General features: G+C 43.6%; 1 protein-coding gene and 1 long non-coding RNA gene across 2 annotated transcripts in view; one reads left to right on the top strand and one right to left on the bottom strand.

Moving 5' to 3' along the window:
• The first annotated feature begins 34,795 nt into the window (after positions 1 to 34,795).
• On the top strand, positions 34,796 to 41,729 carry LOC309345228. Its single transcript, XR_014158119.1, has 3 exons — positions 34,796 to 34,949; positions 38,160 to 38,259; positions 40,784 to 41,729. It is a non-coding gene; the product is annotated as an uncharacterized lncRNA (long non-coding RNA).
• Positions 41,730 to 55,115: 13,386 nt separating this feature from the next.
• KCNB1 (potassium voltage-gated channel subfamily B member 1) overlaps positions 55,116 to 72,089 on the bottom strand; it is a 186,838-nt gene continuing 169,864 nt past the window's right edge. The window contains exon 3 of the mRNA XM_081867634.1: positions 55,116 to 57,715. Coding sequence (XP_081723760.1) covers positions 55,685 to 57,715 — 2,031 coding nt within the window. The 3' untranslated portion in view covers positions 55,116 to 55,684. The remainder of the gene's footprint in view (positions 57,716 to 72,089) is intronic.

Raw genomic sequence — 72,089 nt, 5'->3', positions numbered from 1 at the left:
GTTAAAGATCAAATTCCAAACATCATTCACTTTCAAATAGTCCTGGTTCTCCTCCCCCCGTCTTTCTTAAACAAGCCTGTCTTGCGAGACGCCATTTTAAAACTGTGTCATAAAATTTTTCCATTCTCCGATCTTTACCAATCCTCTCTTCATTCATCATTAATTCATCCCACACAGTTTTAAGATTCCTGCTTGTGTAATAAAATACGGCGGTTCTTTTTTCTTTGGGGTGGAGGGTTATTTATACTCATATAAGACAAAGAAAGAAAAGTTTTTTCCTCCACCCCACCTTCTTAGCTCCAAACATACCCATCTCTTAATGGTGCTTCATCTCTTGATTTATTTGTCTTCACCCGCCGCTCCGATCCCAGAGATCCATTAATCAGCAGTCTTATCTCCCGACCTTTACTTGACGTAAGTGCTTTAACATCTTCCAATTATATATTTCCAATTATATTTTCGAGTTAAAGTGAACCAGCACGCGCAGATTGGAGACGCCATCCGGGAAGAGCCGACTTCACCGAGGGCTGGGCCAAGTGACCGGGGCACCCCCCTTCTTTCGAGTCCGGGGATGCATTGTGGCCACCACTGGCAAGGTAGTCCCCCCCATATCCTGGGGGGGGGAGAGACTGCATACTTCCCATAGCAGCCTCTTAATTACCTCGTGTGGGTCGGAGAGATGTTATTGTTGGCCATCTGGCTTCAGAGCTTGCAGGGCAGCAGCTGAAGAAGCTTGCAGGGCTTGCAGGGCAGCAGCTGAAGAAGGAGCTAAAAAGGTTTTATTGTGTGTGTGTTTCTTGTGGCTGATTAGCTGCTCTCCCTGTGCAAAGGTCAGAGGGGGCAGGGTTTCTGTTGAGGCGCGCGCAGTTTGATCCATCTCTTAGATTTAGAGGAGCTAGTCTCAAACGTTTCTTGGGGGAGACCTAGGGGTTTTTTGGGGGGGAGTTATTTGTCCTGTCTGCACGCTTCTTATGATGGAGGACCGCTGTAGCCACCCCCAACGACACGTTCTCAAGATGGAGAGTGAGGGAACAGCTGCAGTCGCCTGCGGTTCCTGCACAATGTTTGCCATCTTGCCAAAGGTTGCATGCAGCTTTACCTGCAGCAATTGCATGTTGGTTGCCCTCTTAAAAGACAAAGTCCAGCAACTGGAGGAACGTGTAGCTACGCTCCAAAGAATTAGAGAGATGGAGCTCTTCTTGGAAGCAACAGAGCACACTGTCTCCACCAAGGAGGAGACAGGGGACTCCCCTGAGAAGGAGGCTAGTTCACCAACACAGGAGCCAGATATATGGAGAAACGTGACTCAAAGAAGTAGGAAGCCCAGGGTTCGCTCTGATTGTTTAGAAATACACAATCGCTTTGAGGTCCTCTCCCCTAGCATGGAAGACGAGGAGCAGACTCCATTTGAGGATCTCTCTCTCATTACAGTCGATCAGGTATATGAAGACGAGCAGCAAAGTCAGTCCTCAGGGAATGTGCAGGTGACCTTGGAACGGACAGCTCACGGAAGAACCCCGACCAAACCTAAGAGGAGGCATGTACTGGTGATAGGGGATTCCCTACTGAGGGGAACAGAAGCAGTGATCTGTGGGCCTGACAAGATGTCTCGGGAAGTGTGCTGTCTCCCCGGGGCTAAGATCCAAGATGTAACTGAACGACTGCAAGGAATCATAAAACCCACTGACAAATACCCCTTCCTCTTGGTTCATGTGGGAACCAATGACACTGCAAGCAATAGCCTCCAGAAGATCAAAAGAGACTATGAGGCTCTGGGCAGGAAATTGAAGCAATTAAATGCACAAATTGTCATCTCATCTGTCCTCCCAATTGAACGACATGGCCCAGGGAGAGAGAGAAAAATAGTGGAAGTGAACAGCTGGCTTCGCAAATGGTGTAAACAGGAACGGTTTGGATTCTTAGATCACGGACTGCAGTTTCTTGAAGATGGACTTCTGGCAAGTGATGGGCTGCACCTCACAACGGTTGGGAGGAATGTTTTTGCCAAAAATCTCAGAAACCTCATCAGGAGGGCTTTAAACTGACTAATGTGGGGAAAGGAGACAGTGCTCCTGAAGGTAGGAGTCTATCAATTGATGAAGATGATCATCCAAATGTCATAGACCAAATGGAGCAAACAACACGCAGACCTAGTGGTGGGAGGAAAAAATCCTTAAATAAGAGACATGGGGGAATGATTAATGGACTTCAATGTCTGTACACTAATGCGCAAAGCATGGGAAATAAACAAGATGAGCTTGAGCTCTTGGTACAGCAAACTAAATATGACATAATAGGCATCACTGAAACCTGGTGGGATAAGTCCCATGATTGGAATGTAATAATGGAGGGATACAATCTATTTCAGAGAAACAGACCAGACAAGAAAGGAGGAGGAGTGGCGTTATATGTCAGGGATGTGTATACCTGTGAAGAGATCCAAGATTTAGAACCTCAAAGCCAAAGTGAGAGCATTTGGGTCAAAATTAAGGGAGAGAAGAATAACAGGGACCTCATTGTGGGAGTTTACTATAGATCCCCAAGCCAAACGGAGGACATAGATGATGCCTTCCTGGAACAGATGGCCTAGCATGCAAAAGGAAGGGAGATAGTAGTAATGGGGGACTTCAATTACCCAGATATTTGCTGGATGTCAAACTCAGCCAAGAGCATAAGGTCAAACAGATTCCTCACTGGCCTTGCAGACAACTTCGTTGTCCAGAAAGTGGGAGAAGCAACAAGAGAAACAGCCATTTTAGATCTGGTCCTAACCAATGTTGATGACCTGGTTAGTGGGGTAGAAGTGGAAGGATCATTAGGCGCGAGTGATCATGCTCTTCTGAAGTTTACTATACAGCGGAAAGGAGCAGCCAAGCATACTAGGACTCAATTTCTTGACTTTAAGAAAGCCGACTTCATAAAACTTAGGGAAGTGCTGGGTGAGATCCCATGGACAGTAATACTAAAAGGAAAGGGAGTTCATGATGGCTGGGAGTTTGTTAAGAGGGAGATAGTAAAAGCACAACTTCAGGCAATACCAATGAGACGGAAACATGGAAGGTGCCTAAAGAAGCCAGGGTGGCTATCTAAAGAACTTTTAACTGAGTTAAGATTAAAAAAGGATGTGTACAAAAAATGGAAAAGGGGGGAAACCACCAAAGAGGAATTCAAACAAATAGCCAGCACGTGTAGACACAAAGTCAGAAAAGCCAAAGCACAGAATGAACTCAGGCTTGCTAGTGAGGTTAAAAGCAACAAAAAAGGCTTTTATGGGTATGTTCGTAGCAAAAGGAAGAACAAAGAAACTGTGGGGTCACTCAGAGGAGAAGATGGTGAAATGCAAACAGGGGACACAGAAAGGGCTGAACTCCTCAATGCCTTCTTGGCCTCAGTCTTCTCCGATAAAGAAAACAATGCCCGACCTGAAGAATTTGGAGCAAATGATTCAGCAGAGGAAACACCGCCCAGAATAACTAAGGAGATAGTACAAGAATACTTGGCTAGTTTAGATGTATTCAAGTCTCCAGGGCCAGATGAACTGCATCCAAGAGTATTAAAAGAACTGGCAGATGTGATCTCAGAACCACTGGCAGTCATCTTTGAGAATTCCTGGAGAACAGGCGAAGTCCCGGCAGACTGGAGGAGGGCAAATGTTGTCCCTATTTTCAAAAAGGGGAAAAGAGAGGACCCAAATAATTACCGCCCAGTCAGTCTGACATCAATACCAGGGAAGATTCTGGAGCAGATCATTAAGCAAACAGTCTGTGAGCACCTAGAAAGGAATACTGTGATCACCAATAGTCAGCATGGATTTCTGAAAAATAAGTCATGTCAGACTAACCTGATCTCGTTTTTTGACAGAATTACAAGCCTGGTAGATGAAGGGAACGCAGTGGATGTAGCCTACCTTGATTTCAGCAAGGCATTTGACAAGGTGCCCCATGATATTCTTGTAAAGAAGCTGGTAAAATGCGGTCTTGACTATGCTACCACTCAGTGGATTTGTAACTGGCTGACTGACCGAACCCAAAGGGTGCTCATCAATGGTTCCTCTTCATCCTGGAGAAGAGTGACTAGTGGGGTGCCACAGGGTTCTGTCTTGGGCCTGGTCTTATTCAACATCTTTATCAACGACTTGGATGATGGACTCAAGGGCATCCTGATCAAATTTGCAGATGACACCAAACTGGGAGGGGTGGCTAACACCCCAGAGGACAGGATCACACTTCAAAACGACCTTGACAGATTGGAGAACTGGGCCAAAACAAACAAGATGAATTTTAATAGGGAGAAATGTAAAGTATTGCACTTGGGCAAAAAAAATGAGAGGCACAAATACAAGATGGGTGACACCTGGCTTGAGAGCAGTACATGTGAAAAGGATCTAGGAGTCTTGGTTGACCACAAACTTGACATGAGCCAAGAGTGTGACGCGGCAGCTAAAAAAGCCAATGCAATTCTGGGCTGCATCAATAGGAGTATAGCATCTAGATCAAGGGAAGTAATAGTGCCACTGTATTCTGCTCTGGTCAGACCTCACCTGGAGTACTGTGTCCAGTTCTGGGCACCACAGTTCAAGAAGGACACTGACAAACTGGAACGTGTCCAGAGGAGGGCAACCAAAATGGTCAAAGGCCTGGAAACGATGCCTTATGAGGAACGGCTAAGGGAGCTGGGCATGTTTAGCCTGGAGAAGAGGAGGTTAAGGGGTGATATGATAGCCATGTTCAAATATATAAAAGGATGTCACATAGAGGAGGGAGAAAGGTTGTTTTCTGCTGCTCCAGAGAAGCGGACACAGAGCAATGGTTCCAAACTACAAGAAAAAAGATTCCACCTAAACATTAGGAAGAACTTCCTGACAGTAAGAGCTGTTCGACAGTGGAATTTGCTGCCAAGGAGTGTGGTGGAGTCTCCTTCTTTGGAGGTCTTTAAGCAGAGGCTTGACAACCATATGTCAGGAGTACTCTGATGGTGTTTTCTGCTTGGCAGGGGGTTGGACTCGATGGCCCTTGTGGTCTCTTCCAACTCTATGATTCTATGATTCTATGATCTTCCAATGCGCCACCTGGTGGCCCCCGAACTAGACATGTCTTTAGCCTGATCTAGCAGGCCCTGTCTTATGTATTTATGGCTCTAATGTACAGTTAAGTTGATGCAATGGGCCGTTGCAGTGGGCACTGCAGTCTCTAGCATCTGGAGCGAGGGCTTGGTGGTAGGTCTGTCCTCAGCCCCAAATTAACTCTTTGCATTACACAGGGGTGATGTGTAGGACTTGGAGGCAACGACTGAAACAAACCAGTGGTCCAAACATCACCACCGGGGCCATGTGGCTTGCCACCCAGTCCTATGAATTACAGTGCAGGACCTCAAGGAGTCAGTGATCAGGATAATAATCATTCAAATGTCTTTTAGCAACCCCTCCCCCCCATCAACTTTAATTTGATGAACCTTTTCCCAGGCTTGTTGTTAAAATATTCTTGTGATGAGCCTGGCGACAGCTGTTGGTATGATTCCTTGGTCACCCTATCCCTCAGCTTATATGCGAAAGCATGTTGAAAATGGTAATAGTCGTGCAAAGTTCTCCACATTGTTGCAAAGGCCCTTGTACAGCTGCTAGGAGCAATACAATTTGTTGCCGTGGAGATAACGGTGATGTTGCAAACAGAAGATTACGGCTTAATGTGAAGAAAGAACATCAGGAGCCTAAGAGATGGAGGGCTTTGCTTCTTGTTTGTTTTTTTACCAAGCAAAGATTATTTTTCTCAGCAAATGTCACACTAGCGGTAAAAGATGCAATAAAGCAGTTGCGTTCTCCTAACGTTTTCCATCTCCTCCAAAGATGACAAGTGATGATATCAAGCCAGGAACTAGAACATGGAGGAAAGGCACACAGATGATGAGTTTGATGAGCCCTTGGTGCAACCTTGGAGTGATCTTCGTGGGAACAGTTTCAAATGTTTTATGAGGTATGCCAACATGGTAGCTCACAGTCTGTTGTTGCAGGACTACTCTGGGGAAAAACAACACAACTCTGGGCCATTTGGCATCATTCTTGGAAAACTCCAAATGAGGCTAACTTCAACTCCTAGCCTGGAGAAAGAATATAGAAGACCCTGTTTCCCCTTTGAACAAAACAGGACACCTTACACACAGAAGCACTGATATTAGACTTTTCCACACATCATAATTAACACATGTAAATGCAGTCTCCACACGCATGCAAGTATTTGTGTGAAAGAGTGTACACTTGTTGATTTGTACAGCACAACTATTGTGTACACTGGTACACAGATTGCACATCTCTTCATTTATATATTTGCAGTATTTATAGCCCATTTGTCATTGAATATTTTCAGTCCCAGAGCAGGGAACAAAGTAAGAAAAAAGAAATACAATTATTGTAATGTGCGATTGCACCATTGTTTGATTGATGAAGTGAGCAATTCTAGTTTTCTAAGTAGTATTTTATAATCATCCTCATCACCATTCATCTTTTCTCTGTTACTGCTTCTTACACACGCATTTTTTTAAAAATAGGGGGCAACAAAAATCTATGCCTCTCTTCCCCTTCAAATCCTAAGTCACCTTACCAGAAGGCAAAACAAAATTAAAAAAATCCTTCCAGTAGCACCTTAGAGACCAACTAAGTTTGTTATTGGTATGAACATTCATGTGCATGCACACTTCTTCAGATACGAAAGCTCATACCAGTAACAAACTTAGTTGGTCTCTAAGGTGCTACTGGAATGATTTTTTTTATTTTGTTTTGACTATGGCAGACCTACCTGTTACCACAAGGCCTTGGGACTGATCTTTTAATCCCTCCAATCATAACCAAATTCAAGGACTTGAAACAGCCACATTTACCCATATTCACGCCTTGCTACACTTCTGTCTCCCTCTTTTCCATTTGTTTATTTCCCCACTAGATTTGTACCATCTGAGTGTCTGAGGCACAAGGAGTGGAACCCAGAAATACACAGTGGCACAGCCTAGTGACATTTCCAGTTGTTGTTTTGGTTTAAAATAAGATTTCAAGTATCTCCTTCTAATGGAACCCTGTAGTGGGTTTCTTATGCACCTCCTCATATATTTCAAAACATAGCTGTTATGCCTGTCTTATTATATACCTCAGTCATTTACCTTCACAGGAAGAGTGAGAAAGACGTTGGCCTGTTTCAGATATAAGGGCAAATGACCACACCACTCCCCCTGTCTCCCATCTCTTCTGTCTTCCAAGAGTTGGTTCCCAGTCAGGATTCTAAAATGCACTAGGAGACTACATGAGCAGGAAGGCACAGGGTCAGCACACTCATTTCTGCTTCCTCCTCCACATGAAGTTAATCACATGGGCAAATGAGCACCTGAAGATGTCTCATGATATTTCTTTATGTGAATGAACTGTGTTGAATCGTGGTCTCATGAGCTTTCATGCCCCTCCCCTCCACTTTTGTGCCCACAAAGGAGAGCTCTGAAGCTTTCACTTTTAAATGAACCACAGTTCCTTGTGATGCCCAAACATGGGGGACTGTGGTTTGTTTAACATACAGTTTCAGAACAAGCCACAGTTTGATACTGTCTTGTTCTCCCTAATTATAGTTTAAACAAGCAATAGATTTTGAGTCCAGACATCATGGAAAGCTTGCTTAGAACTGAAATGCTTCCAATTGCCTTTTTGTGTGCATGAAAGAGGAGACTATGGGAAGGGAAGTGGACGAGTCCCAAACTTTATGTACCCTATTCCCATAACCATGGTTTCCATTACTGTACCGTACCATTGACATTGGAGAAACATGCAGGAAAATTGGGTGTTGTTCAAAAGTTTAAACTAGGGAGTTGGGTTGGGCTGGGACATACAGAACAGAATCCCCCCCCCCCCCCGTTTCTGGATCATCAATCTGAGATGTAACTCCTTCCCCAGAAGACCTCACCTTGAGAAAGGTAAAAACCTTGAAACTTTGGGCTTCAGCACCAAGCATTGTACATAACATTATTTTCTTAAACCAGCCACTGCAATGTGTCAGGTCACCATCCTTGAGCCACATTGTTGTGAATATCACTGATGCACTCTGGACAGAATTTCCCGTTGCTACATTAATGTATTAACACTCTTTCAATTCCAGTAAGCATACTGTTACTCAACGTGGTGGAATGATTTTGTTACCATACTGAGGTCTTGTTGGGAAGGAGGTCAATGTTTCTGTCTTCAAGAGTCATGGAATTTGCTGTTACATTATGTGCTTAGTGCTTGTTTACTTGAGTCCCACCCATTCCTCCTGATGGCTTTTCATACCAATAATTGTGCATTATTGAATTACTGGAAGGAGGGTGTGGAGGAATGCCAGAGCTAATGGACTCAAGAGTTATCCATGTTGATATCCATTCTTATTTCAAACGAGCCAGTTTTAAAAAATTACTCTTTGAGCCTGCAATCCAGATATTAGCATCTGAGGTGAATAATGCTATCTGATTGGAAAGTTGAAAAGGCAAAGTGCCTCTTTAGCACTGTGTTCTCAAGTTTTGTTCTCATATTATATTGAGAAAAAACCTCTCTTGTAAGACCAAATGCAAAGGCTCTAGTGCAGCCTTCTTCAACGTGGTGCCCTCCCAGTGACTTGGATGGCAACTCCCAGCATCTTCAGCCAATGCAGCCGTGGGAGCCGTAGGAATGATGGGAGTTGTAGTCCAAAACATCTGGAGGCCACCAGGTAGGGGAAGGGCACTTTACTTAGATGCTGTCTTAAATTTAGCCCAGTAGCCTGTGAATTTCGTCTGTGAAATTCTCTTAACCAAGGGAACAGTGAATAGGGAAAAACTGTTACAAAACCATTTGAGATTAATGTTTAAAAGAATATGGAAAGGCAAGATGGGGTTTACTTCATTCAATGCAGGAATATTGTTAGGGAAAAGAAATATGTGTCACAAGTGTAGACCTGTGAAAATCTACAAGTTTATCTTTGTTTTATGCTTTGAAATCTACCTCCACTGTACTCATTCCCGTTGTCATATACACACCATTGACACACTACCTTTCACACCCCCATACACCCCCATATATGATTTACATCTACTGTCAGGACTGGAGTCAGATGCTGGTCAGCACAAAAGCAGCAGAACTCTGTTGCCAGTGAACTTAACTCTTTATTCAAGGAAACAACATACAACTCAGCCACACTTCCCAGTAGGTCTTGCCACCATGGAGCAGCTGTTTCTTGACCTCTCGTTCCTCTGTTTCAGCAACGGAGTCTGAGCTGTTCCCTGTCACAGAATCTTCCTGCTCACTAAACCCTGTTGCCTCTTCAACATCCAGCATCCCTCCTCCCAATCTTCTCCCTCTCACCTCTCCTCGGTGTCCCACCACAACTCCCCTGGCTCTAAGCCTTCCTCCTCTGGCCTGGAGGGCTGCCAGGCTGGTGCCTCCCACTATTCCTCTTCATCCAGCCAGTTCCTGACACCTACCATTCACACTAACATTGTTTGCTCTCTCATAATATACATACCACTCACAATAAAAAAAATTCCTTCCAGTAGCACCTTAGAGACCAACTAAATTTGTTATTGGTATGAGCTTTTGCGTGCTGCTACTGGAAGGAATTTTTTAAAATTTTGTTTCAACTACGGCAGACCAACATGGCTACCTACCTGTAACTAAGTACCACTCACAATCACTCGTATGCAAGGACCTCTTACACCTGAAAATTCAGAAACCCATATGCAGGACATTTGCATCCCTCTTGTCATGCACCCCATTCAACCTATTAATCTGAGAGCTGAATTCCAGTTATTTCTCTTGTAATGAAAAACAAACAAACAAACAAACAAACAAACAAACAAGTAAGTAAGCAAAGGGCCCCTAATGATTGAAGAACTGTCCTTTCCTGTAAACCCAGAATCACATGGAGTATAGGATAGGTAACCATGAAAACAAGACGCAGCAATGCACTATAAACTCAGTTCAGTGGGGTTTACTCCCAGGCAAATGCGTATAGGACTACAGCCTCAGTGATTGTCTTATCAGCAAAGACCAATGAAGTCACCAAAATGGAACACTGCCATGGACTATATATGATCTTTGAAAAGACTCCAAGTCTGGGTCACAGAGTATTGGAAATGTTATTCCTTCATCCCAGATGGTAGATGGTTATGCAGAGTAGCCCTTGATCATAAAAATGTTTTCCCATGATCCAAAGTTATTATTAGCTGCATGCCATTTCCTTTCCCTCTAGCGATATCGGAGCTATAACTCAGAACCGTGTGGAATTCAGAGTAGTAAAAAAAGGAAAGGCAAGAGTTACTAACATAATTGAGACACCTTTAAAATTACTGTAAAAGATAAAAGAAAAATATGTATGGTCATTCATGGATTGCCTGAGACGATGCAAACCTATTGAAGCTTTCATTTCTCATTTTGAGTCCTGGTTGGTTTACAATTGCAAAGAACCAGTTATTCTTTTCACCCTTGTCATCTGACGCAACTGCATACCCATCACACTGATATAATAAAGTGAAGTGTGAAATAGGAGTGTGACTGAAGACAGGCCTTTAATGAAGACAGCTGGGAAACCTATCTGTGGCCAGTTTTGCAAAGACGTCATTGCTACCGACAATGTAAAACTAGGTTGATTCTGCAGGGGGCTTTGATAACTACTTCCCCACGAGCAGTTGTGTGAAATTACCCTAGATAATAGGATACTCTGGTTCAGTCTTCCTCGACCTGGTGCCCTCCAGATATTTAGGATTGCAGCTGCCCTAAGCTCTAGCTCTCATTGATAGTGCCACATTAATTAACAACAACTTGATCTCCCACAAAACTGGGATTTGCGGAAAGCTCCTGAGCAGCAGCACCATTGCCAATGAGATGTAGAGATTCTTCAGCCAGTTGTCATGGTTGTCCCTCTTGGAGTAGATTGATCTGGAGAAATTAGCAGGAGATCACACTTGGCTTCATGCTGTGGAAAGCTACCCGTGGCAATCTCTGCTTATGAAAACTTTGTGTATGGCTGGGAGGCATAACGTTTTTAATGACAAGGACCACATTCCTTTGGGAGTTGTCTCTCAGGGGCTGCAAGCCAGAGCCTGAAACCCAAAGCAGATGGGGCTAGAACCAGAAGTGGGCAGGCTCATTCCACTTTCTTTACTGTGCCATCTACCCATTCCTCCTCCTTTTTCTTTTCCAACCCATATGTCTTCCACCCAGTCTCTCTCATGCATCCAGGAATTAACCACTTGTGTCCCCAGCATTCTGTGCTATGGTAGGGGCTTTCCTGAGCTGATCTCCACAAACCATTCTTTCTCATTCCCCTAGAGGTCCTGTCCATCTGTCAAGGTGGCCTGAGGGGGAGAGGGAGAGGGAGATGAGTAACCATCAAATTGTAGAGTTGGAAGGGACCCAAGGGGTCATCTAGTCCAACCCTCTGCAATGCAGGAATCTCAACTAAAGCACCCATGACAGATGGCCAGCCAACCTCTGCTTAAACACCTCCAAGGAAGGAGAATCCACCACCTCCTGAGGGAGACCGTTCCACTGTTGAACAGCTCTTACCGTCAGAAAGTTCTTCAGGATATTTAGTCGGAAATGCCTTTCTTGTAACTTGTAGTCATTGGTTCGAGTCCTACCCTCCAGAACAAGCTTGTTCCCTCTTCCATGTGACAGCCTTTGCGATATTTGTGGGTTTTTTTATACATAATATTTTTTTATTGGTTTTTACACATATTTCCCAGCATATCATTCTTTTAAACATCATTTCAAAATCTTTGACTATCACAGCCTAAGACTTCCTTCAACCTCAACTAATGGTTTTCTAAAATCTTTTCTAGTTATGCATTTTGTTACTATAGTTATTGCTATAAATTCAAATCTTAATACCTAATCTTAATTCTTTTCACAATAGTTTATATATTACTCCTTACAAAACTTCTTTTAACCCTACAAGTGATGTCAATTGATTATAGTTGCTTTTCAAATGTATTGAAAACTTCTTCCATTCCTTTAGGAAAGTCTGGCCTTGCTGGTTCCAAATTTTCCTGATTAATCTCGCCAGCTCAGCATAGTTCACCAATTTCTTTTGCCACTCTTCTTTAGTTGGCAGCCCTTGCGATATTTGAAGATGGCTACCATATCACCTCTCAGTCTCTTCTTTTCCAGGCTAAGCATATCCAGCTCCTTCAACCCACCAGATGGTTCCTGTTCCTCACTCTACAATGACTAGCACTGCCTCTCCAAGCTTCCAGACTGCAGTGCTTCCAGTGCCATACCAGGAGATGCTAGCAACTCAACCTGGGGCCTTTGTATGCAGAGCAGCTGCTCTACCTCTGAGCTCTACTAGCAACTTGGCCATGTCTGCTTTGGGTTTTAAGCCCCTTCTGCACTTAGCAGGATAATAACCATGTCTTGCTGATTTTGCAACAGCAATATAATACATTCATTTCCCTAATACCGAAGAGTGTGCATATTTCCAGTGTTTATAATGCTGGGTAAACTGGAAAATCTGTGATTACACAGAGACTCATAGATGTGACAGGGAATGAAACGTGGAGCATATGACTGTACTGTACACACAAATATTACTTTAGGGAGCAGAAGCACGTCTCTCATTCATCAGAAGAAATTCAAAGTATGTTGGCTTGAAATCACTCTCAGTTGGCATGGCTTCAGCCTCAGAGGGGTAAATGTTTGGGACCAAGCAATGTGTTACATTGCATATAATGCAAATGAAAGGAGGATAATTTTGTTCCATCTAATTGATCTAATTTTTACCTTTCAGACCAATATATGGATTGGAACGTATTTATACATGGGGTTTAAAGCTTCTTTGAATTCTGTTAACACTGTTTTTTGCTTAAAAAACATACCGTATGTGTAAACACCCATAGTTCAGGGTAAAATAAATATAGAAATGAGATTATGTATTTATCTATGTGATAAAACATACATTTAAATATGAGTTTTCATATTTTTTATTTTAAAAAAATCACAGATAATTATTGAAATGGTATGAAGCTGACTCATGAATGAGCAAGCTAGTCACAGACTAGAATTAGACTGATCTCCCCCTCCTTAGTAATGTATGGCAAAGGAGGTATTGTAAAGGCTTACATTCCTTCCCAAGAACTGGCACGCCAACCTTCATGAATATATTTCCTGGCACTGTCTGCCACCTGCCCCTTTATTTATTTTAGAAAGAGTGGAGAAATGTAGGCTCGATATTAACTGTAGCTCTTGGATTAGTGCTTCCACCTATACCTTATAGGCTTCCTCATGGACAATTGACATTCTGGGGGATCCATAACAGAGGAGAGACAGAGACAGAGACAGAGAGAGGCACCAGCCCACAGAGGCTGGGTCACTCAGTGTTTGTAAGACAATTTTATTTTCCTCTTAGCACATGCCGGCCACATGGCTTGCATTTTTTGTCACATAACAGCTAGACAGATGGCTCAGGGAAGCTAGGCTGAAGAGTCATTCAGATCCCTCTGTCAGGCTGCATTTTGACATTCAAAGCCACAATATTAATAGTAGATCATACAGCCTTCTTGGAAGCAGAGAATGACAACTTGAAAATAGATACGTTACAAATAAAATAGGGTCTGTTTGGGTGATGAAACAAAAAACAAAAACCACACACTCACTCGCTCAACACTGAAGTTGTTTAAAATAAGACACAAATGAGGGTAATAATATAATTATAAATCCAACAGCATGAATGTTTCATGCGCTGCTGGGGGACTTGTATCTTATTAGGAAGTGAGATGCGGAACATAATTTGAAGCAGGAGGTAAAGTGGATTGACTCAGATTTCAAAATCTGGTATAGCAGTGATGCAAGATGTAGAACAGGAAGTGATGATGGACACAGTCCAGAAAGCTATGTGTGGCGTGGGCGTGTAGGACATCTAACATGTTTCTTGGAACAGCAAGGATCCGGTCCACAGCACAGCAACAAACAAACTGCTGTTGAAATTTCCTTCTGAACGGCTGCTCAGAAGTGGAAGCCTAGAGCCATGCTGGGAATTCAGAATTACTCACATGGGGCTCCGAGATTTGTCTAAATGCCCCACGGAAGAACAAGGGGAGGGGCAGTTCTCATACTGGAGCCTGAAAACCAGTTATTATTCCTATTCCATCCTATGTCCTGTGGGAGTGTTTTGTTTTAAGTGTTTTCAATTCTGAATTTTATATTGTAGTAGCCCCAGGACCTGCTGGTGAAAAGTGGGTAATAATAATAATAATAATAATAATAATAATAATAATAATAATCAGTGCTTTTTTCTAAAAAAATGTTTAGGGGTACTCTCATTTAGACTCAAGAAAATCACCATTTTATAGTTCGAATACAGTAAATGGACAAAAGTACAAAGATTCACAAAATGTTTAGGGGTATGCGTACCCCTGCGTCACCCCAGAAAAAAAGCACTGATAATAATACCCAATGTATTTTGAGCAATGGCTGCCACTTTCTTTAAAACATCCACAGAGATAAGAAATGCCATGGTGCATCTGTAACACCGAAACTGGACATCTTCATCTGCCCCAGTTGCAGTAAAACATGTCTCTCTTGTATTGGCTTCTACAGCCACAGCGAGCATCATCATCATAACAACAACAACAACAATAATAATTTATTATTTATACCCAGCCACTCTGGGCAGCTCCCAACTGTTTGACTTTACCCCCGATGTTACATTATTGTCTCTCAAGACAAATGGAGGCCAACTAACTAACAACGAACATGTACAGTATTAAATGTTGAGCCTTAAAACTGAGTTCATTCAGTACTTAATTTTCTGCACTCAGGTGCTTGCTTCCATCCACACATGATTCTGTATCAGGGTTGTATAGCTAACCACGAGTCAGGGAATGATGCAGTTATAAGGAGGGAAATGTTCTTTTATATGACTGCATTCAGAAATCAGGTCTCATAGTACCTTAGTGTGAAACCTGAATAGCACACAGGGATCAGCTTCCAACCATTGTTCTGGTACCTTGCGATTGTTGTAAAGCAGAAACCAGGTGCTTGTTATACAATCACTCTTACTTGAAATATTTATGCCCATTATATATTAAGGGGGGGGGCATTAAAGTATGTTGAGATCTGGTTTTTGAGTGTTTTATTCTAGTTACAGTTGAGGAGTTCATTTTGTTTTTAAAAGCAATACTATGTTACCTACTGTACATGCTGGGGAAAGAGGGAACTTTTGGAACTCACCTAGATGGACGTATTTTAAAGGTCTGATAGCCTATTATTTCCATGCTTTGCTTTGCTGCACATTTTGTGATACCCCACCAGGACCAGCCCCCCTTTTAATAAAATGCTAACATTAATGCTTTTGAATTATGGTGCTGGAGGAGACTCTTGAGAGTCCCACGGACTGCAAGAAGATCAAACCTATTCATTCTTAAGGAAATCAGCCCCGAGTGCTCACTGGAAGGACAGATCCTGAAGCTGAGACTCCAATACTTTGGCCACCTCATGAGAAGAGAAGACTCCCTGGAAAAGACCCTGATGTTGGGAAAGATGGAGGGCACAAGGAGAAGGGGATGACAGAGGACGAGATGGTTGGAGAGTGTTCTCGAAGCTACCAGCATGAGTTTGACTAAACTGTGGGAGGCAGTGGAAGACAGGAGGGTCTGGCGTGTTCTGGTCCATGGGGTCACGAAGAGGCAGAAACGACTAAACAACTAAACAACAACAACATTAATATTTCTTTCTATAGCATAACTTAGATCTGTTGGCCCAGGATGCTGAAAGACTGAATGTGACATTTGTCTAATATTAGAAAAAAGGGGTTAGAGGGGATTCCGAAATAAAGCTGTGCCTGTGGCTACAGGTAGGAATGCTGAATCCCTATCAATGAGCTCCTTTGAAACAGCCACCCCTTGCTGATGAGCTTTAAGGGATTTTTTTTTATTATTATCTACAATCTACAGTCAATGCACAAGTGAAAAGGCTTGATAGCCTGCTGCACTTTCCCCTCTTTCCATCCCCCTTGAAGTCAATAGAAAAATAAACTGCAGCAGGGAACAGAGTAGCTTGGCGGGAGGTGATCTTTACTTGAAAGGCTTGCATCCGACTTAAGAGCATAATAAAGGCATAGGGAAAGGAGAGGCATGAAAGAAGCAAGATAAAAGAAGACCGGCCAATTGCTCATAGAAACCAGTGAGTTCTGCAGAGGGAACCTGCAGTCGAATTCTTCTCTTGCAGTGCAAGCAAAATGGCACCACAGTGACAGGGATTCTGGTGATGGGTGGGTTGGCATGGGACTGAGAACTGGGCAGGCAGAAAAGCAAGAGAATTGAGAAATTCCGCTGCAGAGAGTGCCAGTGGAGGGGAGAAGATGATTCGTTGGTATATACTACCCCATGTTCTCCAGTCATAATCTGAAGCCTTGATCTGGGCATCTCCACTTAATGAGGTACATTGGACATGCACTAGGAGCAGGGCCTTTTCAGTTGTGGCACCAGTGTTGTGAAATGCCTTCTGAAGAAGGCAGGCCTAGACTTTATACAACTGCAGGCAACCCAATAAAAATTGACTTTTTCACAACGGCTGCTGGTCATGAAGGATGGTTGTATATGATCTCCAGCATTAGGTATGCTCCGAATTCCAGTTGGTGGGAGTAGAGCGTGCTGCTGCTTTCCGGTCCTGCTGGTGACATCTGGTTGACCACTGTGAAAGTAGGATGCTGGAGGAGATGGGCCTTTGGCCTGATTCACCAGGGCTTTTCTTATGTTCTTATGAATGATGGCTGCTGTTGGTTCCATTCTGTGGGTTGTCTGGATTTTTATAGTGCCCACTTCATGCTTTTTATGATGATGTTGGTTTTCATTTTAGCTGTTCTATTTTTAGGGTCTGTGTTGTTTATGCAGTTTTTATACTTCTGATTGATAACTACAATGGGATTGTTTCAACATAAACAATGGGGGTATACATTTAAAAATTAAACAAAACAATAAATTGCCAGGAATATGCCACACAAAGAAAATTGACTTCAAATACTTCCTTGCATTACGTGGAAGGGGTGACAACCGCTGTTGCTGTTACACAGATCCAGTCTGTTGCATGGGTGGACCTGACCTATCAGCTTGCAGCTGGGCCACATTGATGTCCATTATAATTCGCAAAAATTAAATAACTACAAAGTCCTCAAAGTTTTTATGTTTCTTTTTTTCTCATTGCACAAATGGGCTTTTTGTACCCACACTTCTAAATTGCATTAGGAACGGTTTCTTAAACATTTGTAATTGGAAAGCTATACTACGACAGCACGGGTTGTATATTAATGGGCACGTGTTTGACTGCAAAAGGTTTAATGAGTATATTTAAACCATTTACAAGAATGTGTGCGTGTGCTGGAATTAAGCACATGGCGCTTTCTAGAGTGCTGAATGTGTATAACTGGGTTCATTTCCGGGGCTTTATTTATTCCAACTCTGTACATCATTTCTATAAATAGCCTTCCTGTTATTTTCCCCAGAAAAATGGTAGTTTCACCAGCCAAATAAGGGCACAACCAGTCAAAATTGGCAGAGCGTCCTGCTGAAATAATTTATTCTGAAGAAACATGCATAGGATCAGGCTTCAAGTCCTATTGACATCAAGAGGACTTAAAAGAGAACTTAAAATAGGCTTAGTTGCAGCTAAATAATTCCAAAGTTTGTGACACGTCACTTAAAGATCTTGGAAATGATAGCATCAGAAGACAGAAGACATTTAAAGACTAACAAATGTACTGTGGTGTTGTGGGTGATGCCTGACCATCCACTTGCTAATGGACAGAAATGATTACCGGTAGCTGTTTTTTCTTGATGGGTTGCTCAGGATCTAAGAAAATAATCTGTACACTGATGGCTGGTGTATCGCTCTCTCCTGCTTTTGGAAGGTAACACCCTTTAGCTAGTCAAAGAGTTCAAAAAGAGGGTTTGCCCAGGGTTTGCCATTTGAATTGGGAGAGAAGACATGCGAGTTTCTAGTTGGACTTAGTTGAAAAGCCTGGGGTGATGGAGATGCACAAATTGCTCTTCAGAAATTTGATGGAGAGCTGGCAGGTGTGCGACTTGTTATAGGCACGTGCTACTTGCTATAGGAGTGCATATCTGCTTCCAAAACTCTCTTCCTGTAATATTAGGTTTATTTACTGTCTATAGATGCTATAAGCCTTCAGTGTTCTCTCACCCAAAGGAAGTAAGTGCTGTTTAGCATTAGTCCTGGACTTCTTATCACTTACGGAAGTGGAGACTAGGATAATGGAATCAATTACCTTGAGGGTGGTGGAGGTTCTTCAAGCAAAAAGCTTAACAGCCACCTATTGGGAAACTTCAGCCCATAATTCTCTGCATCAAGTGGCAGGTTTCCAAGTTCTTTGAATTCATATGCTCAAACCTTTCTTTGCTGCCTTTGATGTTTAATTTAATGCTTTTCTCATACTTCAAAAACTGCACAGTGAAGTAGGGGGCAGCCTCAGTGCTCATGCAAGTGCCAATCTGCCACCATCTCTCACAGCCCTGCTCAGAGAATTGAGGAGGTGACTTTGCAGTTACCATACAGGCAGGGCTGGATTTAGGTTTGATGAGGCCCATGGCTACTGAAGGTAATGGGGCCCTTTATATGTCCAGCTGTCCTTTGTCAACAACAAATTGCTGCTTTTGTGTGTGTTGAATATATGCTATATGGTCATTTATGGACCTAATAGGTATCTAAAACCATTTGCACATAACAAATAGGAGCCTACATAACACAAAATACTGTTGCTGTATGCAGGCTTTATTTTATTTGTTTTTTATCTTATATTTTAGATATATACATCCAGTTTTCTTTCCTTTAATTTTTTTGGGGGGCCTCCAAGAGAGTGGGGCCCTAAGCTATAGCTTGTTTAGCTTATATGTAAATCTGGCACTGCATACAGGCCAGCCAGTTAGTACCATGCAAATCTGATCTCCATTCATATCAGACAAGAGACTTCTCTAGAAATCGACATGGGCTAGAATATGGTACATACAGCTGTACCTTGGTTCTCGAATGGAATCTGTTCCAGAAGTCCGTTTGACTTCCAAAAACCGGAACAATCACTTCTGGCTTTGCGGCGTTTAGGAGCCAAAATATTCGAGTTGCAAGGTGGTCTAGAACCAAAGTACGACTGTATTCCCACAATGTGTACTGCTAAAATGGCAAAGGTCTGCATGCACTCTTAGTTCAAATATTTACGTTGCTTCTTGGAAAAACTTTGTGTGTGACACCCGACCACGGTTTCACTACGATGGCTACAAAAAACTTATTTAAAGCATGTTAAGGAAGATAGATAAGATAAGATAAACTTTATTCACATTAGCCAACGGCCATAGCAACATAAAACAAGCAATATATACAAATAAAATATATACAAATAAAAAAGACAGCAATGGGTAAAAAGGGCAATCAAATGGCCAAGATTATCGTTCAGATAGTGGCCCTTAATCTCATTGTACCTTCAATAAACCTAGTAACCTAGGAATCTTTAGAAGCCATTGGGGCTTGACACAAACCCCCACATGCACTGAAAGCACACATGTGGGGGTTGTGGGGTTGCACCAACTAGCCTGACTCCAAAGTGTCATGCATATCAACCATGGCTCCGCTGGCTGCAAATTTGGCGGTTGTGAGAAGGAGCTTTATGTATGTACCAAAATGCACCTATAGGGCTTTTTATGCAGGGATAGGGGAATCCTGAAAGCACACGTATGGGTATTGAGATTTGCTACCGCTTCGACCCTCCTTCCCCTCCATGGCAGGAGGAGGAGGAGAAGGAGCCGGCCACTGGAGGTGTACCATGCTCAGCTCCATGCCTCAGCTCCATGCTTCTGGGACATTGTGTGTGTGTGTGGCCCCTACCCCAAAAATATAGGAGGTCTAAAAGGGCTCAGCCCCTAGGAGCCAGTGCCCCATTCTTGATAGTCAGTTGAGTTATTACACTAAAAGAGATAGTCCAAAGAACAGTAAAAAAAAAAAAATCCAGCAGGTTCCAGTGGCAAATTTATTAGAAGTTGAGCCTGCTCTTTTTTATATTGTGAGATATACAAAAAGTTGGCCGATTAATTTCCTTACAATAAAGCTCTATCTTTTTGGCAATTTAATATTCACTTTATCAGAAGGCAAGCCTTCAGATCTTGCTGTAAATCTTGGTTCCTACCCCTAACTTGAAGCAGCACACCTGCTGTGCAACGCAAACATAGGAAATGCAGATTTTTGTGATGTCAGTATTTGAAACACAGAAAAGTCAAATCTCAATTTGGGCATCATCTGTGAAATCACCAACTGACTGAAATGAGGTTTCTTTTTAATGTAGGAGCTTTGTGCTCATTTTTTGCATGGGTGACCTTCGCGAAGGAGCAATGTTGAGATGGTCAAGGTTAATAAGACAATTAATTTTAGACAACATTCAAGACATGTAGATAGCATCTCTGTAATTGACTATGGTAATAAGGAAGAGTCTGATATGCTCCTCGCTTTGATCCCTGCATATACTAATTATTGTGGGGAACTTCCAAGTAATAACACATCGGTTGTTTCTACTCTGTTGTTCAGAAATTATAAAACGACTGAGTTGGCAGGGTGGGCATAGATATGCACAGTTAATTAGGTTTTTCTTCAAAAGGAATTAGACAGTATAATAATGTGTCCAGAGACCTATGGGAGCTATGATTTCTCATCATGGTGAATGGGACTGGGAGAAAATGTGCCTGGTATTGCAAACTACTTAGCAAAGTTTGGGATATTTTCATTGTTGTCTTTTTAATGCACAGGGATGGAGGAGATTTTTAAAGCACAGTGTTTGACAGAGGTCCCTTGTTCCTGGTCCTAAAATTAAAAAATGCCCCAATGTAGTTGCTTGATCTTCAAGTCACGTTTTGCACCTGCATTGGGGCCTCATTTTTAAGCTGTTTCCTGGCCCCCTTGGAAATGGGGTACACCTGGGGTGTGTCTTTGAAATGCAGAGTGATGGGGTGTCTATGAGTTCTATGAACTCTGCCAGTTTGAAAAGCCTCACCTGAGTTGAGCTCATACTCATTGGAGTTGGGCCTTGATGGTGTAAGAACCTAAGAGCACAAGAAGAGCCTGATGGGTCATTCTAATGGACCATCTAGTCCAGCATCCTATTCTCACAGTGGCCAACCAGATGCCAATGGGAACCCCACAAGCAGGACCTGAGCACAAGAGCACTTGCCCCTCCTGCAGTTTCCAGCAACCGGATGCCCTTGCCATTAAGACAGGACTGTCTTAAGCATATGCGGCACTGGGGTGCAAAGATCTACCCGGCACTCCCCCCCCTGGTTGCCCAGTCCCAGGTGCGCAGGAGGGTGGAGCCAGCTGGCTACCTCAGCCTCTCGCTGGCTTGCTCACCCCTGAACTTGCGGCACGGAGCCGCCTGCAACAGAAGAGCCCGCCACGGCGTTCTGACCAACGGGCGGGTTCTTCCCCAGACTCAACTCTTGGACCCCAGACTCTTGGCCTGGCGCCCCTGAGAGCCCAGCGCCTGGGTGCCCTGCACTCCTAGCACCTATGGGTAAGATGGCCCTGCATAGTCATCATGGCTGGTAGCCATTGATGGCTATGGTGGGACAGTGGCAAAAATCTCTCTGAAGTTCTCTGTGTGAGGGCTTCTTCCCTAATACTCAGAATGCTGCAACACAATTATCCAGGGTGCCCAATTCCAAGGTGCTAGTCTTTGACTTTATTGAGGGGGTGGAATATCTCCCAGCTTTGTGTTGAGTTCACTAAACACCACCAGCTTTCATTTTTGTTCCAAGGGGGATGAGGGAGATATTGCACTGCTTTGTATTTTGTATTTTATCTCCCCCCTCTTATAGGGTGGTCAGAGACAAGAGATTGTGGGAATTCTGCACCTTTAATAGTTGCACAGATGAGGGAGTTTCAGCAAGCATGACAAACTTGTTGCATGACAAACTACATTTTTTGAATCTTCCTCTTTTGTACAATGGTTAAAAGTGCAGGAGTCCTGTATTCACTTGCATATGCCACCCCAATCCCTGAAACCAGATTGAAACTTGGAATGCTGAATTGCATCCTGAACACGTTTACCCAATTTTGCTTGTATCATCCCCTGCCATTGGTGTTGGCCAGGCTTGGTTGTTGTCCAGGTATGGACAGCCCCTGCAAGCATGGCCAATGGGCTGATGGGAGCTGCAGTTAAGCAACATCTGGAGGGCCAAAGGTTCCTCACACCTGTTGTGGTCCAAAAACACCTGGAGAGCACCAAGTTGGGGAAGGGCACTAGGACTGGGCAGATCTAGGATCAAGTCCACATTGAAGCTCAGAGTAACCTTGAACCATTCCCTGACTCTAAGTCTAGTCTGCTTCATAGGGATATTGCGAAGATAAAATGAGTAAGGAGAGGAATGGTGAGATAAAAAAACCCCCCTGTAATAAATGAAGACAGATGATATGAAAGGGTGTTTGTGGGTTTTGATCTGTGATCTCTGTTTTACATAAGTAAGCTACTGCCTGAATATGTACACATGAACTCCTCACAAACACTCTTCTGATGCAATAGTTACATGATGCCGTGTTTATCTAATTAAAAGCACCATTTTTTAGTGGTGTGAGACTCTTTTTGTTGGTTTCCTGTATCAGTAACCATTCTTATAATTAAAGTGACAGGTTCTGAACTAGTATGTCAAAACAGCACAGTTAAGACAGCAAAACTCTGGAATGATCATCTTCAATCAGCTGCAAGTGACTCATGTTTAACTTGGTTGATGTAAAGTCTCAAAGATCTAGCTGCTAAGGCAGATATTGAGCTTTCTCAAATGCTGAGTTGATCTGACAATGCCTTGTTTTATTTGATAGAAGTGTGTTAGGAACTTCTTGGCGTGTGCTCCACTTTCCATGCTAGTGGCAGATTAAGAATTCTCAGGCTTCTGCTCTCAAAGAACATTATGGGAGCTGTCATGCACATACACAGTGGAGACTTGCCCATTAGGGTTAATGGGGCACTGCCCCACCAACCTCAGTCTGCTGTCAGCCAATCCTCACCTGCTTGCCTTCTTACAGTCCAGGTGGTGGGCCTGGCTATCAGCTTCCTCCTCCAAACTCTGCCGGGAATAGGATGGGGACAATGCTAGGGTTAGCCGGCATCACCTATTATTATTCTCTCTCTCTCTCTCTCTCTCTCTCTCTCTCTCTCTCTCTCTCTCCCCTCTATGTTATTGGAGGAGGGAGGATTGCTTTGACTCAGGGTCGTACTGGTTTATGCTTTCATGCCTGCGAAACCCTTTTCACTTGATAGTCCACATTCCAGCTGTGCTTCTGTGGTAGGTCTATTAGTCTAGAGCAGGCATAGGCAAACTCGGCCCTCCAGATGTTTTGAGACTACAATTCCCATCATCCCCGACCACTGGTCCTGTTAGCTAGGGATGATGGGAGTTGTAGTTCCAAAACATCTGGAGGGCCGAGTTTGCCTATGCCTGGTCTAGAGGTCGCATATCATACTGTCAGGCATCGTTAACCTTTTGTTCCAGGTGCTTCTTTTGGCAGGCTATTTGCCAAATCCACGGGTATGTTGGAAGAATTAGCAATGGCTTACAGAGAGTCCATCAAATTGCTTTATGACGTGAGGGTAAACTGAGATTTCTGCTTCCCTGCAAAACAGTCAGATATTCACACAGCCCTACTCACATGTGCTCTGAGAGCTTGGTCCTTGTGAATATTGAAAAGGGGAGCATCGTATTGGTCCATTTCTGTACTGAATGAAGGTACTTGGCAGGGAGCAGTGATGGGACTATTGTTGGCTGGGAGATGAATAACTTTAGCTTCTCCAGGCCCCCTTTACTACACCTGCTTCTGTTGCTGTACCTGTAGAACTGCAGCCTGCTGAGGAGCCACAAGGCTGACCATCTGGCCTTGCCCTGGAGAGCAACAGCGGCAGCTGTTTCCATGGAGAAGCTTGTTGTGTAAGCAATTGTTTGTGGACAACTGTTGTGTTTGTGGTGGGAACACAAATGCATCTCATGAATATATTGTGTGATTCATAGTGTGCCTGCGTTTTGTTTTGTTTTAGCTATTTTATGTGTTTATTGATTTATTGTCCTTTTGCATTTACTACAGTTTCCTTACATTTCTTCTATATTAATTGGTTCACCAGTTTGGGGGCCATGGCAAAAAAAAAAGTGGTATATAATATCGTGGGTCTTTGGGCACAGACCAGCGATGGCTAATTCAGGATGCAGGTGAAGAGGCAGGTGAGAAAGAATGGGGATGCTGAAACTGTCCCAGATGCTTCTTCCTTCCCTGTAGCAGACAGTGTACTGTTGGAGGCTGGGAAAAACTCAGTCACAGCCTGGGATGGCTGAACAGGGTTCAGATGAAGAAGCTGGTCTGGCATTGTCTTCTAGGGCCAGGTGATGCCTTCACTGGTGGGATCAGATGCACCCACCCCCATCAGAGCATACAGGCTAAACATTCTTGCAAGACTAATTTTCACAAGTAGGTCTTATGTCCCACATTGGTTATAAAGCTTGCTGGGTGGGCATGAAGACTTGTTGGGAGATCTTTGCTGCTCTTGTATGGTTTTGAACTTTGTGCTCTGATCTTGGACTCTGGAAATCTGGCCTTGCTCCTAGCTCGGTTAACTCCTCTATCCTGGTTGTAGGAGCTCTGGGAAGGAGTTATTTCTTCTATCTCTCTTTGCCTTAATATAAGTCTCTTACTCACAAGTAAGAGACTCTGCTGTTGTATCTGGGGCAGAAGTCAGGATCTACAAATAAACTGTTGATGATCATGATGTTTTAGATGACCTGATAAGTACCCTCTTTTTAACTTAAAAAAAATGGAGTATGTGGAAATATTAGCAACAGCCACAATGTTTATTTATTTTGCTTATTTTAGGGATCACTATCCCACCCTTCAACTAGTTCTAAATGCAGCTTACAAGGAATCAAAATGGCAGGAAAAATAATATAGGACTTTCCAAGTATCTCAGCTTTTAAAAGAGTGACATAAAAGAAGAGATCAAACAAATGCAAAGCAGCATAAACAGATCACCAGAGACAAAACAAATCCAGCTAAAAAGTCTGGGGAAATTTAATAAAAGATCTTCCTCTGGCTGGTTAATGATTGTGTTTTATATTCGTGGACTAAATTTCACTTTATCACATTTATATTATCGTTTGTGTATATTTTATTGTAGTTGGTGATGTTTAGTATTAAAATATGTACTATTCTAGAATTGATCTAAATATGTAAGTGAATTAATATTGGGTAACTTATAGGTATGGCCATGTTTTTTTGAATAATTATAATTTTGTATAATTAGCATCCATCCCTGGTGAGAGATATGGGTTAATTGAATGATTGTTTTCACAGATTACATTTACAGATGGAATGTAAAGCATGATCGTGTGTGCATATGAATCAGTAATTTTCTTTTCTTCCTTTTCATAAAAGGGTCCGGCACTGAAACAACATCAAAGTGAGTAATGTTATGGGATGAAAGCTGAATGTTGATGCCAAAGGGGAAGTGGTCCTTTAGGGGAAACGAAGACCTAGATCAGACTAACTTGAGTTTTGGCTAGTTTTGGTAAGTGGAGATAGTGGCTGCGGCGAGAACAAGAACAAAAGTGAGGTTGTAGTCTCTGCTTGCCCCTCCAAATGCTGGGGTATCCTGTTAAAGGATCCAGGGGGAGTTGTCATGTCCTTCTGCCCATTCAGGGGCCAGGGCCGATAGCACCCCTCCAGACGCCGTCCCTGCGGGGGACACTATTTGATGTAAGGCTTAGGAATCTCTGCACGGATTGACCTATGGCGTCACTTCTGGCAGGCAGGCCAGAAATATTCTATTGCCCTTTGCCTAAGCCAAACCTCTTTCATCTGTATTCAGTAAAGTTGTGGCCTGTTTCAATTCAAATCAGTCTTCGTTGTCCCTAATTCTCTGGGGGGATAGTGGACTGAGGTGCATTCTACCTGGGCCTGCAAATGGACATAGTGGTAGCAGCTGGGACAAGAACAAAGGTGAAGTTGTTCAGACTCCCTTGTTCTTTTTCCTACTGCCAGGAGGTGTAACGTTGCTACACGTATAGCACTGAAATGCTTTTTGTATGCTTTTACATTTTGTATTATATTCTTGTTTTATTGCTGTTATTATGAAACTGTTTTTGTGGTGTATTGCATACCCTCCAACATTTCTCCAGTGAAAATAGGGATGTCCCGGTCCACATAATGATAATCTTACAATTTATACTCCACATATCTTACTGGGTTGCCCCAGCCACTCTGGGCAGCTTCCAACATATATAAAAACATAATAAAACATTAAACATTCTTAAAAACTTACCTATATAGCCATACCTCATGTTACGTTTGCTTCATGTTACGTTCTTTCAGGTTACGTCCCGCGGCAACCTGGAAGTACCAGAAAGGGTTACTTCCAGGTTTCGCCACTCACGCATGCGCAGAAGCGCAAAATGATGTCATGCGCATGCATAGAAGCGCCAAATTGCAACCTGCGTGTGCGCAGACGCACTGCTATGGGTTGCACTCCTTTCATGTTGTGAATGGGCCTCCCGAACCAGAGGTACCACTGTACAGGATTGCCTTCAGATGACTCGGGGGTCAGATAACTCCATACCCTCCAACGTTTCTCCAGTGAAAATAGGGACATCCTAAGGCAAAGTGGGACATTCCGGGATCAAATCAGAAACCAGGCCTGGGGGTTCCAGGAGCTGGCATAGGCCTTGACAGCTGCACAGTCATGCTGGTCTTGGTCTTCTAATAGCGGACCTATAATGACCTATCTTGCAGGGATAGCTTGCAAACATGATAAAAACGGTAGAGATGAAGACTTTGAGGAAGAGGACTGTAGCTCAAGGGCAGAACATCTGCTTTGCTTACAGAAGGTCTCAGGTTCAGTCCCTGGCATCTCTAGGTGGAACAAAAAAGGTCCTCTGCATGAAACCCTGGAGGGTTGCTGCCAGCCAGTGCAGAGAATATGGAGCTAGATGGACCAGTGGTCTGACTCAGTATAAGGCAGCTTCCTTGGTTATTAATTGAGAGTCAGGAAGTGGTGGCCCTCCAGATGTTGCTGGACTCCAGCTCTAATCATTCCCAATGATCAGTGTCAGGGGACTGCCATCGGGACAAGGGAGGGAGGCAGGGCCGTTGGGATACAGAGTGCCTCCACAAATCCTGAGGAGCAGTTCCTTCTCCAGCGGTGGGGAAAGGCACACCTCCAGTGAAGGAGAGAGGGAAGGGACCAGTCCAGTGGGGAAAGGGCTCAAGGATGCTGTGGAGAGCCCCAGCGCCCTACCTAGCCAGGCTGGCCAGGAGGGAGGCATGGCCCTTCCATTGCCCAGCCTGCGCAGGGGGGTGAAACCTAAGGAGGGGAGGAGGAGGCTTGGGGTGCTGAAGTTCTTATGTTGGGGGAGAAACCGGAAGGGGCCACTCCCGGATTCTGCAAGTGACTAAGACGGACATGAACTTTGTGTCTCTGCACTGTACCAAATAAAACCTGTAAAAGACAGGTCGGAGTCCTGCCTGGTTACTCACGAGCAACCACCACCAGCACCTGACAATCAGGGATGATGGGAATTGCAGAAAGGCCACATCTGGAGGTCCACATGTGTCCTTCAGGCAGCTGTGGATAGTTATGCCAACTAGCAGTTTGGGAGTGAGAAGAAATCAGTAAAAGTCTCTTCCCCTGAAAATGGCCAATACATGATTATTTTTGTTTGTTTCCGTGTGTGCATAGATATTGCTTACACTGCTACCTGCAGACTAACTTTAGTCTCATAGGGTTGGAGATCAGCTTCTTAATAACCCCCTCTTTTTTGCTTTTTAAATAACAACACACAATAACATTGAAGGTATGGCACAGTGCAGAAGTGTGAAATGCACGATGAGTGGAAAATAGCACCTTTGTCTGTGTGGGGATAGTTTGGCCGAGGCAGCTGGCCAAGAGGTGACCAAATAAAAGCAACAGTCTTGTGCAGAGTTAATAAGGGCATAAATCACACCGAAGCTCATCGTGGTAGTTATCAGAAAATAAATGCAGGATTGCAATAAGCAAGAGAGCAGAGTGCTACAGGGGATTTTACGCTGACATTTCCCTTGTAGTCTATCATTTTAAAAGCTCACAATAAAAGAGTTACACATCCACAATGCATAAAACATAACTAAAAATTTATATTTTAATGTCACTTCCAATGCTCTGTGAAATTAAAGGCAACAAAAGGCTTGAACTATGCATTTTGTTATTGGCCAATGGTATCTATCCAGCCTTTACAAGGAAGGGCAAATGAGGGCACTGAAGGGCACCATGTTGGGGACCGGTGAGTTAATGCCTATTTTCACCCTTAAAGAAGATGGAGAGAAATGACTGGAAGTGGCTCAGGGATTCAAGCATCTCCTCTGAAATATGCATACATTTTCTGGTTCTGAAGTGTGTGTGTGTGTGTGTGTGTGTGTGTGTGTGTGTGAGAGAGAGAGAGAGAGAGAGAGAGAGAGAGACTTAGCTATCACTTTGATCTCTGCATTCAAGTACTGTCAGGGCTGCTTTAGCTATCAAATTTATTGTTAGGTATACAGTATTCTGTTTTCTCGACTCCCATCTGATGTGTTTCAAGTAGTTCAAAGGAGCATATGCCTGGCATTTCCCCTTTCCCTTCCCCAATCCTGTATTTTCAGAACATTTACTTCTTTAAGACAGAAGAAAAGAAGTCACATGCAAAACAACTTTCAGCATATTTTAACAATATTTCCCTGAGACATGGTTTGGATAGGGTCTTCTTTGCTGCAGTACCTCAACTCCAAAATGCCTGGTGCCAGGTGAAGGCCTTTCTATCTGTCCATTTAATGCATTCGGGTTTTTTGACACCCACCCACCCCTTAAAGTCTGGGCTTTTATTCACTTGACTGCTTGATGTTCTGTTGTTTTACTTTATTTTTATTTATCTGACTGCTTCCTTTTTGTTATGTGTGGAAACAGCCCTGGTAGGCTTGGACCCATTAAACAGCATACAAGTAAACTTAAACCAATAAATAAAATTATCCCTCCCCCCTTAAAGTCTTATCTGTGGAAAATAAGATTGGAGTACAGGAGTGAAATATATCATTAATAAAGAGAGAGAACTTCAAATACTAGGGAAAGGTCATACTCAAAAGTAGAACCATTGGAATAAATGGATTAAGTTAGTTATGTCTAGCAATTTCATTACTATGACTTTATTGAATGTAACTCAATGTAATCTGCAGTATTTCTAGGATCACTGGATTACAGCTAAATTTATTTTTGGCTGTGTACACACTATATACTTTTAAAGCACTATTCCCCAAAATCTGGAAAAATGTAGTTTGGTCCTCACAGAGCTATGATTCCCAACACCCCTAGCAAACTACAGACTCCATGACTTTGTGAGGGGTTGAGGTAAAATGTGCTTTAGATGTATGGCAAGTACACAACCCTTCTCCCGAGATGGATAAAAACATCTCTCCATTATTGCTTACTGATGCTGACCCAAGAAACTAATGCCTTTCCCCACAAATTGAGTTAGGTCTTAGTACAGTGTGTGCTTGAACTTTCTCAATGTAGATTTCCCAGTTGGCTGTGAAAGTGGAATTGAAAAGTGTAGAAGAAGAAAATAATAATGTGTACACCTTAACCACCGTAGGTTTGGAGTGCTGAATGGGCTTCTGAGTCATTCTGCTGGCTTGTCGTAGCCATCCTATTGGTGTTGCTAATTGACTAAGCAATGTGTCATATAATAGAGAACAGATGGCGAAAGGAAGGAACTGTGGGAGGAGAACTTAATTAGAGGACTTCAGCCATTCTGGCTTATGGTGTGAAGTTGTGTATTGCACCCTGGGTTGCATTCAGGAAATGAGAAGGCTCAACCTTAGTGCTTGAGGTAGGAACCAAGAACATTCTACCCTTTGTCAAGCATGGTGGCATCATTAAGGCATTTATCAAGAACTTCCCGAGATTGAAGGAGAAATGTGAGTTGACTGTTCACCTAACACAGAACCCTTTCTTATCCTGTTTTAATTTACCAACTAATTCCACCCTTCCTGGACATTGCTGACCCACCTTGAGTGTGAATAACTCCAAGTGGTGTTACCTTGCTATATTGGACATCTCAGTGGATGGACTGGAAACTGCTGCAGTCCCCTCAGCATTGTTCCTGGTCAGGAGGGCTTATGAGTAGTCTCAGAGCATCGTTCCTTCAGAGAGGTCTTGGTGGGTTGCTGGCTCCCAGCATAGAGAGGGGTGGTTGCTAGGACTCTTCTCAGCATTGAGCTCTCCCTGGGTGTTACTAGGTAAAGTTCTGTCTTTCTGAGTACCTGTTTCTGGAAGGGCTTACTTCCCTGGCTTGCTACAGGGTTTTAACCCAGAAAGAGTTCCCTGTAGCCTCCTCCTGCATCTCCAACTCTGAGGCAGGCTCTCTTCTTTTGAAACCTACGCTGTTTCTATAACGGGATCTCCTTCCCCAAATTTCTTTCCCTCTTTGTAGTATGCAGGTGAAGGAAAGTGAATTCCATACAGCTGTGAGGCTCCACAGAGATGTGGTTCAGCTGTCTCAATCGTCTGACAATTCCCAGCTGCTGTCAGCCTTGGACAGGCATCCTCTACCCATTCCACACACAGAAAACAACTGGGCTGGTAGCTGAATTTTCCTTACACACTGGTCATGGCAATGTAACATCCTCCACTATACCTGAGTCAGCAGACCAGATTTTGGGGGTGCAGGGAGGGAGGAGAGTATGGGTGGAGATGGATGGAAACAGATGGGAGAGGGAAGCTGAGACCTTATCTGCCTGTGGACTGCCTTGCCAGAGTGGTGCATGCTCTGGTCATCTCCCGCTTGGACTACTGCAATGCGCTCTACATGGGGCTACCTTTGAAGGTGACCCAGAAACTACAACTAATCCAGAACGCGGCAGCTAGACTGGTGACTGGGAGCGGCCGCCGAGACCAAATAACACCGGTCTTGAAAGACCTACATTGGCTCCCAGTACGTTTCCAAGCACAATTCAAAGTGCTGGTGCTGACCTTTAAAGCCCTAAACGGCCTCGGTCCAGTATATCTGAAGGAGCGTCTCCACCCCCATCATTCTACCTGGACACTGAGGTCCAGCACCGAGGGCCTTCTGGTGGTTCCGTCACTGCGAGAAGCCAAGTTACAGGGAACCAGGCAGAGGGCCTTCTCGGTAGTGGCACCCTTCCTGTGGAACGCCCTCCCATCAAATGTCAAAGAGAACAACAACTACCAGACTTTTAGAAGACATCTGAAGGCAGCTCTCTGTTTAGGGAAGCTTTTAATGTTTGATGTATTTGAGTTTTTAATATTTAATGCTGTATTGTTTTTAACACTTGATTGGAAGCCGCCCAGAGTGGCTGGGGAAACTCAGCCAGGTGGGCGGGGTATAAATAAATTATTATTATTATTATTATTATTATTATTATTATTATTATTATATTTTAATATTCTTTTGGAAGCCGCCCAGAGCCGCCTGAGGCAGTTGCCACATTTAGCCTAATGGTTGGGCTGGCCTTTCCAGTCAGCTTCAGTTGCACAGACATAAAGGAAGCACCTGAACATCTCAGAGGAATGTCAGCCTCAGCAATTAAATTTTTCATTTCCCCCCGGGGAGAAAGATATGCCCCAAATAGTTCCAGCAGGCCACATACTAAGCCAACCACTTTTCAGGGTTTAAAAGGGGAAGAAATGTTTTAAGACTCTACTTTCCAGGCCCTTGTGGCTAATATCTTAATGTATCCAATTTATTGCAGCCTTTGGCACTGCAGATGGTGCCTGTAAAGAGGCTCATAAAGGGGACACAGCTAATGGAAATTAGTTTTTTTTAAATAAAAGGATGCAAATTTGCACATTTATCCGGATTAGTCTTTGTCTTAACAGTTATTCTTAACTGTCATCTTTAGAAGGTTTGGCCTGGAAATCCACCACAAATCTATCCCAGTGTCTGCTTTGCTTTGTCAGCCTATGTCGGAATCTGGCCTGCAGCCATCTCTGGCTTCTATTGCAATCCCTGGGACACATTCCAACAGCACCTCAAACCACCTCTTGGAGAGGGGGCTGGAGAGCCGTCATTTCCCTTTCTTCCCATAAGTAATAGAATCAGCAGATGAAGAAATTATCCCTATATTTCATCACAGTTCAGCAACACTGAAGAAGGAGATTTCACAATAGCTATGCCTTTGCTCCTAGGATCAGGGCCCCAGACGGCTATGTGTCCGGTGGAGGCAACTGAATTTGGCCAAATCGGGCACCTTGCATAGCTGTCAACCGTCCCTTATTTGGCGGGTAACTCGTTTATCCCAGATGCTGTCCCTTATCGATGATGTCCCTTAAATTTCCCGGGTTTCAAAGGAAGCAGCTCCTCTCCCTCCCTCTCTCCCAGCCAGGGAGGAGGGAGGCTCCAACTGTGTTGCTTGGCTGCGTTGCTCACCCAATAAAGAGTCTTAGAACGACTGGGGGGGGGGTGGAGCTTGCATGCCTTTTGTCGATCAAATTGGCCGCGTTGCCTGGGGACTTGCCTTTGCTCAGTGCTTCCCAGCGGAGAGGTGATGGTGGTTTTCCTTGCTGCATCCCCTTTGCCGGGTTGATGCGCTGTGGGAACCACTGCTTGAGGCTTCGTTTGGCTACTGGCTGGGCTTTCTGCCTTTGGCTCGGAGGGGCTTAGAAGTTGAACATACCTGTGCTTGGAAAATCCCTTATTTTGGCTGCTGATCCCTTATTTTCAAGGCTGCTGGTCCCTTATTTTCAAATCTGTAAGTTGACAGCTATGGGCACTGTGCCACCAACCTCAACCTGCTCTTGCCCACACTCCTTCTGAGTGACAACCAGTCCAGGAGTTTGCCAGACTGTCAACTTCAGTGTTGCCATTCTAGAACCCAGCAGGAAGGTTGATGCTGACAAGACTAGAATTTGTTGGCTCCACTTACTTTTGAGCTCCCTGCCTTCGATTCCACCAGTTCCATTGGGCAATGAAATGTCCTCCTTCACAGAGGATAGTCCTCTATTGGAAAAGCTGCCAGAGGACAATTTGAAGGAGTCCTCTGTTAGAACAGCTGTCTGGTTCAAATCTGGTTTAGGAATAAGGAACCATTGGAAGGTAGACCAGAAAAAGCGTTGAAGTTGCCCATCAACAGTTCCCTAATACCTGGACTCAAGTAGGCATACAGGTCTAATTATGGACTATATTTCTATTTAAATTACAGAAATTTTCCTCTGTGCACATCAATAAGCATATGGAAATACGCAAACATCTTTTTTGTGCTCTTCTTTGGTGATGCACTTCCTAGCTTATCCTTATCATACCCTCCAACACTTTGAAGCCAAAATCTGGAATGCCACCATCTTCCCATTTTTTATCACAAGAGCACAGTGGCCATTTGGGTTGCTGTGATCTCATGCAATTTCTTATCTTGTCGCCCCAAAATCACTTTTGTAATGCATAGCTGACCACCTTAGCAGGGTGGGATTCTGCATACCTGTCATTCTTGGGCAACTGGTACTGCCCACAGCAAAACACACTGCTAATTCCTGTCACGAGCTCCCCTTTAATTCTCTTCCCCCACAGCCCCAGCATTCTCAGCTTTGCTGGGCAACTGAACTTAGCAGCTGCTATTGAAATGACCCAGGAGCTCAAAGCAAGAGGCATTGTGGGAAACCTAAATTTTGGCTAGAACCAGCCACACAATGCTGCTCAGACTGCCACTGGTGCTTGCTGTTGTTTGTAGCCACTGCTAGGTAAACCCACCAGAGTCCACTGATGGAGGAGGGGGCCTACTGTTATGTACTGAAGTTCTCACCCTGGGCCAGCAGGGGGATACTGTAGATTGAAAGTGACGTTCAGTTATTGGCTAGTTAAAAAAAAGTGGTTACTGTTGCGTTGTAGTGGAGCTCTATATAAGCAGGCTGGCTGAACCCTTCAGTTCAGTTCTGTTCTGGCCTGTGAATAAACAAGAGCTGTTTGAAGAATTGCTGTGTCGTCTGATATGTTCACCCACAACTTAACACCTACCTAAGGACCCCTGAAACCTGAAGCCAACCTTGTCAAAGAGTAAAGTCGGTGCAAGTTGGCACAAGTGTGCTGCGCTGCCCAGAGTCCCTCCCACAGTCAAAATGGCTCCTTGCCTAGCAATCTTTGGTCTGGTCAGCTTAGTGCCAGGCTTTGAATCCCTATTACATTTCAAATGCACAACCTTACCAGCATTATTGCAAAGCAATGCATAACAAATGCAGTAATATCAGGCTAAGGCCAGTGCCAGAGGTACCATAACAAAAGTATGCTCCTATTAAATTGGCGCTTTCTCTACAGACATCGCCTGAAGCTGCCAAGACATGGTAGTTTTTTCATTACCATATGTGCTGATCTTTCTCTCTGCTCCTGTAATAACTCATGATTAGGAGGTGGCACAGAGCCACACGGACTTGGGGAGGCCTCATTCACTTCTGCACTGATTGTCAGGCTTGATGTTCCCCCGCTAAGCATTATAGCTTCCATTTCCAAGATCCTATTTGGTCACTGTTTGTATGCATTGGCATAATTATCTTACTGAAATGAGCGAGGAAGGAATGAAAGAAGGGGGTCATAGGCCTCTAGTCTCAGTTGCTTAAATGTGGAAAACAAGGCAATAGGAGTGAACTACAGTGCCCAAAAATCTTTGAGTGGGGAAATGAGCTTTGAATGTGCTTTAAAGGTATAGTGTATACACAGCCTTATACGTTAATGGCAGCTGTCAAATTTTCACAGGCCTGTATCAATGACCAAACATTTAGCACGGAGCAATCTATGTTTAAAGAAGCAGCTTCTTCTGGAAACGAGAAACATCCAGCCAATAATTCTGCAGTTGAGAGATTTGTGGAGTCATAGGACTTTTACAGCTGCTGTCTCCTGACACAGTGTCCTCTGAGATAGAGCTTGTTAGCTCTGACGTTAAGGTAAGGCATTACCTGGGAACTAAAAATATTTCTGTAAGTCTTCGGAAGAAGCAACAGGACTGGCTCGAGACACTTTGCTGCCTGAGGCAGAGCAGCAATAACACTTCCCCAAGCCAAGGTGCCTTTTACTATGACTCATTTACAGTCACAGAGTAAGAGAATAACAGACTGCATTTACATAGGCAGGGTTATTTTTTAAAATCAAGAGTGGGGACCTCAGTCCTGTGGGCCAAATGTGTCTTTCTATCAGCCCCCAGGCCACAACCCTCACTGGTCCTGGTGTGCCTGGCTGGAATGTGTCCTTGAGAACAGAGCAAAACCCCACCCAAGTTGAAATTTTTGAGCTATTTTTAACAAAAATCTCCAAAAACTGACACTCCTGACATGGGTGTCCAGATTTCCACCCAGACACTGCTAGAGACAGCAGTATTCCAGATATGTCGAGGAAATTCCAGACGTATGGCAACCCTAGTTAAGGATACTGGGAATTATAGCTCTGTGAGGGGGTAAACTGCAGTTCCCAGGACTTGTTGGTGGAGCAATGTATGATGGGTAAGCAGCATCAGTCTGGTTGCTTTTGTTTGTAGAAGCAGGAAGGTTGTCACATTGTCCCGTGCCTCAGGCAGTGAAATGGGTTGAGCCAACCATATGCACAAGAGTTTAACTACTGCCATTTTCCTGAGGGTGGCACTCATTTACAGCTCTGATAGAGGGAGCAAGAGAAAAACATGTAAGGCTGCAGTCCTGTACACACTTACCTGTGGGACTAAGTCTCATTAAACAAAGTGGGACCTACTTCTGAGTACACATGCACAGGATTGCACTGTAAATATGTTTGTATTTTACAAAGGGTTGAGGAGTTGCTGGTGTCTCTTTTTGCACATCTGTCTAATTCTGAATACAGTGGTATCTCGGGTTAAGAACTTAATTCGTTCCGGAGGTCCGTTCTTAACCTGAAACTGTTCTTAACCTGAAGCACCACTTTAGCTAATGGGGCCTCCCGCTGCCGTGCTGCCGCTGCGCGATTTCTATTCTCATCCTGAAGCAAAGTTCTTAACCTGAGGTAATATTTCTGGGTTAGTGGAGTCTGTAACCTGAAGCGTCTGTAACCTGAAGCGTATGTAACCCGAGGTACCAATGTAAAGGGAGATTAGGGTTGAGGAAAACTTTGCGTTTAAATGTCGTTCATGGATAGATTTCTCTAACCACAGAGGTGCCCGGCTCTGATCTGCAACAGCTGCATGTCATGTTCAGTTACCCAAAATGCAATGCTGGACCTGATGGTACAATGCCACACCTCTGCGGCTTGCAGAGGCACCAGGCATTACATGTTGCAATTGGTTCTGATGGGTTGGCAGTGTCAGGTCAATGATGGGCCTTTCTGAGCCCTAGGAGTCTTGGCAGGTGCCTGACCATGCTTGTCTTCTGATCCTAGGCCTGTTGACACTAACTGCTGTTGAGTAGCCCTTGAGACGATGGAGCATGCCTGAAAGACTTACCATGCTTCATTCCAAAGGGAATGGAAACAGCTGGTGAGGAAACTGCTCTACATCTTTGCTCAGAGTTGCTCCTCAAATTTGCAGAGGGTTTGTTTCTGGAAAGCTGCTGGGGCTTGGGGTGACTGGGAACAAATTTGCTGCTTTAAAGTGCCCTCAGACTCCATGCTGGAGTCATCTGGTTCTGGGCAGAAACATGGTTATTACCTGCAATTCCAGCTTCTGGAAAACTCTGGTTGCATACTGGGAAGGAATTTTAAAGTGCCGTGAAAGCTGAGTTAGGGAACATTAGGCTGCCTATTGAAAAGTTTGTTGTAAACATTGTCATTGATTGGCCTATGGCAGGAGACAGTGTTCTCCTTTTGAGGAAGAAGGCACTAGCACAGTTGTGGTAGAGTGTGGTAGAGCCAGTGTGGTGTAGTGGTTAAGAGCGATGGACTCATAATCTGGTGAACTGGGTTCGCTTCCCTGCTCCTCCATATGCAGCTGCTGGGTGACCTTGGGCTAGTCACACATCTCTGAAGTCTCTCAGCCCCACTCACCTCACAGAGTGTTTGTTGTGGGGGAGGAAGGGAAAGGAGAATGTTAGCTGCTTTGAGACTCCTTAAGGGGAGTGAAAGGTGGGAGGAATATCAAGTCCAAATTCCTCCTCTTCCTCCTGCTTTCCATGCAGATGTACCTAGGTTCAATCCTTGGTGGTATGTCCAGGAAGTGATGGGAAAGTTCCCTGGATGAAAAGAGTTTTGGAGAGCTACTTCCAGTTAGTGAAGGCAATCCTGTCCTAGATGTACCCATGACCTAATCCTGTCCTAGATGTACCCATGACCTAATTTCCTGTGAATGTGGCTTGGCTTTCTAGAGAGAAATTTACCCGAGGACGCCTCAGATGACCTCACAACTAAACCAATCTGGAGGAGCGTTGTGTAAGGGCTCTTCTTCTTTGTTGTTGGCTGAAAGTGCAGAGCTGTTGAGAGAAGAACACTAGGGTGGAATCTACACACACATTAAAAAAAGCTGTGAAAATGCCTTTTAAAATGTTTTGAAAAATATGTGATATTTCCTCATAGCTCACTGTCGCCATCTAGTGTCACATTTGTATACTGTACTTTACAACACACTTAAAACGTTTTATTTGCAGCTGTATAGCTGAGTCCCAGGCTGAGAAGTGAGAAGTGAGAAGACTTGGTGACAGCACCGGCCCACCCATGAGGCAGGGTGAGGCAGCTGCCTTGGGTGGCAGAAACCCAAAAGGCAGTTCCCCTGTGGTCACCCTGCTGCACTGGCAGGGGAGCAGTGGGATGGGGCAGCATGTTCCCGTTTTGCCTCAGGCAGCAAAACCATGTTGAACTGCCTTCTTGGTGAGCTGGCAATCCATTTCTCAAGAGCCTGTGGCCAAAGTGGAGCAGATCAGAGGCAGCTGGCCTGATGGAGCTGCCCCTCTTACCTTGATGGTGCAGGCAGAAAGGCAATGGCAAGGTCAGGACTGCACAGGCAGTCTGGCATAGCCAATCCAGGCCTCTCACTGGTGGTCTGTGCACACAGCCCCAAGTTGTCCACCATCTTTCCCTTTCCCTACCATCCAGGTAGGCAGCAATGAAGCTGCCGTCTGGAGACGGGATCTGCAACATTGCCCTCCAGGAAGCTAACTATCTGTAGAGAGAGAAGTCAACAGAGGGAGGAAAACTCAAGTTAAACTCTTTTTGTGTGCCCGCAGGACAGTGAGCTGCAACCCGGACCCAACAGCAGTTTTAAATATTCAGACTGAAGCCCCAGGCCACACTCTCAGCCAGTTTCCAGACTGCAGATCAATCTAGGTAAGAGCACAGAGGCTGCTTAGTTATCACTTTGACGACTGCAGTTCTACCTTAGCAGAGGCTTCAGTTTGGCCCACGAGGCTATCCTTGCATCTTAAAATAATGGTGGCATGCCAGTTGATTGGGTAAAGTTAGTATTTCTTTGGTAACCACGTCACATTCTGAAATGATTTCTTTGAAAGCTCCAGAGCATTAGAATAAATCCGGCTAGAAATAATAAAAAAGTGAGCAAAGGAGTCCTGATTCATTTAAAAATCGAGCTGGAGCAAATCATGAAAGCTATAGAAGCATGCAATTTCAGTCGGATGCTTTAATGTCTGCCTAGTGAGGTCTATAATGATCCCCCGCCCCTTGTTGAGATGTCCCTACAGCCTGCAGGAAAAACCGAATGAGATATTCAGCAAGGAGGCCTGAAGATCCAATGAGGAAGGATTTTAATAATACACTCAGTGCTTAATGGTGACTTCACATTCAGCTCACCTGCTGGGGACTTGGGCTGGCTATAGGGATTGGGCGAATCTGAATTTTTGCTTTCTCAAATTTTGTGTGTGTGTGTGTGATTAAATAGTCCTCCTGAAAAATTCACAATCATTTTAGTGCATTTCCCCCCAATTATGCCCCTTTTTGTATGTAACTTTTTCTAATTGGGAAACCCAGCCAGGTGGGCGGGGTATAAATAATAAAATTATTATTAACATTATTAATACTCAGTTTTTTCAAATGAAATTTCCTTATATACAATGCAGTTTTGTATGCTATTTCCATGATGATTATATGCATCTTTATAGACCTGGCTCAGTCCACCCATGAGGTAGTTTGAAGCAGCTGCCTCAGGCAGCAGAAACCCCTGAGTCGGTGCCATCGTGGATGCCCCACACTGCTGGTGGCAGAGAAGTAGTACCGCATCAGTGCCTATATCTTGCCAAAACCTTGTGAGATCTCACAGAGCACAAGAGAAATCTCATGAGATCTTGCCAGAAATGGGTACCAATGGTGGTATTGCTTCTCCACGACTGGTGGAGGTGGCGGGCCAGGGCGGCATTTTCTGTGTTGCCTCAAGCGGCGAAATGGGGTGCACCGGCTCTGCTTTAGACTCACTTTACTATATTTGTGCAGATTACTTGGCTGGGGAACTACACTGCCAAATTCGGAGATGTTTGTATTTTGAAGGGTGGTTGAGTTACTTCGTGTATAATTTTGGAAAGTATGAATTAGGTAAGGGACGCAGGTGGCAGTGTGGTCTAAACTACTGAGCCTAGGGCTTGCTGATTAGAAGGTCGGTGGTTTGAATCCCCACGACAGGGGTGAGCTCCCATTGCTCGGTCTCTGCTCCTGCCAACCTAGCAGTTCGAAAGCACATCAAAGCGCAAGTAGATAAATAGGTACTGCTCCGGCGGGAAGGTAAATGGCGTTTCTGTGCGCTGCTCTGGTTCCCCAGAAGCGGCTTAGTCATGCTGGCCACATGGCCCGGAAGCTGTATGCTGGCTCCCTAGGCCAATAAAGCAAGATGAGCGCCACAATCCCAGAGTCGTCTGCGACTGGACTTAATTGTCAGGGGTACCTTTACCTTTACCTTTACTTTTATGAACTAGGTAAGCTTGCCTTTTTGTCACGCCATCTTGCCTCTGCCTCCTGCATATTTTGTAATATGTAGTTTAAAAAGTTTGATTAACATAATCAGTTTTATTTCAAAGAAAAAGCAGCGTTTTGCCATGGTGGGCAAAATGATCCCTTCACTGCAGGGAGTTGGACTTGATGACTCTCATGTTCCCCTTCCAATTCTACAGTTCTGTTGTCCTATTCTGTATGGACTTCTTGCTGAAAATTCCTCCGTGTGGCTGTAATTTGCTCACATCTTTGTGGACAAATAAGAACTAGGGAGAGTTTTGGAAGAAAACTGCCATACACTCATAGTCCATTCTTGGCCTCGTGGCTCCTTTTTATGAAAATAAAAGTGTTAAGCTTAAACACCTTTTTATTTTTTATTTACAAAACCCTATTTATCATAACATGTAGTTTGGCTCTAAAGCATTTATTCCCCTTGCATTGTTCGTCATGCACAAAATCACATCTTGCCTTGTAGGAAATGGCTGAGCCCACTTGAATGCTCACGAATTTCAACTGACAATCACTCACATGAATTAAAGTACCCCCCCCTCTCATAAGCAGGTGCTATTTGCCTGTTCTTTTAGTCTCATTTTATACACTTCAAGCATTGGGTACAAAAAGCCATTTTCGATGACTCTTATTACCAGCTCTGAGCCATCACGGCAAGTTACTATAGAAATAGTTAAATCTAAATGGAAATAAGTGCACATACTAAACATTCACTGCTCAGTTTTAACAATACCTTTTTATTTATTTCTACAATCTGGAGGAAGGGTCCATTGCTTTTAAAATCTGTAGACATGTGGACGTATTTTACAAGACAGTACAGTTTTTGAATGTCACACAATGATCACAGTTTCATACCAACACATGCATATAAAGACAAGTTTAAAAGTCTTTTTCTTTTCTTTTACAGAAACAATTGGAGAGGTCAATAAACTTCAACAAGTAAGGATTAAATTAAAGTTACCAAAAATAAATATTTTAAAAAGTAAGACTCTTAAGTGCGCTAGTTTATGGCTAATGGAATCCTTGTTCCTCCCAAACATATGGGAATTGTTAATGCTCAAATGGTGAAATGTTTTGATGCATTGAGTCTTGAGAGCATGGGCCATGAATGCAAAGAATCCATATACAATTTAGCAGACCAGTTGCTGTTGTATATCAGCTGATGCACAAATACAGCTCCTGGGTTTGATTTGTTGCTTTCTGCAATGAGCTAGAGTGTACATTCTACAAGGTAAAGATCCAAAACTGCATTTCTTTTCTTTTTTTAAATCCCCCCTTTCCCCCCTTTTAATCCCCTTAAAATCTATAATCTCATGATGCAGTTTCCCATTATAATTCTGTTCTGAAGGCTGCTTTTTAAAACCCCTGTCCCTTTAAAGAAACAATCCGCTCAGCTACACTTGTCACAACCACACCTGCAGTCTCTAAAAGAGTGTGAAAATTGCACAACGATGCCAGCCATTTGGCTGCTTCTAGTGATGCCATTTGGGGCCTGTTGACTCTGCCCTAAAATGGCAAGCAGGGGGGAGAGACCTAATGAAACACACCACTGAAAGCAAGAATGGGGGGGGGGTGAGTGAGGACCTTAACAGCAACAAGGCCACTCTGGACCCGCTGTGCAAGCAATTCCAACATTTCTGCCATTGAGATCCCTTGATGCCTCAGAAGTAACCGGTGCTCAAGTAAGACTGCACTACATGGGTGGATATTGCAAGTGAGATGAGCAGAAGCACACTGCTAGCCAGGTTCACCAAAAAGTCTTGCTATTCTATGGCTTTTCTAGGCTCATGTTGCCTTGCCAGTCATTCTCTTCATGGAGCACTGCTTACATGGGACTCAGCTATACAGCTGCAAATAAATCAATGTGACTCTAGATGGCGATGGTGAGCCTTATGGAAAATTCAATGTATTTTTGAAAAAAGGTTTTAATAAAAAGCATTTTAGAACATTTTTTATATGTGTGTAGATTCCACCATGGTCTGTGGCTAGTACTCCCATCCTAAATAAAAGCTGCTTCAGGTACCTGAAAGAGCAGAGGCCTGTGATTTCCAAGCAAGCTATGTTGAATTATTTTCATTCTGCTGTACCGAATGCACTCACTGCAGTATGTCTGTGCAACCCTAGGAGCAAAGGAGCCTGCCTTTTACTGAATCCAGCAGTGGTCTATCTTGTTCTGTATTGTTTATGTGAACAGACAGCAGCTCTCTGGGGTCTTTCCTAGCCCTCCCTGAAATGCCAAGAGCCGTGGCTCTTCTGCGTACAATGCATGTCGTGCTGTTGCCTGTACCCTTCCCCTATGCAGAGATGTACCAGAATCATAAAACTGTAGCACTGAAAGGTACCCCAAGGGACACCTAGTCCAACCCCTGCAATGCAGGAATCCTACCCACAGCCATCCCTGGGTGGGCTTGAACCACCAACCTTCTGGTTAACAGCCAGACACAATGACCCATTAAGCCACAGAGGGAAATACTAGTAGTGCGTCACTTTGAAGGATGTATTTACAGGATTAACTATCAAGCAGGACTTTTGTTGTAGTAATTATTTAATCTGGGGAAAAGTTAGTTGCTCATTTTTTGGGGTGTGTGTGTGGAATAGTTCTTTTGATGTTGCGGCTGTGTATCCATAGCTGAAAAGTTCACAGAAGACAGAGCAAAGAGAAGGTGAGAAGCAATTCTGTAGATACACAAAAATAAACAGGCAAAGACTCCTAACAAGTTTCCTGGTGTAAGAGAAATATATTTTCTTTTAAAAAATGCAGCTCTCTGTGGCCAAAAACACTGGCCTCAGTGGGCAAGAATGTCACATTGAGACAAGTATTTCTGAAGCAAAGGGGGTGGGGACAAGAAATGAGGGGAAGAAGGGGAAGCATGCAAGGAAAATAACCAGAACTAAAATACCGTTCAATGACTCAGGACCACAAGGCAGAAACTTAAATCCCAGTTGGGAAGGGCTTCACAGATGTGTGCGTATTGTGCGTGAACATTCAACGGTTGACTCACAGACTCCTGTTTGTGTCGACTGAGCTTTAAAGAGCGGGTTTTCATGGGGAAAGCTCTGGAGGAAAAAAAACAACGGTGCTCAGACATGGAGTTTCAAAGCACAGATCTCTGCCCAAAAAGCGCAGGGCAAAAAATAATTGTAGGTGAGCCCTGAGTTCCACCTTGGGAACTGTGGCTGAAAGGAGGCCTAGAAATATAGTAAAGAAAATAAGAGGTGATGTGGAAGTTTGATCAGGAGCATTTAACTCACCAGTGGACATCAGGTCAGAAAGCAGTAGCTTAGATTCTTGCCTCTGGAAGCCCCGTTTCGGGGATTTCCTGCTTAATGCTGAGAAGAACATGCACCTTTTAATTAGAGAAAGTCCCTGACTCGGCAGGAATGGCAGGGGGATCCTTCAGATGTTACTGAACTACAACACGCCATCATTGCTGCTATTGGCCATGCTGGCTGGTGCTGAGGGGAGATGGAGTCCAACGTCACCTGGAAGGTCAAAGGTTCCCAACGCCTGCTCTAACCAAACAGACTATTCACTTTATAACCTATTTATTTATAGCCCCCCTCCATTTTGTTAGTATACACTGGTATCCAAGAAATAGAATGAGATGAGACTGTCAATTGATCAATCAATAATTGAAAACATTCCCCCCCAACAGCTGATTCAAGAAAAGCTATTTTTCACTTGATCTAAATTTCCTCTCTTGTTGGACAAAGGCAGGTCTGTTTCAAAACTGGATGCCGATGAAATGGAAATAGGCCTTTATTGTGTACTTCTTGCCTTTGTATCCTATTGTTTCTCCAGGGAGCTTAGGGCAGAGTATATGGGATCATAGCTAGACTCCCATATCAGGTTACTAAGTATAATCCCCATTGAACTCGAAAGAGAGATACCTCGGAGTAGGCAGGTGTAAGATTGTGCTGTACCAGACTGGACTTTTGGCTTACTGTGGAGATCTGGCTTCTTTTCTGTACAATTTGGGGAAGGCTACTGTGTTCTGGAATAAGGAATGCCCCCTATTAGCTGTGGAGTACTGGACTGAGTGGTGAAGCAGAGGCGCATAAATGACCTTCCAGCAGCCAAGTCACTGCTGCTTCCTGGGGAGCGGAAAAGGTGATGCAGTGGCAAGGTTGTTGCAGTGCAAACGTATCAACAGAACCAATTTGATGTTCCTGCCAGTGCATTAGCACTGCACCACCCTCCCCACTGCTTTACCCCTCACCCTTCTGGTAAGCAGCAGGGAGGTCACTCCACTCCACCATGTTGCCTGCTCCTGGAGCTGTTGTGGACTAGAATGAAGAACAACACGTGTTCTTAACATCCCTTGTTTGTAGTAAATGAGCACTTTTTAAAACGCAGGTTCATCCCTAGTATAATCTCTTCTGTTTCTCCAGCAGCCAAGTTTCCAAAGTTGGACAGCGTCCAAAGGCCATACCAAAGGTGTAGCTTTCCATTGGCTGTAGTGCTATGTGGCACAAGCATTTTAGCCTAAGGTAAAACAGCGCTCTTGTATTAAGTTATTTGCCTTAGAAGAGGGCTGGCCAACAACTCTTGCACTATTTTCTCTTGGTTTCAGCATGGGGATGTTTGTAGCAGATCCTTAAACTCGCCAGGTGCAGCTTTGCAATTTCTGCAGAGAACCTGTGTGAGTGAGCAGTGCCTCTTCAGAGGAGCACAGGAAGGTGCCTTAGACCCAGTAGCAGCCAGCATGGTGGGGCAGAGGCACTTGCCTGACCTCCTGATCACTGCTGCTTACTGGGAGGGAGAGGGGCAAAGTGGTGGTGTAGTGCAAACACATTGGCAGCAACAGTGGATTGACTCTGCTGGTGCATTTGCACTACACCAACCTTGCTAGCTTGCCCTTCTCCCTCCTGGTAAGCAGCGGTGACTCACCTGTCAGGATAGCACCATTCTGTGCACTACTGCTTATACCAGATAAAGCTATTTGTCCATCTAGTGTGGCTTTTTCTGTCTGGCACTGGCTCCCCGGGACCTCTGGAAGAAAAGTCTATCCCATCACCTGCTACATGGCCCCTTTTAGCTGGAGATGCCTGGGACTGAAATTACATACCCAATGAGTTCGTGTTGCATAGCTCTTTGCTTTCTCCCACATAACGGAATGCCGTTGGCTTCTCTTTGGGGCAGGAAATAAATCACTTAAGATGGGGACACCATTACAGTGAGGGCAAAACCCACCTACCAGCCCACTACATGGCCTCACTTCCACCAGCTGGAACTTCTGTGGGTTGTGCAATTTATAGAAGAATATCCAGGCGTAAAAGGTTCCTAAACTGGATAATGGGAGGACCAGCTGACATTTGGGACAAACATATTCATTTGAGCTATTAAAGGCTTAATGTGGTAAAATGGTGTTTTGCAGCACAAGGCAGTCACAGGTTCACATCTTGTTGCATATACTGCACATCTATCTATCTATATCTATCTATCTATCTATCTATCTATCTATCTATCTATCATCTATCTATCTATCTATCATCTATCTATCTATCTATCTATCATCTATCTATCTATCTATCATCTATCTATCTATCTATCTATCTATCTATCTATCTATCTATCATCTATCTATCTATCATCTATCATCATCATCTATCTATCTATCATCTATCTATCATCTATCTATATCTATCTGTCATCTATCTATCTATCTATCATCTATCTATCATCTATATCTATCATCTATCATCTATCTATATCTATCTATCTATCTATCTATCTATCTATCTATCTATCTATCTATCTATCTATCTATCATCTATCTATCTATCTATCATCTATCTATCTATCATCTATCTATCATCTATCTATCTATCTATCTATCTATCTATCTATCTATCTATATCTATCTATCTATCTATCTATCTATCTATCTATCATCTATCTATCATCTATCATCATCATCTATCATCTATCATAATCTATCTATCATCTATCATCTATCTAACCATTGGCTATTTCTTCAGACTGCTAGATATCTGGCACCAGCTCTTCCCATTATTCAATTACTTTTATGAAAGTTCCATATAACACAAGGTTTCATGTTAGATCATGTCGGAGTCTTTGCTTGTCAGAGCTGGAGGCCTATATAATAAATTTCCACACCGTGTGATTCTGTTGATGCAATGGAATCAGCTCTTTATTATAAAGGAACAGAAAAAACAAACAAACAAACTTGGCCACATGCTATCTATCTATCTATCTATCTATCTATCTATATATATATATATATATAAAAAAAACAGAGGTAACCAAAGTGGTAGCGTCCAGGCGTTTTGGGCACCAATTCACATCGGTGCCAGCCAGTATGGCCAGTGGTGAGGGATGATGGGAGCTGTAGTCCACAACATCTGGCGGATGCCATGCTAGCTATTCCTGGCCTACAGCAGCTGCTTGATTACATATCCCAGCACATTTAAGCAATGTCAGATCCTAATTGGAACAAACTGTGGATTCTTTGCTCAGTTTATACTTGGGCAAATCCCTCTAGTCTATACAAGGAATAGAGTAACCAGATGCAAATGAAGGCAGGGCTCTTGGTCTCATTACCTAGTAAGTGTGGCGATAAGGGATGTAGGAAGCTGCCTTTTATCATGTCCATCTAGCTTAGTATTGTTTGTGGACTCTACACTAACAGCAGTAACTCTCTAGGGTTTTAGACAGAGTGCCATCCCTCTGCAGCCCTACATGATGATTGAAACTGGGACCTTTTGCATGCAAAGCGCTACAGCCCTTTTGCTTGATGTAAGATTATATTTGAAAAGGAGGAAATACTGAAGCCTGCAGCGCAGAAGTGCAGGGAGCAGGTGACTGAAGCATCCATGCCCGCTCTTTCCCCTCTGCAAAACCCCTTCCCTTAAACCAAAGTTCTGTGTTTTGCATTAAGTGGAATCTACTTCCCTGTTTCCCATGCCTGCCACTTATTTATTGAGTGTGGATTCGAACTCTAGTCTCCCAGGCACTCTAACCATTACACCACACGGGCTCAGTTGCCTCTTGTGCCTTCAACAGTTTTCTTTCTTTTTTATTTGGCACAGAGATGAAGCAATTGAGAAGACGCCACTTGCTAAATTTCCGAGTGCCAGGCAGCTGTTACAGGCACCAGAGCGCAGCTTCCACTCAAAAGTTGGCAAGCATATTTCCCACTGGTCTCTGCAGGAGGAATCTTACTGGAGGCTAGCAGGCAGGTTTATGCTTCCTGGGAGAATGTGCGGTGCTGTGAAGCTGACACAGGTAAGTTTATGGCTGGCTTTTGTTTCTGTGTATCTTGTCTTTGCTGGGACTGTGTTTTAATTATGTTTTCACACTGCCTGGTAAATGCTGTGCTTCTGAAGGTGTGCAGAGTGCTGTTTCCTAACCCCACCAGCACCAGTTCCTGCTCTCAAGGGGAGGGGAATTCTGAATCATCTGGACCAGGCTTCCTCAACCTTAGTGCCCTCTAGATTTCAGCTCCCGCCTGCGTTGGCTGGCGCTGATGGGAACATCTGGATAGCACCAGGCTGGGAAAGGCTGGTCTGGACTTTTGGAGCACCCACTTTTTTTGCACACAAAACATGCGGTGGATAAGATCTTCTCAACTGGCCACTTATCCTGCCCAAAGGATTGAGCCCATTACATAATCCATGCACTCTGATTGGTTTTAATCTTATTATAACTGATGTACATCTGGAAAGGGACCTCACGGAGGTCAAAGTATGAAGTTAACGGATTACATGTCTGCGTTCCACTTAGATCAGAGTCTGAGCCATTCCGACTGGCACGCGCAAACATACGCACACTCCCACAGGAGGAGGAAATCTTCACGTTAACTCCCATTTGCACTTTTGAAACATCTGACAGATTAAGGAGAATATCAAAACACGACAACGTCTGACTCAGCGACCTTTTTTGCAGTCATCACAGTTCAGTGGGAAAATACTGTAACATTCGTTTAGAACGGACACACACGCAAAATGAAATAAGAAGGTCAACTATGGAAATTGTTGACAATAGAGACTCTAATATATTATTCTGTAATACAAAAGAAGAATTTTGACTTGATTGCCCTATTATAAATTTGCTAAAAAGACAGTCATATATTTATATATCATTCCCCACCCCCACCCCATTTTTTTTATCGGAACAGAAAAATAGACTACTCTGGAATGCATGAAAGTCGCCCGACTTTCCCCTCAGCACTACTTACAGAGCCAACACAATGGCAAACTGGAGGAACAGCAAACAGCTGTACTTTCAACCAGAACTTTATTAAAGCCATATTCTCCCTGACAGGTTGTTTATAAAGCAACCTCCATGACTACTTTTGCTTTGTTTTGGTTACCATCTAAGGGAAATTAATGATTGGTTGTACGGGAAAATTTGACAAAGAGAAAGAGTAACTCTGAAACCTCTGCGCTCTCAGTTCATTGAGAGTGGATTCCCACAACCCTGCTTTTTTAAAAAATGGGATGAGTGAAAGTCCCATATAATGGGCGGTTTGATGGAATTGCTCCTCTTGGACGTTCCATGGAGCTTTAAACAAGAAAATTGTGTCCAAGCACAACAATTTATAAGGGACCCTCTTCATGCAACAGCACACTGAGGGTAATTTTGATGGGTAAGTAGGAGCCTCAGTTTGGCTAGCTCATGGGGAGTCAACATGGTGCCCTCCAGAGGTTTTTGGACTACAACTCCCATGAGCCCTTGCCAGAAAAGCTAATGGTCAGGGATGACAGGAGTTGTGGCCCAACTGAGAATGGATGGCTCTGTCGGTGTTTTTTCTCATTTTTCCAATCTTGAATTTCTGCAGCAGTTTGTGAGTATTATCTTTTAAGAAATCCTCATGAGAATTCACGAGCCTTTTAGTGTGACTTTTTCCAAACAGGCACATTTTTGTACTCAGTTCTGCTTAATATACATATTTTTGCAATGCCATTCCCCCAATTTTTCTTACGTTATTTTCATCAATAATTTTTTAAAAATATACACTTTACCCTTTTATATGCACATCTTCTATTGCAAAATTTGGAGATGAGTGAATTTTTAAAGAACAGCTGTGTTTGGGTTCACATATTTTCTTGGAAAGTGTGAATTTTGTAGATTGGCCTTTAAATGTGAGTCAAATCCAATTTCTCCCTCTACCGCAAGCCCAACAACACCCAAAGGGCACCATGTCATCTATCCCCTTTAAGAAGGGCTCTTGAGAAGCTAAGTACTGTTAAGGCTAGTTGACAGACGGAGGCTGTTAGGCAGCTAAGTAGTGAGATAGGGGAAGAGGATGTCCACAGCTACAGCATCCCTCATTATCACGATGCAGGAGGGATATGTTTATTTTCTCCCTTAAATGCTGATAGCTGGATTTTTGTCCGGTTGCCTGTTGGAATGCATTGGGGAGCTGGCAGCTGTGGAAGCAAATAAGAGTGCCTCAAATTTAGCACTCCCATGGTGGAGGAAAGCTTGACATACAATAAGCCCATCATGTGATAACCGCCATGTGAACAGGCTGTGCGAATTCACGTTCACATACATTAGTGTTTTAGCCATGCCACAGAATACCCACTGCTATTGTTGCTTTATGTGGCAATTGTACCAATGGCATGGCATGGGTGTTTTGGAAGAGTGTTCTGATCTACCAAATGTCATGTGGAATGTATCAGTCGAGAGAATGCGGCTTTAGTAACCTCCACATGAGCTTGAAATACCTCTGGTATACGAATCACAAGTTAGTACCAGTCGTCATTCTGTCAAGACATAAATATAGAATAGGTACAAATATTATCAATACATTACAGTCTTTTTTTTTTACAGAAGAGAATACTGTTTTGCTTAAAAATCTTGTACCTTATTAGCTGCAAAGGGAAGGGAAGGCTACAGTTTATGATAGCCATAGTTGCTAAGGTAACACGTCACACTGAATTGGATGCAACGTGATATATGCAGGGGGGGAAATTCCTCAGGCCCTTTGCCACACAGTCTGTTCGGGGAAGAAATACGCACCCTGCGGGTCATCTTTTTCTTCTTTTGCAATCATTGATTCTCAAGACTTTCATAAAATGTGGACCACCCGTAGGACAGGACAATGCTCTTCATGTTCCTGAAGTGTGCTTAGGTGATGTTTCTATGAAAAAAGGCACTGAGAAATCTACCATAATCACAAATACGGCTATTTTTTTTTCTTGCTAAAGGAAAAAAGAAGAAGCAAGCTAGCAGCTGAGAGAATTGTTGCCCCTAAGCTAAGTGCAAGGTCTGCACTCGTTCTTTTCAACCCATTTGCTGTCCATCATGGGGCAGGCAAACAAAGATTGAGGCAGTACAAGGTGGAAGGCCCCACCAACTGCAGAAACGACGGGAGGAATTCACTGCCACACTTGTCTAATCATTCCATTTGCATAACCATTTTGGTTTGTCAGATGACATGATTTCCCTCTTCTCCCCCAGCACACAGTTCTATGCACCAGTTCTGGGGGTTCTCCTGACCCACCCGAGCCAATTTTGGGGGGAGGAGAGAGGGGAAACCACTGTTGCACAAATGGAAGTCCTTGAGCAGAGTGTCTGCTCATGGGACTTGTTAGGTGAATTCTGCCCTGTAATATGTTTGTTTATTTGCATGGTGCATAGCACATAGGCAAAGATTAAAAAAAAGGAAAGTGCTGATGATCAAACGCCAAGCGAATACTTTCTGCCAATAAAGTTTATTGGGTCAAGAGGACCATTTAACTATGGTTAGTTTAGGAGCTTCTGCTCTGGATTTTTTCCCCCCTCACCATCCCAGCAAATGGTTTGTCTCCAAAGTAGATACCTGTACTCCACTTTTCTCATCTTGTTTGCTCATTATTGTTTGCTGGATTCTCTTCTTTCTCTCATACATCTCTGTATCTTTTAGAAAAAAAGATTTAACGAGAAAACAAGTTCTGCTTGATATTTGTGTGCTGGCAGTATCATTTCCTTGGCCCCCAGCATCCCTGGGCAGCTCCTGGGCCTCCAGCCCTGCCTCTTGCCTGCACTGACCCTCCTTTAATATTATTTTGGCCCAGCATTTTAAGCAAAGACTAGGCAGTTAGTCTAGATACCATACTTATTTTCCACCATGCCTCAGTGCAGTGTGCTGTGTTGAAGGCATTGTGGGAAATCAAAATGGCGGCTGCGCAACAGCCACTTGGTGCTGCTCTGATTGCTGCCACCACCATTGCCACTAGGGAAGCCCAGCAGAGCCCAATGACAGAGGAGGGAGCTCACCTAAGGGTGCTTTGTCCCAGGCCCCTTCAAACCTGAAGCTGGCCTTGCCTATTTCAGGCAACCAGTGTTTTGGATGTGTGTGTTTTCACAGAGTGAAATTTAAAAGATTTCATTCTCTCTTCAGCAGTCTGAATTGGGACAGCCCTTCAAGAGACACATCAAATGGGACTCCTGCTGTCTGTTTTACTGTAGGGCCACAGCAACTGGTTTACCACACAGTGTGTTTGCTCATTCTACCTCCTCTTGGCAAGTTCAGCTAGTGAAAGGGCCAGCTATGCATCTAACAAACAAGCAAATTGTACAGAGGCGTTATTTCAATACTTTATGGATTTCTGCATTGTGGTCCCCCTAAAAAAACCACCCCACTACTATTCCCTTTTGTGATGAGTGCAGACCCTCCCCCAATTCTTTTGGATTTTTGCTTTCATTCCAAATGCTTTTCAAAAGTTCAGAGTAGATTTCCCAGTGCTCATACATCTATACTTAGTTTGTACAAAGCAGTTCATTGTCAGGCATCATTTAATTTAAATTAATCATAGGACACAATCCTAGGTTCTCCGGCGCAAGCTGCACTGAAATGAACAGATGATACAGGACCATTGCTATGGTTTTGTGTAGAACCCATTCACAGCAGTGCGGTTTGCCCCAGAGATCCATGTTTGTTTGTTATTTGTGGGGCACAAATGTGAGCTAGAATAACACTTTCACAAACAGAAGAAAGAAATGTTTTTGAGCATAGTGTATGCCCATCTTTAATTATTCTCTTTCTATAAGAAATCTATAGGACTTTGGCGGTTCACACTCAAAGGATAGATACTTTATGATACTTTTGAACAAAGCTGTCAAAAGTGACCCGGTAACATGCTACTTGAGAAGTTTGCACTAGATGAATGATAGTTTTGTGTCACACTATGTCCACGCAAGGCAATAACAGGGCCTTTGGTTACAAGGAGAGTTGCACCAGTTGATATTCCAGGTTTGTTTTTTAAACGCTGCGATTCTTGTGACTGTCATCTAGGAACTCAAATGTCTCATTTCCAATAGCGATTTGTTAAATACTTTTTCTCTATATGGCTATAGTCAAACGCATTTGCTTTCGGATATGAAAAATACAATTCCTCTGAAAACTTTTTACATGAAAGAATCAGCTCTAAAATATGCAATGTGGAAATCACCATTGTATACTTTTTATATATCAAAAAGTAATTTTTCCCTGAATTTGTTTTTATTTAAAACATTTGTGCTGATAATGGACATGACAGACTTTTAACACAAACAATTTAGGGGTTTGACTTGCAAATGACCTAATTCACTTGCCTTTGCTTAAGCACATAAGCAGTCTAGGTCTTGCCTCCCTGTCAATCCCTGTCAACTCCCACTTAAAATACATGGGAGTTTTCCATAGCAATTGGTTTTCATCCCTAAAATAATCTTTCCCAGAGTCTAGTCCTAAACATGAAGGAAGCTTCTCGAGTTCAATGGAACTCACTTAATAGTCAGTTTAATTAAGAATGGATCACTGCAATAATTTGCTTAAAGCTCATTTGCTGTATCATTAGTTCCTAATAATTATTTCATTGTTACAACTTAACTCTCCTAAGTACATTGTATGAATTACTGCGAGGCTCACCCTTAATGCAAGTTTTGAATGAACAAAGACAGACTTCTAACTTGGGGTAGGGGGTGTTCTTTTCAAATATGCTATTCTGTTGAGACTTTTGAATATAGAGGTGCATTTTTGGCTGCTGACTGTGCGACTTCTTGCACGGAAAGGAGCTTATCCGACTTTTACTGGCCTAAACTGTACACAATTTGAGCTTGTCCATATCTTGATCTGTCTTATGCGCATGTGAGTGAATAGGACAATAGTGTAACCGTAAGGCCTCTCTGGAAATATTGGGAAATTATTCAGTAATCCCAGCAGTACCAGATTACTGAATAATTCAGCCAATGTGCAACATCTCCATACCTCCATATAATATTGTGCCAGCCAGAGGTCTAACTTAACAAAGCGATAATGACAGCCCCAGTGTGCTTATTGCTTTTGTCCATCCATGCTGTGTGCATTAGAGGCAGGAGTACAGTACAGCTTGAATGGACAAGAATGACAGTCATGACCAACCAACGACTATATGACATCGGAAACGTAACTGTTTGACGAAACGTGTACATCCAGATAGTGGGGTAGTCTTTTTCAGGGGTGCAATATATTACTGACAGCTTTTCGTTTCAGAAAAATTGAGCCTCGAGGCCTGTAGCATGCAGATGGTTTATGCATCACTGTAGGTGCAATGCACTTCACTGATAAAACACCCATATCTAAAAAGGTTACTGTGCTTCCAAATGGAGGCTTAATATTGTAAATGGGCCATTCAGATATTGCAAGCAGGTCACTGACAACAGGTGTATTTTTTAAATGTTTTGGGTTTCGCCTGGGGAAGGCTAAATCCAGATGATACGGGGACAGGAGAGAATACAGGCCAGCATTTTGATGCCAGCAATGTAATGTGGATGCTGCGAAAAATCTGCATGCTTGAAGAGCACCCATCCCATAATAAACACCCAGCTGGAAGCAACCTTAATTTGATGTACTGGCCAAAAAACTTCACTGTCCCCAGGTTTTTAAACCTCAGTCCTTGAGTATGGCCAGTGAAAATATTGTATATAACCCATATGCAATATTTTGGTATCTTCCTAGAAAAACTGAACAAAACCCATATTATTATTGAAGTAGGAAAACAAGAACATGGCATTTCTCTATACTACTTTTACCAACTTGCTCCGAAGTTTAGTTCATGTCTATTTCACATGTGTTTATTGGGGGGAAGGGAGTGACCTAAAGTTTCTTCTTCTACTGCCCACCTCTTATACTAGACTTTGAGTCCACATCAGAGTACAGTGTACCCTGAAAGAAAAGTTAAAACTTTCAATGACACATATACTACAGCAACAATGGACACAACATTAAGTGTTATCATCACAGTTATCGCAGTTCGTTACCAGGTGGGTAACAAATCACAGATGTGACGAGGCACAAATCAAGATAGTGCTTGTTTTAAAGTGCTAGTTTGTTTGTTTGTTTTTTATTTAAAAAAATACATTCTCTCTGCTTCTCTACGCCACCTTTGTCAAACGCAATAATAAAATCAACATAAAGTGCTTTTGATATCAGCAAACCTAAATGATACAAGATTTAATATACCAGCCTACGTTATAAATCCAAGCTGGTATTTATGGTTTTCTTTAAAACGGCCAGTTTAAAAACAAAATATTTGAAACTTGATTCTCTTCTCATTTACACCACACCTGTGAAACTCCAGCGGGAGCCTCTTATGATTCACAACCAGTCCAAATGAGAGGAGGATCAGGCTAATTGCTTAGGATTGTTGTTAGTATTTTTGCATATTTATGTTTTTAAAACTTGCATATCTTTTTCATTCTGCACTATTTAAGTGCAAAATGTGGCAGAAAGATTCTTCTGGCATGGATAACAGATTAGGTGTAAGCCATGAAAGGATGTGCAAATAATTCAGGGAGCCGACATTTAATGCCTTTTCATACTATTAACTTTAGCCCCTTTGGTGCTGGAGACAGCTTAATGCTTTGGTCAGAATCTCCAGGGGTTGCACTGTCCTTTCGTTTACATTATGGCTGTGGTTTTGGGTAGTAGCCTTCCCCCAACACACAAAAGGGTCAGCTACATCTTGGTTGCTCCCTTCTAAGAATACCAACCAAACCCTCTCGCCCATAAGAACAGAACAATGCTTCCTTCACACATCCATTCCCACTGTCTTTTCAGTTTGAAAACTGCCTTTCTAATCTCAGTTTAAAAACTGCTTTCCTGATCTCTGTTTTGGTGTTACTATGAGCAGTAATAAGTGCTATTCTTAGCTATAATTTTGAAGGGGTGTTTTGGATTTAGATACAAGTGGTGCAACTCACCCTGCTGTTACTTTTTTATAAAGAAAACTTCAGGTCTCAATGAATCTCGAAGTATTAAGCACACACAGAGAATTTAAACAGTTTATTTCTCAATTCACTGAATCCGCAATTTAACCAGCCCGTTCTGTTACCTTTAGAACTCGTATCCCTCAGAGAAGAAGGCATAGCTGGGGATGTTTGAAACAGTTGCCCTCATGCAAAAAGTGTTGCATCACTGATTATTCTTACCACACTTAACCATTTCTTCCAGTATTTGACTCTGGCCACCTTGGTCTCCTTTAAAGGGGTACTGCAGTGTCGGGTGCTGATACTGCCACATATAAGAGATCCATCAAAAAAAGGGGGGGGGAGTGAATGGAATATTTGGTCACACTAACTTCAATGAAGGAAGTCGAAAGGAGATCAAATTATGACCAAGATGCACAATCTTCGTTTCAGTTGATGGCTGTGGGCAGTAACTTTGTAGTGGACCCAGAGAAGGACTTATTCCTGAGCCCACCTTGAGGGCATCCTCTTGCTTTTAAAAAACAGGTGGCTTGTTTCAGTCAAAAGTTCATGCCATGCAGAAGCTCTTCTTCGTGTGTTGAGTGTAAAGGCATTCCTTTTCAGCTTTCACCAAAAGTTCTGGGTTACATGTCAGATCTTTTGATCATGTGTGTTACCATGTCCTCCTCCACCCGGTAATATGTGAACCTCGGGTGAAATGTGGTTCTCTAATTTGATAGTTTCCTGGTTACCACGGGTTCTTCCAGTGATACTTTCCATGGAATAAAGGCAATTTTGCCCAATTAGCTTGGGTGAGGAGGGTAAAGCAGCAGTCTCTAAGTGGTTCTTCTCTGTTCTATAAACACTATCCCTTTGCCTTAAATAGCCACCGTGTGTAATGCTGTATTTGGGAGCTGGGTTTCCTGGTGGGGCTTTGGGAGGGCTTGAGTCATACAGCAACTGACCTTCGTCATCAGTGTCGGCGTCAATGTATTTATGTATCCCAGCATCGTGGAAGTTGAAAACTATTGCTGCCTGCTTCTCGGGGGATTTTGTGGGTGTTCGAGTACTTGCAGTAGTATAGATAGAGGTTTCTGGACTCATTAAAGACCGATCAGAGTGGCCAGAACTATCAGTAGCTGCTCCTGCTGCTCCTTTGCTCTTGAGGGGATCTGGGTATATTCTCAGGACGTTTGATGCTGTTGGTCCTATGGCATCCTCTTCCATAAAGTTAACCTTCAGGGATCTTAATTTTAGAGGATTGGTGACTTTTATGGTACTTTTGGGGCTCTCTATGAAAAATGTAGAGCAACGACTGCTTTCTAGATTTGGTTTTATCTCCATGAATTTGGACCCGCTTCCCTCTGGCCTATATGGATCCTGAAGTGGATTTATCCCACCTTTGTTAGGCAGCGTAGTTAGTGGGCTATGGGAATATCTCCCGGAGTCAGGAAATTCTGTAGCACAGCTTATATAACTGTCAATACTTGACATGCTCCTCATGTCAATTATTCCATCTGCCCGAGTGGTCAGCAAAGGGACCATAGGGCCAGGAATAGCTTCCATTTCTAATTCTTCCTTTTGCTTGTTGGGTTGGCCTGACTCCTTCATGTTGAGGTTGGGCTGGGACTGAGCTTTCGCCATTTTGCTGTACATGTCTTCCAGCTGTTGAACATTCAGATGCTGAGGACTGGAAGATGAGCGAGCCTTTTCTGGCGACCCTTGTTCCTTTGTCTCTAAAGACTTGTTGGAGCTAGTTTCGGAGAGAGATCTCTTGGCCCATTTCCACTTGCTTGGGGATAAGTGATTGTCCTGAATTTTATCCTTTTTGCCTGCATTTTCTCCCTTTTTTTCAACCACTATGTCCATCAGTTCTATACTACGGGCAAAAGCATCCTTCATATTCATGGACACAATGCTCCCATTTCTTTTTGCTCTTTCAAGAGCTTCTCTGCGCTTGATGGCTTTTTCCTGCCTCTTCTGCTCTTTGTAGAACTCAGAGAAGTTATTTACAATGATTGGTATAGGGAGAGCAATGACTAAGACACCAGCAATGCAACACAAGCCACCGACAATCTTACCTAAGAGGGTTTTAGGGTAGATGTCTCCATAGCCAACTGTTGTCATAGTTATGGTTGCCCACCAGAAGGATGCTGGGATGCTCTTGAATTTCGTATCCTCCTCATCTTTTTCTGCAAAGAACACTAAGCTTGAAAATATCATAATCCCCATGGCCAGAAACAAAATGAGCAACCCAAGCTCATTGTAGCTTCTCCTCAGCGTAAATCCCAGGGATTGCAAACCGGTGGAGTGCCGAGCTAACTTGAGAATTCGGAGTATCCTCATGATACGGAATATCTGAACGACCCTCCGCACGTTCTGGAACTGAAGTACACTTTTGTTTGACTCTGTGAGGAAGATGGTGACGTAGTATGGCAAGATGGCTAACAAGTCAATCGCATTCAGCGGCCCTTTGAAAAACTTCCATTTCTTAGGAGAGGAGAGGAACCGTAAGAGGTATTCCATTGTAAACCATGCAATGCACACAGCTTCGACATGGGCTAACTGGTGGTTATCGGTGGAATTTCCATATTCATCTGTGCCTTGGAGCTCAGGAAGAGTGTTGAGTGACAAGGCAATTGTAGAGAGGACGATGAACATGATGGAAATGATTGCCAAAATCTGCAAAGAAAACAGAAAGTGGTTAGGGCCACTGAAATGGGTAATGATTTAGCATCGTTAAAATCATTTCATTTCCTGCTCCCACTTTTGCACATCAAATGCTGAAATGGATGGGCACGGCTTGCCTAGGTTCATTGGCCTCAACAGGGCTGCTCTGGGTGGAACTTAGTTGGAGACAAACCATTGTTTTTGTTTTGGATAACTGCTTTATATCATTGCTTAATGGTCTTTGTATTACATATTTTATACACAGATCCCAGGCACTACCCTGGTAGCCTTCACGTTCAAGGATGGGATATAAATTTAATTTTTTAAAAATGAAACAAAAGGCAGTAAACATGTGAAACGACCTGCCAAGATTATTGCTTTTAAGGGAAATAGGAAGTGGAATTTCATGTGTTCTTGTTAAAACACTTAGGTGTTACAAATGACCTCCCCATCTATAGTTATGGAATTAAGAAACCTTCTTGGTGAAGGGCAATAGTAACTTGTTTTCTTTTGTTGATAAAGCACATATATATTTATGCTAAAAATCTTTTCTGAGTAATTCAGTAGTACATTAAAATAAGTATTTATATGTAATGACCAGACTTCCTGTAATTGCTCTGAAATCTGGGTCCCCTTGGGACCAGTCAAATTTTGATACTTCGGCAGATGTTGGGATTATGTACCATATCCATACTCGACATTTCAGCTACCAAGGGTGTGTTTTCTACATTCCATTTAAGATTAGTTCTTTCCTTGTTAACTTGGTTTATCCTCATCTGTATCTCAAACATTATGATTGTTATAGCCTTCCTAAAACGATTAATACATCTGGTAAAGAAGCCTGTGGTCTTTGAAAGATTAGGAATCATGGTAAATTGCCAGGCACCTATTAATGATGAGCAAATCTGTCAATTTCTATTTTCTCCAACCTTAAGTTCACAGTTCTTCACATTTCCACATCAGCTTGCTTTAAAAACAATAAACACAATTGCCCCTAAAATACACATTTTTGCACAGCAAATTTTCCTATACATAATGCATTTTTGTATGCTATTAGTCAGGGACCAGGCAGAGGAGGAATGGTGGAGACCACCTCCCTATCCTGACCCTTCCAGGGAGGAGGAAGAGGAAGGCAGTATAGATTTACAACAGTGATTTGCGGGAGGTCACAGCTCAGAGGCAAATGAGGGGAAAAACTGGGAAATCATGGGACAGCCAGAACAACACCCAGATGACATGTTGTCATTCCAGACCCTCCTTCTCCCAGAATCTGGAGAGCCTTAAAAGTAGGAGAGCAAAGAGCTCAAAGACAGAGGGCACGTAGCAGCACCCATAGAGGAGACGATGAGAATGATGAATGAGAAAGTGGGAGAGGTGTGGGGTTGAGATTCACTCGGGACAATGCCATATCCAAGAGGCTGGGTTCTATTGCCTGTCTGTGTAAAGAATGAAATAAAAAAGGATGATAAGAAACTTTTCCTTGTCCTTATACTTTTCTGGGCAACCAGCTGGGAGGCGCTGACAGCATCCTGACATCATCACCAATATATGCACTTTTAGATAGAGTTTACCCCAGTATATGTACCGGTATTTTTTTTCTACACATGACTCAGAATCATAGAGTTGTAGAGCCATCAAGTCCAACTCCCTGTGCTAGGGTGGAGAATTGTACTGTAAAAGTTGGAGAAGTATGTATTTTGAAGGATGGCTGTGTTTTGGTTCACATATTGCCTCAGAAAGTGTGAATTAGGTAGATTTGCCTTTAAATATGAACTCAATTGGATTTATTCCCCATCCTTAGCTCTGTACACTCTCTGAATGCTTATCGTCTTCCGCGCTGAATGTAAACACAGCAGCGGTCACGATGCATCAGCCTCTGTGCACATCCACCTGCTTGGACAAAAATCAAAATAGAACAAGCTGAAATAGAGCCCTTGATCTTACAGTAGAAGCTGCCATTTCCAGTCACAGTCACACACAAAAGCAAATGGTAGATCAAGGTGTTAAAATGTTGCACTTGTCAGGAGTTCATATCACATATGGGCATATAATACCTTGGTCCATCTGACCAATATAAGAATTTTCCATGCATTGGTAATATTCTCTTTGCAATATTAAGTTAGATGATGATGATTGATTTACCCATCCTTCACCCTAAGGTCCCAGGGTAGGTTACCACATTAAAACGCAGTATAATAAATAATTCAAAAGATCCTGCAACCATAAAAATAAAGTGGTTCCTAATAGCATATACCTCAAGTGTCAACAGCCAGGTTCAAGATGTTTTCAGCATTCCCTACTTCCTGGACCCACCCAAGCAATCACCTTTGGCTTGATCCAAGAAGACAAGGTGGTCAGCAGCCAAGGGTGGTCAGATGCACTTCTTAAAGCAGGATGCCCACCTCCTTGGCCCACAGTAATCTAAAGTAGCCTTTCTCAACCACTGGTCCTCAGATGTTGTTGGATTGCAACTTTCATTACTCCTAGCTAGAAGGACCAGTGGTTTGGGATCATGGGAGTTGTACTCCAGGGGTCAGCAAACTTTTTCAGCAGGGCTATATTTTTGGGGGAAAAATCGAACAAATTCCTATGCCCCACAAATAACCCAGAGATGCATTTTAAATAAAAGGACACGTTCTACTCATGTAAAAACACGCTGATTCCCGGACCATCCACGGGCTGGATTTTGAATGCGATTGGGCTGGATCTGGCCCCCAAGCCTTAGTTTGCCTACCCATGTTGTAGTCCATCAACATCTGGGTACCCACGTTTGAGAAAGGCTGATCTAAACTGATCCTGTACAGGTGGAACAGACAGTGTTCAGGGGGCCTCTGCTGGACCGCTTGAACTCTGGTGCTCAGCGAAGAACAACGTAACTAATTCAAAAAGTAAAAGGTCCTGGAGCTGGCTACTCTTTCCTTTGGGCACCATTTGCAAAGAGGAGCCTATGGTGCCAAAGGCATAAGTCAAACCTGTTTTTTAAAAATTATACGCGAACATTTGCTTTGCAGCAAAACAACTGTTGCACCCCTGGGCTTGATGATGGATTCTCTGGGCAGTGCGTACTCTGTACCAAGAAAATAAATTTTTTACCAAGAAAAGGCAGATTTTACAACCTGTATACCTTTGGTAAGCTTGACACTTTTTGTTTCATTTCTTCTGCTTCCTCTAGTTAAGGTGTTGAAGGGAGACCCACCCACTTGGAGCTCATAATCTTGCTCTGTAATCCTCCTGGCTCCTGAGGTTTCACCAGTAGGAACGGCTCACACATTTTCAAGCATTCCTCCACAAGGTTAAACCCTGGCAACTTTCTATTTTTCTTAAAATGAAGGCTGAGATTACTAGAGAGCAGAATTGCACACATACTGCCACTTTAATTTTTGGTACTTTTGCAGTTTCTTGAATGCCTACCAGTCAATGCCTGGCAATTCAAAAGTGGAGGCCATTATGACATCAGGGCAGGTGTGTCAACTCTGCCTACTAGCCCAGGATATTTTGCTGTCAGAGGAGAGGATGTAGTACAACTCATGCAATATACACACAATAATTACCAAAATGATTATACATTCTTTATCAATCTTCTGAGAAAAATACAAAACCTTATGCAAAGCCACAGAGACTTGCGAACTACCCAACCTAAGATGAACTTATAATGTCTGATTTCAATAGATTTTTCAAGTGCTTAACTCAGTCTTTTGTTTTCTTTATCTTTTTAGGTAAGTTCATGAAGATACCAACAAAAGGTAAGTTTGGTGTTGTTCACAATACCGAGAGATGTTAGCAAAGTTGTAGATGGATGTTAATGAAGTTGTAGACAGGGTGCTGGCGTTTTGACCTGTTTCGCCCTGGCAGTCCAAGTAATCAAGAGGCTGCTGTTCGCCCCGATGGGGCCCTTTTACTGGGGCTTGCAGATAGTACACTCCCAAGGTAGTTTTCCGGGCTTCTTCAGTGGTCTAATCTCAAAGCCTTGATACGTATATTGATATTGAGTTTCACAGAGAATACTATTTCTTGGCTTAAGGTAAATGTATTGGCAGTTGAACTTTACTTCAACACCAGTGATGGGCAGCGGTGGCTGGCAAAAACGCCTGCTCCCCTCCCCTTCTCAGTAACCAGTAGTGACATATGGTTTGAGGAAGCCAAGTGAGTAACACTGCCCTGACTGGTAAGAGGGCAGGATTCTCCACTGCACCCAAGGGCAGGAGGCTAGCTTAAGGAAGTATGGAACACACACATCTGTCCTCCAGCACTTTACTGTATCTGCTGCCTGAGGCAGCTGCCTAAGGGTAGGGCCGGCCATGACAGGTTCAGAAGCACTGGCATGGTGATTGACCCATATCCGTGCTTGTGTTGCCACGCTGTGCTCATCGGGTGTGTTATGTGATGCTCAGAACTTATTCCCGTTATGTTCTGACTGGTAGAAGAAGGCTGCTGTGATTCACCTGCTCAAATGCAGCACTGATACTGTAGTTCCACCTCAGATACTTCCCTGGGCTACTGCCAAAAGGTGTTGGCCCTTAATGATATTGCTGTCTTGGAACACAAGGCTCCGTATACACAGGCAGGATTCCAGGAACACAAAATGACAGCTGCTTCCAGGAGAGCTTTTCCCACCAGTGCAAATCTACAAGTCCCTGATTGAATTTTTGTGACTCCTAATGAATTATCAGTGCTAAGTAACTTCAGGACAAATCTGTGGTGTTTTTTTCTTTTCTTTAAAGGACCAGGTGCATCAAACACATGCTTTCAGAATGATGATTATTGATTGCACAAAGCAAGAGAGATTTACAATCTAATTGCACGTGTGGTTTTACCACGCTATAGCACAAATCTGCAGCAAACAGTGGAGTAGAAAAGGCTGTGAAGTGTTCAGTGTAAGATTATCTTTCAATGAGAAAAGAGCAGTGATCCTACCATTAAGGTGCTGTTTAATGGCTCATCTCAGGTAGCAGACTTTGCGGGAGGGTACTATCAAAAGGCAGCAAATGGACTTTATGAAATCTGCCTCTACAAAACTCCAATTCAGATTTAGAGGTTCAAATGTATCAAGTGGAACTCAAATTGTCAGAAGCCCCGGTTAAGAGGATCATTCCTGAAATTTATGAGTAGAACAGTTTCTGAAGTAAGGTAGGTTGTCATCCCCTTTGCGGACCCACCCCACTTATTTTCTGGTGGACATGACTGAGTCCTTTCCAACCATCCCACTTCTTCTGGTCATCCATTTTGGGTACTAAGTAAAAACACACCAAGAATAAATTAAAAACAGAACTTTCTACTCCAAAGGCTTTTTGTAAAAAAGAAGTAAATATACTGGCACTATGGGAAATAGCCCAATACAGTGGTACCTCTGGTTATGAACTTAATTTGTTCCAGAGGTCCGTTCTTAACCTGAAACCATTCTTAACCTGAGGCACCACTTTAGCTAATGGGGCCTCCCGCTGCCACCGGGCCACTGGCCCTCATCCTGAGGTAAAGTTCTTAACGTGAGGTATTACTTTTGGGTTAGTGGAGTCTGTAACCCGAAGTGTTTGTAACCCGAGGTGTTTGTAACGTGAGGTACCACTGTAGTGTAAAAGCATAATGTTGCAGAAATATTAATGTGTAATATTTTTTTAAATGGTGATTTGTGACATTTAATTGGATATATCTCCATATGTGTCTTTCCTCTTGTCTCTCTTACTTCAGGTGCACACACACACACACACACACACTCTCAAAACAACAAGAGACACACACACAGAGAGACACAATTATTACACAAAATTGATCTCCCCCACCTTTTCCTCTCCCTGTGTGCCCCCTGTAAATCTGCTTCGGAGGGTTGGGACAGAGTTCAGGTTTGTGTGGGTTTGCATGTGGAGAGAAGAAGGTGAAGAAACTCCACCGTACAGCTAAAACTCCTTGTGCTAGCAGAACCATTTAGCTGGATACCACCCTACCAACCCTGTCAGAGTTCAATCCAAGCAGAACCAAAGAGATGTCAGAGACTTGGAACCATTACAGAGCAGATCTGAAGGAAGTCACTCACTGCTACAAAGAAGGCTTTCGGGGTGCCATTTAGATTCTCTGCCACAGCTACCCAAATGGCTTGTACCTTTACTCGTAAAAGGCCACTCTAACCCTCAAAGCTCAGGGCATTTGGATGCAAAGCACCAACATTGCCTTGAGCATCTCTTGAGCTATTCTTGAAATGAGTGTGAAAATGATAAATCTGGAAACTGAAAGTGGAAGAGACTCATTTTAATACTAAGTGGATGTTCTGTCTAATGTGCATTTCGCTTTCATATTACAGAATTGGAAGAGATGCTACAGGCAATTTTGACTTTGTAAATAAAGTCCATCAACACTGCTAACACAACATTTACATAAGCCTACAAACATAGCTATAATGAATAGTTTGTGGTGCGCTGATAACCTGAAAGGAAGCAGAAGCGCGGGGGGTGGGGAGTTTTTGCCTTCTAGTTTATAAAAGCTTCCCTGGCAGGTTATCATTAGGTAGAGTGAGGCACCTGCCTGCCTTAGGTGACAGATGCCAGGGGGCAGCAGTGGCAACGCTGAATTAGATGCAGCTCTCATTCTAGTCAGCTTCCATACATGGAGTGAGCAAGAGGCGCCATTTTGTGCTTTGCTGCAGGTGCATAGCTGTCAACTTTTCCCTTTTCTTGTAAGGAATCCTATTTGGAATAAGGGAATTTCCCTTAAAAAAAGGGAAACGTTGACAGCTATGTGCAGGTGGCAACATGACTTGGGGCAGAGCTAAACCTGATCAGGAAACTTGCCGTTTCAAACCCAATATCCATAAAACAAATACGGTGTCATGCAAGAGAATCAACACACAGAATAGACGGCGCTTAACCCTCCCCTCCCGCCCACTGATTCTTACAAGATCCTCCCCCAGGTAATTCTACATAATTCCCACCCACCCCCACTATAGGTGCTGAAACTGGGCTTGGGAAATGGTTAAGCACGCCAGAGGCCATCTATTGATGGGCAACATCAAGGCCCTTGCTTTGCTTCTGGAAGTCTTTAAAATGACTTCCTATAGAGCACTGGGGGAGGACGTCTGTCCTGCGGGCCCTCCCCATTTTGTCAGTGATTACTGATGCTTGCAGAAAGCCTTGTGTGGTGTTTTGAAGTCCTGGCAATAAGCTGATTTTCTTCCAGTTCTACCTTCTGCCCACTCACACCCGTGCAGTTCCCATTGTCTTAAAATCCAGCCCTTGGGGTATTTTGCACGCTTGAAAACAAGATGAAATTTTGAAGAGGCAGTCAAAAGCTACTGAAAAATGGGAGGCGCATTTTGGAAATAACAAAAGCAAAAGAAAAGAAAAGGAGCAAAGTTAAAACACCTGTTTTGGCTCAGCTCTATAAATCCTTGTGTGCCTGACTTCCAAATCTCCAGAGGAGATAAAGCAAGGTTTTAAAGGCCATGCACCATCCAGCAGCTGTGAAGACAACTCATGTCAAGGTGCTCTATGCTTTTATCATCTTTACAGCAAAATGTGATGCTTCCGTGGGCTTGCTAGACCCGGCAGCTCCTCCCCGCCCCACTTACAAAACACTGAGTACAAAATGTTGTCTTTAGTGAATTTTGGATGGTTTAGTTCAATCAGCAATGTGCCATGAGAGCATGAAATCAGCTAAAAGCAATTAAGGAAAAACTATTAGCTTGATTGCTTAAGATGCATTCTTTTCCTGAATATGCAAGGAAATAATTGATACATTTCTTTTTCCCAAAAAGAGAGAAGGGGTGGGAGAGAGAAGCATAGCTAACACAATTATGCATTTTCCCTCCTTAATAAAAAGTGAGTGGAGAACAGCAACATGTATTTTTGCATCTAGCTGGGAAAAATACATTTGTTGATGTGATACTGACCTGCTAAATTGTTAGAAAATAGCAACCGAATGCTGATGATATGCGTGATGCAACCCCCCCTTCCCAATCAAAATTAGAAAAAAAATAAACCTGCCTGCAGATTGTTTTTCTTGAGAAACTTCAGCTGAAGCATCAAATATGCTTATAATATAGGAATACAGGAGATCATGCCTGTTTACAAATTGCCAATTGTGGATGCACAACGATTTGCATGCAGAAGGCCTCCCACTTAAAAGGGCTTCAGGTAGCAGAGTTGAAGAAGGGAAAGATTTCTGTCTTAGATCCTGGAGATCTATTGCCAGTCAGAGCAAGAAGGACTGTAGGAGGCTGTCTTATATTTGGTCAGATGATTGGTCCACCTAGCCCAGTATTCTTTTCTCTGACTGGCTCCAAGTGGTCTCTGGAGTCTCAGTTAAAGGTCCTTCTTAGCACCTGTCAATCTAGGGACGGAAGGAACTGTCAATTTCAGTCCTCGCAGTTTCTCATTTTTCTAATTCAAGTTCAAGTTCATAGGTTTGTTGTTCTAGCCAAAGGCCATGACAAACTTGTAGCAATAGCATTAATAAAATAACCTGCAGCATATATCCATAAAATAAACCAACATCCATGATGAAAGAGAGGGGAAGATACCAGACCCCAAGCAGGTCCTAACTGGAGTTGGGTGGGATCCTGTTCAAAGATATATTTCTAGACGAAATTATACAGACAACAAGATCTGATGCAATGAGTTCACACATAGGCACTCACTTTGAGAAAGACGTTACGAGCACTAAATGCAATGCTTTGAAATCTTCCAATGAGACAATAGGATTGGCAGGAGCTATGCAGACCAATGAGCAGGAGAAGGAGGAGGAACAAGGGCTATGAATTCATAACATAAAGGAAGTGTCTGAGAAAAAGAGACCAGGAATCTCCAAGGACACTAATTGTCCCACTTGAGGGCTGGTTTAAAATCTTAGAGAAAACATTCTTATGCATTGAAAGTACACATGGAGGGCTACAATGATTCATGCTGCTCCCACTGGCCACATCCAGGGGCGGACTTTGGTAACCTTTCATAATAGGGCACTCCGTGCAAGGTCAACATTTGGTACCCCCAAATGGATCTTCTCTGAAGGAAAGTTTTGCTTCTGCATATCACCCTAGAATGTTCAGTTCACCATGAGTTCATGAGACATTGCATCCTGACCTGTTCTTAGTGCTTGGTTGACCACATCTACGGATGAATGCTATATATTAATCACTAGTAATAGTTTAAGTCTTGCTATATCAATCACTAGTTATAGTTTAATAAGGAGGTTTCCATGCCTGTCTAGTTCTGTGTTCCCTTTCCCAGCCTTTAATCTATTGGTGATTAATGCTTATATGCAACCTTTGCTTTGTACTTGTGTTGACCAATCAGCAACAAGCACATATGTGGCAATGCTGTAATATTCAATAAAAGAGACTCCCCGAGACATGCTCGGGAGATGCCTCCCATATGACACCCACCACTCGTCTGTCGTTCATTTCAACCCAACACTTCTCAATTGTGGAGCTTCTCAATTTTGTGCCCCCTCGGCTTGGCACCCTGTGTGAGGGATAACCACTCACATTGCCGTAAATCTGGAGCTGCTACATTCGCCACTGAAATGGGCAATTCATGTGCAACAGCCTTACCCACATGCAGGGGGAATCTGAATTGGCTGAGGATTCCCACACTCCACCCTTGTGAGATGAGCCGTACCCTGTACTTCCAAGTATGCCTACAGGGCTGCTTCATACAAAAGATGTGGCTGTTGGGTGGGTGTATTGCTGGATGATAGTTTTTCTCATGTCCTTGTTCTTCCAATCTCAAATTCCGTTCTCCACAGTTTCACAGCAGTTTGTGATTCTCTGCCCATGAACATTCATCAGCGTTTTTGCTATGAGTTTCTCCAAAGCAGATGGATTATTACTTTTTTTGCAAAGCATTTTTTCCTAATAGAATGCATTTTTGTATGTTATTTTTGCTAACGGGTTGCATTCATATGCACACTTTACCTTAGGACATACATTGTTGCACACATTGTGGAGAAAATTAGGAGAAGTGTGAATTCTGAAGGATGCCTGGTGTTTGTTTGTTTTTGTTCAAGGATTGCTTCAGAAAGTGAGAATTAGGCAAGTTCGCCTTTATATGTGAACTGAATCAAATCTCAGCACAGCACCGAATGCATGCTTTCAGTATGCCAGGGGGTTTCTGCAATCTATCCCAGTGTAAAGCTTGGAAGGCTGTCAGGACTGAACCATACTTAGCTGAAAGTGGTGAACCTTGGAGTCAAAATTAAGGAACACAGGAGATCCAAAAAGTCCTCCTTCCTCAGGCAAGGCCATATAGTCCCGACAGCAAACCTTTAATAGCTCTTCCTGGCTGGGTGGGCGGGGCAAGCCCAGACCGAAAAAGCTTCCCTATCAGTAGGATGTCCCAAGCTGCAGTTCTGATATCTCACCACATGAGGCAACCACGCACATCTTTGTAGAGACCTGCCTGAGAAATGTGGCTGTAGAAGAGCGATAGCTTTTCTGGGTTGCACTGTTTACAAACCTAACACAATGCTGGCAACTAACATCTGTTTTGCATGAAAGAGGAGCGCAGGGCAGGGGGAAAGATCGGCTGGATTTTGAAAATGCAGCACAGCCAATTAGTACAAGCAGTCCTCTATTGCCCAGCATTGTTGTATTTTAGGTGGAATTTATATGGTAGTGGAAAGCAGGTTTTGGCATGCTGAAAGATTTATTTGCTCTGGAATATTCATGAGCTGCATGGATGGATGAGCAGCTCTGCAAGATGGGGAGGCAAAGCAATGAAAATTGTCAGAGGCAGGGGATGGAATGCTGAAATTATGGAAGTGGCAGCAGGTGGGACAGATTCCACAATTCTTTACATGTCTTAGGGTGCAATCCTAACTCCCTCCCTCGGGAGCAGGGCTTTTGGAACAGCAGAGCCCTCAGTTCATCCACAGCCCTGCTACTCACAGCGGACAAGGCGGGGGGGGGGCAGGACAATTGGTTGCAGTGCCATTGTGCAATGGCTTGGGTGCCGTTGGTCCCCAAGTGGCTCAGCTAAACCCTCTCCCCATGCCTGCAGCACCCCAAGGCTGAGTTGCAGATGGAATCCACTCTGCAGTGCAGTGGGGCCTTTGATATCCATTCTGAAGGAAATCAGCCCTGAGTGCTCACTGGAAGGACAGATCCTGAAGCTGAGACTCCAGTACTTTGGCCACCTCATGAGAAGAGAAGACTCCCTGGAAAAGACCCTGATGTTGGGAAAGATGGAGGGCACAAGGAGAAGGGGACGACAGAGCATGAGTTTGACCAAACTGCAGGAGGCAGTGGAAGACAGGAGTGCCTGGCATGCTCTGGTCCATGGGGTCATGAAGAGTCGGACATGACTAAACAACAACAACAACAACAACAACAAGTCTTTCGTCTATAGGATGCACCCATGTATAGGATGATCCCTATTTTGGGGGACTCTGATTGAAGAAAATGGGAGGGGGGGTGGCACAGAGTTGTTGAGCTTTGTTTTGCAGAGGATTGCTTAGGGGGGTTGCCAAAAATCACTCACCCACACACATCACTAAATCCACCTCCCTTTTGTCCCATCGCCGGCAGAGTTGTGGAGCTTTTTTTTTGGAGGGGATTGCCCACAGGTTTTGAGGTTTTTTTGGGGAGGGGGGAAATGCCCAGAGTTGTTGAGCTTTCTTAGGGGTGGAAAATCGCTCACCCGCCGCTGACGATTGTGCTCGCCACCAAAGGCCCACAGCAGCCAATCAACCACGCTATTGCCACAGAGGCACCCGATCACAAACAGCCGTTCACACAGCCACCAATCGCCCACCCTGTCGCCGCAGAAAATCTCCTGCTCACGGCTGCAACCAATCAACCAACCCCCCCCCTCTGCACTACCCATGCATAAGACGAGGGCAAATTTTAAAGAAAAAAAAACACTAGTCTTATACATGGAAAAACACAGTATATGCACAGGAACCAGAGTGGCTGGTATGGTACAAAGGTGAGGCAGTACCACAGTACTGTGGCACTCGCTGCAGTATCATGACAGCAGCGCCACTGCTGCGTGCCTGGATGGTGCAAGGGCAGGGCAGAGTGGGGCAGGATGGAGGAGAGAAAATGCACCCACCAGGGGCATCATGTAAGGGGGGCCAGGGGACCCCCCAAAAAAAAATGTTCAAGAAGGGGGTCAAGCCCCCTCAACATGTCTTGACCATGAGCATAGAAGGCGTGCTGGTGATTTTCAACAGGGACATGGGGGGGGGAGCGTCTTTGCCCTGGCATGTCCCTTTGGTGATCGCCAAATGTCCGGGACTGGGCAAAGGAGGAGGAGTTGTGGACCCTTCCAGGGAGGAAGAAGTGGAAGACAGTACAGCTGGACCTCGGGTTAAGAACTTAATTCATTCTGGAGGTCCGTTCTGAACCTGAAACTGTTCTTAACCTGAGGTACCAGTTTAGCTAATGGGGCCTCCTGCTTCTGCTGTGCCGCTGTCGTGTGATTTCTGTTCTCATCCTGAAGCAAAGTTCTTAACCCTAGGTATCATTTCTGCGTTAGCTGAGTCTGGAACCTGAAGCATCTGTAACCTGAGGTACCACTGTATAGATTTACAACAGGGGTTTGCAGGAGGTCACAGCTCAGAGGCAGATGAGGGGGGAAGTTGGGAAATAATGGGAGAGGAGGAACAGGCAGAACGGGAGCATCAGCTGGATTACACGTTGTCGCTAGAAAGCATTCCAGACCCACCATCTCCCAGAACCCGGCAAGCCTTAAAAGTACGTGAGCAAAGAGCTCAAATACAGAGGGCACTTAGCTGCACCCGTAAAGGAGATGACGACGACGAATGAGGAAGTGGGAGAGAAGGGGGATGGAGATTGACTCAGGACAACGCCATTGTCCAAGAGACTGGGTTCTATAGCCGCTCTTCGCAAAGTGTGAAATAAAAAAGGACGTTAAGAAACTTCTCCTTGTCTTTATACTTTCCTGGGCAACCAGCTGGGAGCCGCTGATAGCACCCTGATCCTGTGTCTTAAAGGAACACACGAAAGCAACTCAACACCTCTGGCATCCACTGATGGTATCTTCTTGGATTTCCGAGGTGGCACTATGCCAACAAGATGAGTGGTAGGTAACACTGGTTAGGTAACTAGCAGTAACCCAACTGGCCTTGAATTCCAATTTTCACTTCTTATAGCAATGAAATCAACAGGCCCCTCTGCTCCCGCACAGCCGCAAATGAACAGTATTATCAAGGCTAAGAGGTTTGGCAGTTGAGAGATGGAAAGGTAACGCCAACGCTTCAGCTTCCCCACACCAAGGGACAATCTAAATTCCTGCATCAATCAGTTAGGACAGCTCTGCAGTGCTTAGAAGAAAAGGGGAGAAGTAATGGCACACATTCACCTTTTGATTCAATCGTATGGTCTGAGTCAGCATTTTTCACCGCTTCAAAGGCTGCTGGTGCCTTAGCTCTCGCACTGATGAGGCCCATCCAGCAATTTAGTTTGGCAGAAATTCATTCACTCGCCACTGATGCATTAAAAAAAATAGTAATAATTACAAGCAGGAACCTGGTGCAGTTTGGAATGTTCCTGTTCAAGATTCCAGCCAGTCTGCCATGTCTTTCCCTTGATACGCCATTCCATTCTCTTTGCATCTGGACTTCCCCTCCCTCCCCAAAACAGCTGGAATTCCCTGACCACTGAGCATGCTCTGTCCTGATTAGGCTGCTTGACTCCCTCCTTCCTGCTTTGTGCTTCCCTGATAATTATTTTTTGTACCTTAAGTTCCCTGAGCCTGTTGATATACCTCCCTCCTATTGTGTTGCTAGTGTTGATTAGGCTATGTAAAGATTTATTTAATTATTTCCCACCTTTCTCTACCTGCCCGCAGACTATCTCGCCAGAGTGGTGCATGCTCTAGTTATCTCTCGCTTGGACTACTGCAATGCGCTCTATGTGGGGCTACCTTTGAAGGTGACCCGGAAACTACAACTAATCCAAAATGCGGCAGCTAGACTGGTGACTGGGAGCAGCCGCCGAGACCACATAACACCTGTCTTGAAAGACCTACATTGGCTCCTAGTATGTTTCCGAGCACAATTCAAAGTGTTGGTACTGACCTTTAAAGCCCTAAACGGCTTCAGTCCAGTATACCTGAAGGAGTGTCTCCACCCCCATCGTTCTACCCGGACACTGAGGTCCAGCGCCGAGAGCCTTCTGGCGGCTCCCTCACTGCGAGAAGCCAAGTTACAGGGAACCAGGCAGAGGGTTTTCTTGGTAGTGGCACCTGCCCTGTGGAACACCCTCCCACCAGATGTCAAAGAGAAAAATAACTACCAAACTTTTAGAAGACATCTGAAGGCAGCCCTGTTTTGGGAAGCTTTTAATGTTTAATAGGTTATTGTATTTTACTATTTTGTTGGAAGCCACCCAGAGTGTCTGGGGAAACCCAGCCAGATGGGCGGGGTATAAATAAATTAT

This window comes from Podarcis erhardii (genome assembly GCF_964252035.2).
Source record: "Podarcis erhardii genome assembly, chromosome: 6".
Taxonomy (NCBI): domain Eukaryota; kingdom Metazoa; phylum Chordata; class Lepidosauria; order Squamata; family Lacertidae; genus Podarcis; species Podarcis erhardii.
The sequence above is the reverse complement of the archived record's forward strand: the minus strand, read 5'-3'. Positions and strand labels throughout refer to the sequence as shown.